The sequence below is a fragment of the Pyrus communis genome, chromosome 16 (assembly GCF_963583255.1).
Source record: "Pyrus communis chromosome 16, drPyrComm1.1, whole genome shotgun sequence".
Classification (NCBI taxonomy): Eukaryota; Viridiplantae; Streptophyta; class Magnoliopsida; order Rosales; family Rosaceae; genus Pyrus; species Pyrus communis.
In genome coordinates this window covers 14624732-14696820 of record NC_084818.1, presented here as the reverse complement: position 1 = coordinate 14696820, position 72089 = coordinate 14624732, and the positions used below count along the sequence as shown (strand labels likewise).

Sequence of the window (72089 nt, the reverse complement as noted above, 5' to 3'; positions counted from 1 at the left end):
GTTGAAGTCTAAGCACCAGGGGTGGGAGAAAACTCAGAGGTTGCTCATATGGTCTGACTGGAGATGACATAGATCTCCCTCTCATTTTTTTTGCACCAACTTTTTGACACGCTTTTTGGCACGAGGAATATCACCAGCCATTTCAGCTTCTGGGTGAGACCGTTTACTCAACAAGGTTGGCAAAGCGGTCGCAATTTTCATTGGCAAAGGGGCAAGTCTTTTCTTACCCACGACCACAACTGCTGCGTCTGCATGACTACCTAGAAAAGCCAAAATCAAATCAGAAGAGAGTTCGAACAAATGGCCAATGTAAGATTATAGAGGCAGGAAAATACCTTGAGCTGTTTCTTTGGGTGTCAGGGCGGAAGTCTTCCTCGGGCGGTCACTGAATTTTTTCTTGATAACGTTTTCGATTGGTGCGTCAAAAAAGTCTTAAGTATATGCGGCCCACCAGTTAACAAAGGTGGCAGTGTTGAGAGTCCTAGGGATGTTTGGTCGAAGGCGGAATTTCTTGCACATTTCTTGAAATTCTTGCTCAGCCTCCCTGCATTCTTTTTCTGAAGAACCAGAAAGGCGTCATCGGCTCAAGAAAGAACGGGAGATTAGAAGAGGCAGTGGGCAACCTTGAAGGTAACTAAGTTGCTCGCGGTGAATTAGGGTTGGTATATTTCCCAACTTGCACGTTTGGCATCACAGCCGAAAAGAAGATCATGAGTTAAAACGAACGACCCCCAGCTCTTTCAGAGATCAGTGTCTTTGGCTTCATTCCATGCCGAAGATGGGAGCTTGATAGAAGAGGGGTATTCTTGACAATGGCAGATCAAAAAATCGTCATTAGAAAGGTCTTCTAGGTCAAAAAAGTATTTTAAAACTTCTTCGGCCGAGTAAGGAGGAGCTGGTCTAAAGCCCAATTAAAGACCTAACGCTTCAGTGGGTATAAAGTTGGGGACTTCTGGCTTGAGGGTGGAAAAATAGACTTGGAGCCAGAGTTGAAGAACCTAGAGTAGGCCGGTTTGGTGTGGGTCAATCTTGTTGATCGTCATCTCGGCTAGGCAACGTGTAAGCTGGGCAAGGATAGCCGAGCTAAGAGCCAGGACATGACTACTAACTAATGCTTCCGCGACCGGTATGTTCTCGACCAAACATTTATTTAAATTGGTACAACAAATGAATTTGTTGTACCAATAAAAGAGGAAGGCTTCGTGTTCTCCCTTACTGACGTTTTCTCCCCCTCAACCAGCGAAATGTTGAATGAGGGTGTTGTAGTTAAAGAAGTTCTTGTGCAACTTTTGAACTTCTTCTTTCAGGGGCTCTTGATTTTTCTTCCTCAATGATTCGACAGTGCATTCGTCGAAAAGCATCTTGAGGTCGAGGTTGGATGGGTACCCAGAAAGGGAGACGTCAATCGGAAGACTTGAAGGGGAGGTCCCGAGAATGCTTGAGATGTCGAGAATGGTGGGACCGATAGGGTTGAGCGGAAGGACCATAGTATTGGTGGTCAAGCACCAAAAGCCTAGAGCTGCCATGAGAAGTTCTTTGTCTATGGTGATCTCCATGGTCGAGAGCTTGATGGCATCATAAATGCCAACAATCTTCCACTCTTTATTAAAGAACTTCTCCATCCTTTCAACCCACGCTACCCAAGGCGCGGTAGTTGAAGGCCATGATCCTTGGGGTTTACTCAATTCCCACTTCGACCAATCATAACCTTGAAGCAAGGGTTCCAAGCAGTGATCTTTGAAGAGGTTGGTAATGGACACCGGGACGTTGTCTTTAAAGAATGGTCCCAGGATCTGATGGGAAGCGCTCGAGTCACCTTCAAATCACAGGTTTTTTATGGCTCTTCAATCAATAAAGTCCCGGTACTTGGCACATTCATCAGAAAGCTTGGAAATAAAGGTGCTAGGAGCCATTGTGGAGAACTTGAAGGAATTTCTAGATTCAAAAGAGTTTTTCTGGCCAGAAATGGAGCTTTGAAGGGTGATCTGAGAGTGAAATGTCTGAGAGTTCTGAGAGCGTGAGAGAAAAAATGAAGGATTTTGAGCATTTATAGGGTTTTTGGAAGAAGGGCAATCGTTTGATTTTGAAAAAAAAATGGTAAGATTAGTCAAACGGTTTCACAATCATCATGGAGATTCGAGAAATCTATTGAAGAGACCAAGAAACTCGCAGATCGAGGTTGCACGATGGCATGCGACGATGGACTCAATGATGAAGAGACGTTTGATTATGTGCACAACTCAAATAGACTGAAAAATTCGCAGTTCAAGGTTATAATGATACCGTGTGGTAAGGTTTTGGGGTGTGAGAAGACGTTCTAGTGTCAAGGACGAACATGCCAGAAAGATGCCACATGGTAAGATGTCTGACAAAATTAGATCATGCGATTGTGCTTCATAAATGCGCTTGATGGATGGAATATTTGAGGTTTTCCGTTATCCTTTAGTTACCTTTTAGGGTTTAATTTCACTTCTTCAAGGTCAAAATTCGGCTAAGGAGTTATAGGTCAAAGACCTCAGAAGCAAGGAGGAGTGATTTGGATAAGAGCCGATAGGTCAAAGTCCTAGTACGATTAGGAGTCTCAATGGAGTGAGGACGCTGAGATTTGAGAAATGAAGATGGCCGGATATAAAGTTTGGTTCAAAGTCCTAGTAGGAGTAGGATTGGTCATGCCTTGGTTGGACTAAGATGAAGAATCCTAATCTGAGTATAGTTCTAATTCAGCCAAGATGAGATTAGTTACTATAAATAGGAGGGTGCGTCATTCGAAAGCCCCCTCCCCCCAATTCAACACACAAATTACCCTGCGTAAACCTCTCAAACATCTTAAGATTTTTTTATTTTTTTTCCGCCAACACACCTTCAGTTTGGATAAACAGCACTGAGAAGGCAACCGGCGAACATCTTCAGTTTAGATAAACAGCACTGTTATCGTAGAACCAGCCGACCGAGTAACACCTTCAGTTTGGATAAACAGCACTGCGTCGAGACCGACTAGTTACTTATCCAAGTCTCGATCGAGAAGGGTTTTCAAATCCTTATTGGCAGAGGTCATCTTATTAGCCTTCTCGGTGAAGTGAGGTGTTACAAGTTACTACATTCAGCACATTGAATGCCGAGTGGTTTTATGATTGGATACTCACAAGTGAGTTTCAAAGTTTGGCATCCTGACAGCCGAACCACATTTACCATCAAGTCATACATCTCTTTTGAGTACCTGTGTCCTTATAGTTTGGAGCCGGTTCGACGTGCTTATACTCTTACGAATATAATCACCGTGACCGAACCCGACGCCGACGATTCGTGAACTTCGCAGAACTAGCAGCCTTGTCTTTAGGCTCGAGAACCCGAAGGCCGAGACGTGTTCCTTCCTCGGTCCCAGTTGCAAGATCAAGAAGTCAATAGCGCATTCAACGTAACATCAACAAATTTTACTCCTCGGCTAACGAGTTGGCACACCCCGTATCAACCGAAGAACATAGTTAGCTCATTAGTTACTCGGCCTACGCGCCACGTAGGCTTTGTAGTTTTTAGGGTCAACAGATATATAGGTCGTTATTAGAAAATTCAGTTAGGTCTGCTGGTGTGGAAGCCAGACTTGTGGTTAGGATGAAGGTGAAATGCCTCTGCGAGTCTTCCCAGCCTCCGGAAGGAGTGTATAATCGTGGCTTACCACCAGATGTCCCCCTTTTTAAAAAAGGAAAACTAATGAAAATGATTTGAAAAGTTTTAGTTTTAATCAAAAACCATGTTAGAAGTTTTGTTTAATGATTATTACAAGGCTCATACTAAAGTACTCCAATTAAAAATGGCACAACTATAATAAATTATGATTTATCGATTTTACCCCTAACTTTTTTAGGTTGAGTTCCACATTTTCGTTGTTAATGAAGTTCATCGTTGTTTTGCAAACATTCTTCCTTTTTTTTGAAACAAAAATATAGATCATCATGCTATTTAATTTATATTTTGTATTATTTCGATGAAATTTGATCATCATTATTATTCATAGTGTATTCGAGGTACTTTTTTTCAATTTTTCTTCGTCAGTGGAGTTCATCGTTTGTTTCTCCAGAAAATAAATTTAAGATCTGCATGCTATTTAGTAATAACGACGGGTCACTATTTTTAGACTGTAAAAATAAACTGTTTCTGGATTTTAAGTCACGCTATTTCTGAAATCTAAATCACTGTTTCTGGATCCAAATAAAATAAACAAACTGTTTCTTAAATGTAAACTAGAAAGGAAATAGTGAAATTCACTGTATTTGGATTCAAAGTAAAATAAGCACCATGTTTCTTAAATATAATCAACTGATGCATGGAAGAAAAGAAATAGCCAAATGTTAAAACATAGACTGTTTCTGGAATTTAAGTCACTGTTTCTGAAATTTAAGTCACTGTTTCTGGAGTTTGGTTCTTTTCTTTCTAGATATAGTGTTTGTTTGTGCACAGAAAAAACAAACATTGCGTCTGATTTTTTTTTTTCCCAAAAACACTGTAATGTTTTGGGTTCTCTAGAAACAGTTTAATGTTTTGGTTCTTTTTTTTTTTTTTTTTTTTTCCAGACACTTTTTTACTGGTTTCTGCCATTAAACTTCTTTGAACTTGTTTTGGTGGATTTGTTCCAATGAATGCTTCATTTTTCAACTTTGATTTGGTTGTTTTTAAAATGGGGGAATTCGATTTGATAGGAAGACAATGAGTTATTATGGCGGTTTCGTGGTGGGTTAAGGTTGGTGAAGAGTCAAGACAATGTTGAATCATTTAGGGGGGATTTACGGAAGTGTAGATTTGCAGTGGGTTGGACTTATAAGTTTGGCCCGTGGACAATAGTTTTGAATAGTTTTTTATTAAACTTTGAGCCATTTTGGTTAAATAACATATTGAAATGGTTTTTGGTTAAATATTTGTTGGCCTAAACTCTTTTCATTAAAGCTCCCTTTAAAAAATAAAAAAATAATAAAAAAAACTCGGTCGGGCTATAGCACGTCCAGCCCTTGGTCCGCCCATGGTAGAAGTAAATGAAAGTAATTGTATGGTATATATATTGCACGTGATCTTATAGATTATTTTTTTAAAGTAACACTGTATGGTATATTTCATGTGATTTTTGCAGAATTTTAGAGTTCAGCGTAAGGGGTCAAATACAAGTAGGAATTGTTAGAGAAATGTGCGTAGTAGTTATATTTGTTTTGTTGTCTAACAAGTTGTCATGAAAATGTGATAGATAGATAGGTGAAGCATTTGTGACCAATCAACATTGTTCAAATTATGTAGTTAACAAACTTTTATTCTAGTGGTATACGACCCATTAATATATTTAAAATTATCCAATTAATTAGGTTTTAGTGTAATGAACCTTTCTTTCCGATTGAAAAATGTTCCAAGTTGGAATTGGGGTCAAAATGGTTTAAACCATCTAAAGCTTGTTGAATCGGCATATGATTGTAAAACGGAACATGAATTTGGTGGAGGAATATTGGGATGAAAGACCATCCATCATTTCCTTTCTCTCGTTTTATTTATAATTTAATGTTATTTTTGAAAAATGAGCAAATAGTAAAAGAGTAAATGGAAAAGTGAAAGGGAGAAATAGGAAGGGTTTGGTTGGAGAAATTTTTTATTGTAATGGGAATATGAATGGTACATCACATGTTTTTATATAAATAATGGGAAATTGTATTTTTAAATTATTAACTTTTTAACACATATAGTTCATCATTGATATAATGATACATGATGTATTATCCCGTGTTCCAAACACATTGAAAAATCTCTGTTGATGGAAGAATGACCGATGGACAATGGCTTTGTCATTTTCCACCATTGGAGAAGTCGCGTGCTCTCTGCATTCTCAGCAGAACCAAACGAACCGTTTTTGGCTCTGAAATTGGCATCATCATGCTACTTTCTCGCTCTAATTGCGTGCACATGCATGCCTTAATGTCGAAAATACCCTCCATATAAATGCAATAATATTTAAATAAAAATATTATTCATACATCCATTTTTATCCCTTACACATCCTTGTTAATTTTCGTCATTGATCTTTTTCAATTAATTCCGTTCATATGTGTGAAAAGTAAAAATAGGTGTGTGGATGCTAATATTTATCTAACTGGTACGAAGACGAATTAATAAACTTGTTCATTTAATGAGACATGGTGGTGCTGCCTCCTAGAACATAATGAGAATTTGAGAAAGATTACCACTTGGCTACTCAAGCATGAGTATAAATTTTTAAAAATTCTTCTTTTGGCTGATATTAATGGGGACACAAGAATGCAAATAGTCTACAGGGGTTTAAATCCAACTACCAAGAGTTATGTCAATGCAACATCCGGTGGTTCATTTTCAGATAAAAATGCCCAACAAGCATTTCAGTTGTTTGAGAAGATGGCTACATAGACACAACAATGGGCAACCGACCACACACAAACCAAAGGCGTTTTTTATATGTCAATTGGAACTCCACATGTATCAGCTCAAATTGAAAAAATGGAGGAAAAACTTGAACTTTTGCAGAAAATAACAGTACCAGTGCAGCAGGTTGTTGTACAGCAGCCTATTGCAGTAGTTTGCAGCATTTGCAACATGCCAAATCATGATTTTATGGGCTGCCCACACAAGGACGCTTATCACAAACACATGGCAAAACAAGTTAATGCAGTTAACAATTTTCAAAGACCCAGAAATGATCCATATTCTAATTATTATAACCCAAGTTGGAGGGATCACCCAAATATGAAATGGAAAGGAAAGCAGCAGCCACAACCTTTTCAGCAGAATCTTGTACAGCAGCCAGTTGTGCAACCCAAACGGTCATTGAAGGACACTTCAAATGTTTATGCAATCTACAAAGGAGTACATAGACAAAAATGATCAGAACATGCAAAATGTACAAGCTTCAATTCAAAATTTGGAAAAACAATTTGGGCAGTTAGCAAGTTATATCATAGAAAAAGAAAAAAGGAAATTTCCCAGCCAAACAGTTCCAAATCCAAGAGGTACAAAAGATTGTTGTGCAATAAGGACATTGAGATTTGGAAAGAGTTATGATAGCAGAACAAATGAAGAAATTAGGGTTGTGTAGCCAACAACAAAAACATCATAAATAATTACTAAAATTGCAGCAAAACACAACCTGGCAAAATTTAACATTCCCTCAGTGCAAACTCCTGAACGTGTTTATGAGCCTCCAACACCATACCCAGAAAGACTAATTCTGAAGGCTAAGGATTAGCGGTTAAAAGATTTTATGCAAACTTTGGCTAAAATTCATATTGATTTGCCATTGTTGGAAGCCATTAGAAAGATTCCTTCCTATGCCAAATTTTTTAAGGATGTTTGCAGTAAGAAAAGAAAGCTTGTTGAGTTAGAAAAAATTGTGCTAACAGGACAGTGCAGCACTATCTTATTACATAAATTGCTTCCTAAGAAGAAAGATCCAAGGAGTTTTACTATCTCTTGCACCATTGGAAATTGTGATTTTAGTAGTGCTTTAATTGATTTAGGTGCTAGTGTAAACTTAATGCCTTATTCTGTTTTTAAACGTTTAGGTGAAGGTGAGCTGAAGCGAACCTCCAGCATTATTCAATTGGCTAACCATTCAATTACCTATACTAGAGGGGTAAAGGTGGACAATTTATTTCTACCAACTGATTTTATGGTTCTAGACATGGATGAGGATTTGAAAACACCCATCATTTTAGGTCTTCCTTTCATGGCAATAGCCCGTACTCTCATTGATGTTGAAGCCGAAACACTAACATTTCGGGTGGAAGATCAAACGGTTGTTTTTAGGTTGTTTGAAGCCACCACACATCCAGGTGATAAGCAAGAATGCATGCGTATTGATGCATTAGATGGTTTACCTTGGGCCAAATTTATGACCAGATCATCAACTAACCATTTGTCCATAAAGCCTCCAAATTTAATTTGTGATTGCATAAGTCCTAAAAGGCAACAACAAAGTGTGCAACTTGATGTCCAGTAGATTAACAATAAGAAAAAACACAAAATGTTGCAAGGAAGCACAAATTTTAAGAAAATATAGCCTGGTAAAAAGGTGTGGTTGTTAAATTCCAGTTTCAAGTTAATTCCAGAGAGACAAGAGTCTCGGTGGAAAGGCCCTTATATGGTTAAGCAGGTTTTTCAAAATGGTAACGTGGACATTGAAACAGAAGGCATGGGTTGTGTGCTCAAGGTCAAGAAGTATTTATTAAAGTCATTTCTAAGGAAGTGTAGTGCAAGCAAGTCATCAACTCTGAAGAAACAAGTAACTTGATTACCAGCCTTCGGCAACGTCTAGCTATGGACACTAACTAAAGCGCTTGTTGGGAAAGAACCCAATTTTCTATCCCAACTCTTTAGTTTCTTTTAAATTCAGTCAAGTATTTTATGGTTGTTAATTTCGTTACTATTTGTTTCACTTACCATGCAAATAAAAAAAAATATGAAAACTACAAAAATATTTTGTTTTTAATTTATCTTTTTCTAGCAGTATCTATGTGAATCTGATACACAAGTCTACGATTCACAGAAAAACAAAATTAGCTCTCAAAGTTTCTTAGCAAGCTAAGAAATATGTATATTGCACAGAGTGGGAGGTGATTATCGTTGCATGTTCGAAATGGTCTCAATTTGCATGATTGGAACTCCAATGTATGATTTCTGAGCATATCTTTGCTCTGGGAGTGACAGTGATGACGATCTGAGCATGATGTTGTGATGGCTAGACGCTTGGGCAACCAAAGGTTTAAGTGAGAAGTGCGGTGAGGGGGTGGATGTTCGAGTTCCATTTCAAAAATGAGAGAATGCTCTTGAGTTTTTTGGAGAAATAACGAGTTGAGAGAGAGCCATTTGGCACTAGACTCGGAACCACTAGAGAGGGGGCTGAGATCAGGTTGGTTTGAAAATGAGAGAGAGAGATAGTCGTTCGGCTCTGGGCTCGAGGAGATGAAGATAGCTGTTTGGCTCTAGGCTCAAGGCAATTGAGAAGGGGATCCAATGTTATTTCAAAACAGCTAAGGTTATTGGCACGTGTGTGGGCACACGTGCGTGCAGAAAGGAATTATGCGCATTTCTGGTGCTCCTCCGAGGTCACAAATTCAAATCTAGAGGCTGGCACAATTTTTCTTTCTTTTTGATGCGCTTTGCATTCAGTTCCAGGTCTCGTGTTCAAACCCCCCTCCTCGGGTGTGTTCTTTTCCTTTTTTCTTTTATTGTTTTCTATTTCTATTTTTATTTTTCTTAGGTTCTTTTCTTTATTTTTGCTAGCAGTTTTATGTTTTATTTTAGGCTTTAATTTTTTTTGTCATTTTTTTAATTTATTTTTCACACCTTGAGGACAATGTGTGATTTAAGTTTTGGGGTGGGAAAGTATATTTTAGGGTTTTAATTTTTGTGTCAGTTAAAAAATTTCATTTTTCTTAGTTAATATCCATATATTATTTTAAACGTTAGAACAAATGGACATGGTGAAGGTTAGCCCCATAGTAGAGTTTTTTCTATTTATCGTTGCTTAGACACTAATTCATGAATTATACTTTGAAATTTGGACATCACACCAACATGGTTTGTGGGGAGTGAGATTGAAACACTTACTTTTTGTCTAAGTGTATTTTAGTTTTTGTTCTATATAAAATAAAGTTTAGTATGTGTTATAAATAAAGTAATAATTGTTCCACCCGAGACTTTGCTTAGTAACCGGGCCAGCCTGATCAACAATGATTCTCACATCAAACGATAGAGTCTTGGCATAGGGCAGGATGGTTAGTTGATTTCGTAGCCTTTTCAGCTCAAGTTAATAAGTCCTTAGGGGTGTTCTGCGCCTAGTGCCCTAAAGCCTTTGTGGTTTGGGAGTCATTGACCTAAAGCTCGCTACATGGGTTGGATCGAAAGCTTAAGGGAACTGACATTGCACGACCACTACTATTACTGGAAAAAAAAAAAAAAGGAAAAAAATTATTATATGAAAAAAGAAAGAAAAAAAAAAAGAATGATTATATAAGTGTGTGTGTATGAATGATTAAATAAAAGGGATGAGAGGTAAGGGTTTTAGTCAAGTCTCCTTAACCATGATGGTTCACTTTACACCAAAGGAAGTTTGTGAATTCTTTTCTAATTGATTCTAAATGGCTTAGACTCTGTGGTGGGATTAGTTGGAACTTTTGGAAAGATGTTCTAATTTTTAACGTTTTCTATGGATTGCAACTTGAAGGTGAAAATTTTGTCTTAGTTAATTTTTGTTTAAGTTTCTAGTTTCTTAGTTCTTTGTTTTTGTTTTGAGTTTTGTTTTGCTTGAGGACAATCAAAAAGCTAAGTTTGGGGGTATTTGACGAGTCAATATTATATTATATATTTTATCCTATTCTTAGTATAATTTGGTAATTATGTTGGTAGAATTTTGATATTATTTTAGTTCTTATGTCAAGAGTCTTGGATGCTAAATAAAACTTGCTTAAGAACTTTTCGTTTAATTGTGCCCAGGAAGTGATGCTCCCATATGGGAGTGTAAAAAGCCATGTTTTCGCCTTGTCCTTTAAAGTATAGGGAAAAAGACAAAGCTTAATAGACTTTGCAGAAAACCCTTTTACCAAAATATTCTTGCAACCCATTAGAAATTCAGTAATATGCATGTTAGGATCATCATGAGCTCTCCATGAAAAGTAGGCAAAATTTCGAACATGTGATGTCTAATCTAAAAATTATCGCCTTCATCTTCTGGATATACAACGCAAGGTTGCCCAACTTTGGGCATAGCAAAAGCCATTGTTTCTGTGTTATCCAATACGCCTAAAAACAGGTGCTTTCATAATGTTCTTTCATGCTTTGGGTTAAATTGAACAAGTTGTGCAGACTATGATCTGGTACTGACCATGCACAGTTTTCAGTAATCTGAAGAAAAAAAAATTAAAATTAAAACTTTTTTTTTTAACGAAAATAATTAATTAAGAATATGACAAAAACAAATTAATTAAAACAATCATCGGCAACGATGCCGATTTCTTGATAGGATTTTTAGTACCTGTGCAAATAGGGTTAAAATCACTTAAAATACTTGCAAGAATATAAGGTAATTGTAGTATAATTGCTCATGCAAGGTCGTTGTCCCCAAACATTGTTTGACTAATTTGTAATTAAATCAACTCCTAATTAACTATTAGAATAGATTGTTATCAAAGATTTGAGATTTTTTAATTTAAAAATATTAAATTAACAATAAAAGAAATCTGAAAGTTCGGAAATAATAGCAGCAAAGAAGAAAAACGTTTTTAAATTAAAATCAATTTATAAAGAAAAAGTAGGGTTTAGCCGTCACCGTTACAATCTTATGCAATTCTACTAATTACTTATGAATTTCCATACACATGCTTTGAATGTTAGGTTTTCCTATTGCATATTTTTCTCATGATGTTCACGTGAAAACATATATCTAACATGCAACCCTTAAGAGCGTGATGTTCAGATCAAATATAAACATGCAAGACTCATTAAGCTTTGTAAAAACCTCTTGAAAACCATGCAACCCTTAAGAGCATGATGTTCGCCTTAAGTGAACTTACAATTACTAATCACAAGAAGCCCTCCTCAATTTCAGGGTGATATTCCAATAGAAATTGCACCAAATTACTTGTCTAAATATCCTAATGGTGGTCAATCATTAAAATACATAAATAGTTTTAATCGTGGTGATTAATAATTCAAAGCAAACATGCATCCATTCATAAGCAAATTAGTAAAATTACATATTCATGCTAAGGTTCATGGCCTAACCCTAGCAAAAGGAATTAGTTACACATACTCATAATAAAAATCAAAGAAAATATCTTTAACTAGAAAAAGAATGAAAGCATCTTGTAAGTAAAACGCCTGAAATTCTCCAAAGCTTGCTAAATTCTATCAATTTTGCGTTCCCCCACACTAATAGTTAAAAAGCCTTATTTATACTACTCCCAATTAAAACCCTCACAGAAAATGTCTTAGAATAAGACAATGAAACCTAATAAATTAAAATAAAATAGGAAACATAATCCTAAATTGACTTGGTAAATTCATCCAAAAATCTGCACAGCCACGTTTTGGACCCATAACAGCTCCAAAACTGACCCAAAATAATTGGATTTAAAGTTGGGCTATTCTGAACACTTCTCCAGAAGGTCACAAACCCATCCGAGGTCATCTTGGACTCCAAAAAGTGCATCAAAGCCCAAAAACGTCACTTTTCAGCAACACGCACTTATTCTTTAATAAATCGCCAGAAAATAACCGCTTGATAGAAAAATCCCAAATTTTGATACAAACAAGCCAAAAGACACATGAACATCCTCCAATCTAAATCACTCCAAAATTCGTCTGTTTGATCACGTTCTGCACCAGAGGAAGTCAAATGTCCTATTTTGAAAATATAAAACAAAGTATCAAAATTCTACCAAAATAATTACCAAATTATACTAAGAATATGGTAAAATATATAATATAATATTGACTCATCAATAGAATCGCTCATATTATAAATCATTCTGTAAATATCACACCTCCAAAAAATTAATTAAAACTAAAGTTACTAGTCAATCAACTATAGCAGTTTAACCAACATCTTGGGCTATGAAGGAGTTAGCCACCTTGGGTTATGTATCTTACCAAAAGATTCATAGCAAAGGAGATTTCCGATCTAATGCATTGAGTCAAGTACAATAAAGCGCCAATTTCACTAAGGCATGAAACTTTAGATTCCAAGACCTTTTTATCGTCATCTATGCATCTAGAGTTCGAACTACCATGAGAGTATTCGAATGCTTCACTTTATCCTCATTAAAGCAGCGCAACAGTTTTTGTGCGTGGTTCGTTTGGTGGACTAGTATATTAATCATGATGTACTTATCTTATCTTACAAGTAATACAAAACCTATGACAATTTCATCTCCAAATTCTATTGGAAGTCTACTTTAAATTTACACAATCACATTACTAATTAATAATTTTGTTCACAACATCTCTCAAATTCCTAAATGCTCCTTTACTTCTTTATGCTTCCCTTATCTCCAATTCTAACAATCATGTCAACCTCGTAAATAATTCTTCTATCACTTTGATTCTAAAATTTAAAATGATATACTATATACCTTGAATCTCTTTTAAATATTATTTAATGCATAGTTATGAATTTTGTATGAGAGAAACAAATTCGAATAGCTTCGATCACGAGAGCTGCCCTCTCAATTAAACAAATCGGGCTTTGCCCATGCTTATATTCTTAGAATCATACAATATATATAACACACTTGGTTGTTGGACTATGACTCTAAACCTGACTGAAGTTTGTTGGATACTTCAAAAGACCAATCATTCAATTGTCCGCCCTCGTATTTTGTTGGAGTTGATTCAAATTTTCCAACTTAGTTGAGCTCCACCACTAACTGATAAAGCAGAAAACGTTCAAATCTTTTAACTGGTATGTTCTCGAAAGTGAATGCTAAAAAAATTAAGGCTAATCCCCTTCACTTAGGATACTCAAATCCTGCATTCGTAAAAAGCAGACTCGAAAAATAAGATCCAATCCTAAAAGAAACATGATCTTTAAATCTTTTTTCACTTTTCTGGACTTCAGCAACACAAATTTCTAACCCTTTTCTCTTCTCCTAGAGATGCTCTCCTCCTCATTTAAGACTGTTTGCCTTTCCACCACCTCATTTGTTTTGGGGTTAGCTCCCAAAAATTCTCCAACACCAAATTCGAACCACTTTTACTACTACATGCATGTTCCAAATCACAAATTTTAATTTATTGCAGCCTTACAATGACAGTTTGTAAGAGCTATCTTGTGAGATATTTTTTGGAATCACTTTAACATCGTCAGATAATGTTACTAGTCTGCTCATCTTATAACACATATAATTTTGATGATAATATATTATCTTAAATATAAATTTGTCGTTTGTTCATATTGTAATATGTGAATTAATAACACTACATGACGTTGTTACCGTTGCATGTAAATATATTATTTTTCGTACCTTTCATGCCTCGTGCATTCCACAACACCCACACTACCAATAGCCAAACTTTGAATTCGACTGGAGATGCATGAAAATGTAGATGGTGGTGGTCCAAACATCCCCACCACCTTTTTTATGTTTAGGGTTTTTGTCAAGTGTTTGAGATTCGAGAGTAGAGTCTCTCTCTCTCATCAAACGCCGAGCCCAAGCAGCATCAAAAGCATCCAGAGCAACAGTCAAGCTGAGAGAGAGAGAGAGAGAGAGAGAGCAAATGAATATGCAATAAAAATAAAACGTCTCTGTTCTGTAACGGACCTGCTTTTGTTTTCGTTTGTGATTTGTCCCCTTTCCCTTCCACTTGCAATTCATTTAGAGTCCATCGAGCTTATCGAGTTTGTAGAGAAATTTTCATGTATACTTGAAACACCTGATATTACGTCGGTATGCGATAAGACTGATGTATTTTATTAAATTTTAATGGAATGGTTACACTACGTGACCGTGTTTATATGAAAAAATCTGTCGAGTTTGAGATCGATGCGTTAGTCATCCAAGTCGAGTGTTCACGTGTTTGATTATAAATAGATTACGAAAAATTAAAAATATCAGGGATGCAGAATTGCCTTCTTTTTTTCTTGTTATGTTCAATAATACAAAATTGTTAAGATAGTTGGATCTCAACCACGAGGAAATTGGTATATAACGACGTCTTTTAAAGTAAGGGGAAACAGTTTTTTAGGACTTAAAAGTTGCAGTTTGATGGTGTCACAAAACCAAGTAAAGGTGACGAATACCTCCACTAAGATAGAACAGGCTATTACCGTGGCCATTTGATGTAGCGGTATTGAGAGAGGTGTATTCATATTTGAGAAGAATTTAAGGCCTTGTTTGGTACACTGTGTAACACACCATATAGAATTAATAATACGAAATTAGGTGTTTGGTGCTCCTATGTACTAAATAGTCACCGAATTAAATAATCCGGCCCCACCCTTATATCCAGCTGATACCCGCTTAGTTATACCGCTCAAACCCCAGTATTGTTTAGTCGGGTAGAAAGCACGCCTCTCTCGCTCTCTACGTCCTCATCGCCTTCGTCCCGAATCGTTTGCTCTCTCCATCTTGCATCGCTTGCAACTCCTCCTCCTCCTCCTCCTTCTCTATTCCACCCTCCAGCAACTTCTCCTCCTCCTCTGTTCCGCTCTCCTGCAATATTTCTTTCAATTTTTCCTGCAATATTTCCCAGATTCTCCTCCTCCTCCTCCTTCTCTGTTTCGCCCTCCTGCAACTTCTCCTCCTCCTCTTCTCTGTTTCACCATCCTGCAATATTTCTTGCAATTTTTTCCAAGTTCTTCTCCTCCTCCTCCTTCTCTGTTCCGCCCTCCTGCAATTTTTCTTCTTCTTCTCTCACTGCTCTGCCCTCCTCCTCCTATTTTTCTTCCAATTTTTTTTTTCAATTGATTGCAAATTTGTGTTTTAATTAAAATTTTAGGGTTTTCAGTTTTCAGATCTAAAAAAAAAATAAAAAAAATAAAAAAATTTGATCTTTATGTTATTTTTTTGCTTGTGCGCCCTGAGTTGGGTATGTTGCAAATTCAAACCCAGTTGAAGAAATGGGTTAGGAGATTTTTCCAACTTCTTGGCTTTTTGGTGAATTCATAATATCATGCATACTAGGTTCGTGTGCTAGTTTTGCTGCAGGAAGGTCTGGAGAGCAGATCCAAGGATGAAATTCACTATACTAGTAAAGATTTGTTTTTTTTTCCCCTATTTTCTTGAATCATCAATTGTTTTATCCGATGTTAAACCAAAAACAGTATAAATTATACGGTCATTAGTTCGATATTGCACCAAACGTTCGACTAATTTAGTCAGTACTATTCAATGACTATTTATCATATCCAACTGAAACAGTCAGTACAGTCCGAGCTGTCAAATGGGGCCTAAAAGACTTTAAAATTTTAATGTAGTCAACCAAAGAATTTTAAAAGATTTTTAGAATCCATGCAAATCTGGATGTAGTCAATCGAGATTTTAATAGTAATTTTTAAAGTCTATCCAAATTTAGTGTATTGAAAAATTAAAGATTTTGTAGGATTTCATTAAGTCGTAGATTTTGTAGGATTTGAGAACAAGAAGTATATATAACTAAGACTAAATAGAATCCTACCTTACACCTTAGGATTTCAAATCCAAGAACCTCTCCCCTTTCCTCTCACACTTTATCTTCTGAGGGTTTCAGATCTAAGAACCTCTCCCTCTTCCTCTCACACTTCATCTTCTTTCTTCATCTCTGCAATTTTTTCTTTGTCTCTGCAATTTTTCTATTTCATCTCTGCAATTTTTCTACAATTCTTTTTGCAATTTTGTGCAATTTTTTCTTCATGGCAGCGAAGGGGAATCGGAATTGGGTTGTGAAGGAAGAGGAGTAAGAGAGAGTCGCGGAAAACAAGATTAGAGGAATATTGACAAAAAACAAAGGATTGGAGGAGAGAGGTTAATTGGAACGGAAAAGAGAGAAGAATAAAGTGGGGAGGAAATAGGATTGGAAAGGGGTTTTGAGTAGTTAGGTTTATGCGATAATCTTGGCTTTTTATTTATGACCTAGATACATTTATTATTATTTGATTTATTTGACGGTTAAGATTCAACGCTGTAAAATTTATCAAAATTTGTAGAAATTTGTTATATGAATCTTCTCAAATCTTCCAAAATCCATATAAATTTTGTAGAAGTCTCATAATCCTATGAAATTCATTATTTCACAAAATCTATTAAAATCCTTTCAAAATTCCTAAGTTGACTTAGTCTCCACTTATTGGGATTCTTGAGTTTAGAAATTTCATCGGCAATTCTTGTTGAATGAAAAAGTAAAGAAGACTCTCTCATATGTTTATGCAGACATTTTTGTTTTTGAGTACATGTTGCTACACCAATTAGTACTACGGTCTAATGATAGATATTTTTCAACAAGGTCTTAGATTCAAATCTTATAAATTACAAATTTAATACCAAATTATTATGATAGACATATTGTGTGACTTACCTCAAATTTCTTCTCCTTTTTCATTTTTTTTTTTTTTTTTTTTTTTTTTTTGGGTCAAGGATAATTACTTTACCAACAAAGCAAGATTACAAAGGCCCAAAAATTTAAAAAAAAAAAAAAAAGCACAAAACAAAACAAAAGACCTTCCATGTAAACAGAAGTTTGGGCCCAAAGCCGAAATTGGAACCCATAACAGGAAAAGTAGATGACAAAGAAATCCTTGCAACTTCTTCAATCTTCTTGCAGCCGCCGCCAGAAACCGGTGAATAAAAGAGGAGACCAAAGCCTCAACAGAGATCTGTAGAAGATGTTATTGTAGCATCCTACCGGAACTAGCAACACGCGTCACCTTGAAGCTATCAAAGGATGAGTCAAACATGACTCTCGAACAATCCGACCCACCACCGCATACGTGAAATCCACAAATGTGAGGACTAAAATGGGCACCAACAGCAAACAAAATCCTTAGTGTAACTTATCATTGCATTAAAAAAAAAAAAAAAGACAAAAAAAAAAAAAAAAAAAAAAAAAAAAAGACGTTGTCGTGAATTTGAATGATTGAATATGCGATCCTAAATTAGAGTCTAACAATTCCTACAAAGATTCATCATGTTTGAGCTGCTTACAATTCCACAAAGATTCATCAGTCATAAGAAGATACTTTGGTATTTGCAAATCACAGATTTTTTGAGGTACACGGTACACCTGAGCATAGTTAAATTTCCGACAACTTAGCGAGAAAATATTCGGGTCGCATATAGATCACCGGACACAAGGGGATGCGACAGGATGGTGTTTTGGTATCGTTTGGTATGCAGACAAGACGGAACGGAACGGAATGGGACAGAACGAGACAAGACAGAACAGAACAGAGCTGGAGCAAAGATGCCCTCGGATGGAAACAAGGAGGAAGAAGAAGGAGACGGAGAGATTATAATTTTGTGTTCCACGGATGTGGAACGAGTCGTTCCATGGGGGTGAGGTGGAACGAAAATTCACTCAAAACTCGTCCCGTGGAACAGCTCATTCCACCCGTTTTAGGCGCACCAAACGTGGAACGAAACGCCTTGTCCCACTCTATTCCGTCCCGTCCCACATACCAAACGATACCTTTGTGCACGAACTTGGGCAGCAACACGGCCGGGAATTCCACACCCAGGAGTTTCTCCTACTTCGCCTAAGATAAATATTCAGATTGTTTATAACGATATATAGAGGGTAGAATTTTAGGCTAACCCACGTGTTGGTCATTAAAAATTAGTGTCTCGAACTAGGGAGATCCAAACAACCACCTCCCACACAAACTTAAACCGTAATACCAAGTGGCAAGTAAATATTGTTGAAATGAAATGATTAGCAACAAATTAGGAGATGACTAAACTCTCCTCAGCACACAAACCCATTTCTTAAATGAAAAACATCCTAAATTGAATCCAACAAGCAGCTTCATCAGGTTGATGAGAAGCATTTTCAGGCTCCACGAAAGAGGGGGCAAAGGGCAAAAAATACAAGGTTGACACGACTTTACACCTTCGAAATGAGGCAACTAAGGGGGTGTCGTCAATTTGGATTTCAGAGAATTATAAAAAGTGACAGATTTCAAAGGACCATATACGAAAAATCTGAGCACAAAAATACCAGGAATCATTAATCAAGCCAAAAATAAAGGTACCAGGAATCATCATATACTACTCTCATTACCAAGCCAAACAAATTAGAAGGAAACAGGTCAACATGAGCACATGGTATGCACATAAGGACATCAATGTAAATAGAGTTGTCTGCAGATTACAGAATATTTATGACATTCAAGCCCACCTCCCTCAAGGAGCATAACAATCCCGTGCTTAAGCCTCGTCCATCTGCTCCTGCTTGAATCCCAACAAAATTATATTTAGAAAGAAAAAAAACGGAACTATCAACATACACTAAGAATCAAATAAATATTTCAGGCTTGGAAAGCTAGAACAAAACCTTAAGATCGCTGGGTTTGTATCACACCCGATTACTAAAATCGCAAACTAAAGGACAGCATGCTTGCATTGGAAGCAAACCTTTTTTTAGTTCTTATTTAAATAGCACGTTAAAAACATATTTACATTGTACTTTATGCATCAAAATTCAAACCTTATATCATGATATTCTACATTTGATTTTGCGGTTTCAAGAGAGATTTAACATAATCTGATGATGCTCTACCTTCTTCTTCTTAACAATTTTTCATTCAACAATAAAGTTATAGGCCAAATTATTAAGTGCTACAGAAAAATAATGTTCGTTGTGCGCATCCCCCTCCACACAAATCGCGCTGAAGTTGCTTAATATTTCATCTAAAAGTAGCACTGACCTGCAAATCTGAAGTCCAGAGAGTGAGGTTGTCCCTCAGCAGTTGCATAATCAAAGTGCTATCCTTGTACGATTCCTCTCCCAGTGTATCAAGTTCAGCAATAGCTTCCTCAAAAGCCTGCATATAATAAAAGGTATTTTAAAAAATATACAGATTTTCATGTTATTCAGAGCTGATATGTTGAATCACCCTCCAGTATAAAGAGTTACCAAAGTACAAATGACAAAACAAAAAACGAGGTGCAGCCTTCTCAGCGTAAATGCCAAAAATGCATTTCGGCTTTAGTTTATTATAAAGTACATCTTTACACTTTCCTGTAATTTTTAATTAATCTGTATTTTTCCATCTAACTATTAATTCGGCCATTACACATTCCTATAACTAGTATATGCAACCTAATTGAAATGAATACAAGTAACTAAAAACAAATCAAAACTTTAAAACAGTATTAGAGAGTTTAACAAACAAAATCTATGCTTGTTCATCATCCTAGTATGCAGTTCATCATGCTGCCCAATCTGTGAGTGTATGGATCCCACATCTCGTGGCTAAAGCCACATTCTACAATGTCTCAAGCAACTTTGGATGTACTATTAGCCTTTTTCTCTAATGTTCATTGGGCTTGGTTGTCTCAGTTTGCAACTTCTGGTTTCTATGTTTTTTTGGATTCCAACCTGATTATCTGTAGTGCCAAAAAAGAGCCTACCGTCTCTTGTTCAAGTGCACTACTCACTTCCAAACTTGTGCCGGGATTGTTTGGATTTCCAACCTTCTCATTAGCTCCAGTTTGACAATCTCAATGCCGGGAAGATGGTTCCAGGTCCTGTTTTCCAAACTCGGACCAAGCCCATTGAACTTGATTATCATTTCATGTGCAAGCATGCACTCTGTGGCGGTCATTGGGTTGGCCTTGTTGCTCCGACCTAAGGGCTTCATAAGCACCTTTAGGCACTTTTACATTCTAAACTCACTCTCTAGACCATTATAGTTTGGGGGGAATTATTGGGTAGCCTCCTAAGTTGTCTTTTAGTTGATGCCAACATGTACTTGGCTTAGCTCTTGTACTTACACTCTAAAGTTCTAAAACTATTAATTAGCTCTTTGACTCTTTTGCTTTCTTATAACTAGAATATACCTCAACTGAGATGAAACCCCCTCGCACTCAGACATAAGGATGCAGAATTCCAATTTCTAATGTTTAGGAACACCGCAAAGCATTTACCATATTGACATACTGTAAAGTCCATGCGATAAATTATGTTTTGCATGTATGTCACATAGAAGAGCACACATAGGGTATTGAGGAAAAGTGATATTGCTGCATAATTATTCTATTCCTAGTCAATTCAATCTCTGTCTCCTGCTTTTGGTTTGTCTTGCTAACTGGTGCCAAGCTTAGCTTCTTTCCTAGCTGGTTGGTCTCGTTATAGTTCCCCTAGTTAACATTTTCCCTTCTTCCCACGTATGGACACATAATTCCCAACCATCTATCTGAAAATGCAAGCAAAAGAAACCCAAGGGGAAAAGAGAAATTCTCTTGATGAATAAATTTAATCAGACACCCCTTGGAACAAGATAGTCAAAGTTCTTTCCTGCCACTAGCTCTACCAAAACTACCATTAGCGTATAGCATACAAAGACGTACTTTTCACGTCACCAAAGTAATAATCATACTATGTTGAAGGCAGCAATTGCTGAAGATACTATAAAGAATCACAACCAAATCGTAGCCTGTCTTGATGCGCTAATGTCATACTGCTTCTCACAAGAAGTTGAGTTAATTTATACCAAATTATAAATGCTAATTTATGGTGCCTTATCCAAGCATGTGTGATGTAATGCAATATGTCTTTCCACCCAATACATGCCAGAATCCCCAAATACTGACGAGGAGAAGGTCTTAAAAAAAAATTTATTTTGCCATTAAAATATTTAAGACCTTGTCCCCAACGAAAATATCGAAGGTCCAAAACATGCAACTTTCATTGGAGACGTCGATTATAGATACCAATAAGAATTCAAGAGAAACAATGGAAATTGTTAGAACAAAATGGAAACTTTCAATGAAACTGTATGGACAAAAAAATAGGAGGAACTAAATTGTATAGTGAGTTCAAGTGAATACAATGGCGTGCGGACAAGTACCCTCAGAAAATGTTTACCGATTATTGAAATTTGATCAAATACACCACAATAACAATTTATAAGACTTTTGTGGTAATATGCATGCGGATAGCAGTTTATAAGTACAAAAGAATATGTGTCTAGATTAACAATCATTTATGTGTCGCAAGCCACAAATTGGTCAGCTAGCATACTCATCAGCTAGCCTATTTCTTTGACAACAAATACACTTAACATAAATGACACAAATGCGCATGAGGACGGTTGAGAGAGGTGTTCAAAGAGTAACTAAGTGGTGGGAGCGGTTCGAAACTCCTCCATTTCATTCGTACTGGTGTTTGTGCTTATTTCAGACTGATGCGTGATAAACTGGCAACGTAGAGGAAATTTGGGAGATGTTGGTGATAGGTTATTCATATTCAATTATATCAAATCAAAAAGAAAATATCATGGTGGTCTCCCAGCCCAAAAATAGCCGGAAAGAAAAAGGATAAAATAAAATAATTGATTGTTGCCGAAATATGGGGATGTGGAAAACAAAAAGATTGACAAAATTTTTGAAATTCAAGGGCATGGAGGAGGAGAGGTTGGAGCGTTATAAACCACTGCTAAAGATTTATCCAATCAAAAGAAACATCCTTCTCCTTTTTAAATAAAAATGTAAAAATTTGGCGGCTAAGATCCAAAATACGGAAAGAAGTAATGGTTTTACGATGATAATGCCTGGTGACCTCTGTCCAGAAAAGCATACAGTTGTAGCACTCATGGAGCAAAATACAACTACCTAAATTGTTTCCTCAGAATAACTGAAAGACTCTTACTGTACACAAAACTATTTTAGCTTACATCTTCCAATACTTATTCGACTCCATGCATACGAAGGTGCCTTAATTCCAAACAAACAAATAACTAGACAGGTAAAAGCAATTGACTTTTTTCACGCGCATTCTCGAATTCAACATCCTCAGTGTTTCCTCTTTCATCCATATATGATCAAGTATTACAAAATGAAAAACAAACAAAGAATTACAAGTTCTTAAATCAATAAAATGAAGAATTTCGCAACCAGTCCAAACCTGTTTAGCCATGCTACAAGCTTTCTCCGAGGAGTTGAGGATCTCGTAGTAAAACACCGAAAAGTTGAGCGCCAGCCCCAACCTTATTGGATGCGTGGGCGCCAAATCACTCGCCGCAATATCCTTAAATACAAAATTACAAATCAAATTGAATCGAATCGAATCTAATTAAGCAAAATTAAAATGATAATTAACTGAATTTCGAAAACGCGAAAACAGAGAAAGCTAAATCAAGTACCTGAGCAGCCTTGTATGCAACCATGGTGTCCTCGGCGGCAGTCTTCCTCTCGTCGCCATTTTTGAACTCGGCGAGGTATCGATGATAATCGCCCTTCATCTTCAAGTAGAAGACCTTGGACTCTCCTGTGGTCGCCGAAGGAACAAGGTGCGATTGCAGGAGCTCCAGGATTCCAGCGCAGATGGCGGAGAGCTCAGTCTCCACCTTGGATCTGTACTGCTTGACGAGCGCCACGTGCTCCTCGTTGCGACGGCTTTCCTCCTTCTGCTCGATCGACGAGATTATGCGCCAGGCCGCGCGGAGCGAGCCGATGACATTCTTGTAGGCGACGCTGAGCAGATTGCGCTCTTCCACCGTCAGCTCGGTCCCGGCGGCGGTGGAGCTCACCACGAGCTTCTCCATGAAGCTCACCATCTCCTCGTAGCGCTCGGCCTGCTCGGCGAGCTTCGCCAGGTACACGTACTGCTCGCGGCTGAGGTTTTCTGGGACGGCGGAAGCCATTGGAGGAGCTGAGGAGTGATAGAGTTGGAGAGAGGAGGAAGAGGTGAGTGCGACCGGAGAGCGAGAGGGGTTGAGATTCGTTTGATTTTGAACAACTTTGGTCGAAAAAGGTACGTTTACTGCTGGGGCTTGGCCTACGACTGAGAGTATGAAATTGTTTCATACTCGCTCATGGGGATCGTTTGGGACACCAAACATCGTCGTTTGGACGACGGGTGTAGCGAGTAGCGTTGTCTTGGGCGTAGGAGTGGTTTGTGGTTATCCGATTGGACCATAATTATGGGAACAGGATAGAACGTGGGAACAAATTTGGATCTGGAAAAAGGTCAATTTCGGCGATGGCTGGCTTGGGCCGGGAGGCCAGGTCGTTGTATTTTCAATCCACAAAAAGCCCAATGGCCTTTCGTTACAGGTTTCTGTTGCTTTCGTTTGGTTCCTATCCAACGGCCTTTCGTTACAGGTTTCTGTTGCTTTCGTTTGGTTCCTATCCAACATGCGCACGTCAGTCCATATTCGGAGATGTAAAAACGTGGCACTGTAACAATCACATTAAAAGAAAACAAAAACAAAAAAAATTTCACATACTCCTTACACCAATCTAATACAATTGCTGATTTTTTTTTTTTTTTGAACAAACGATATTATCTACACTTCGAGTCGGTTGTCCTGAACTACTCTAAGGACCTCTTCACTTCGGAATACAATTGGGGTGATGAGGAGGTGATTGAGGCTATTCAACCAAAACTGAACTATGAGATGTGTACTTTTCTAAATCTTGACTTCTCTGAGAAATTAAGGCGGTTGTTTCCGACATGAAGACCAGCACTGCACCGGGTCTGAATGGCCTCCTTCCCCCCTCCATTTTTTTTTTTTCCCAGAAGTATTGGGAAATTGTTGGCTCGGAGGTAGTTGGTGAATTTCTGTCTTTCCTTTCCTCTTGAAAATTCCTGAAGCAGATCAATTTCACGCATGTCTGCTTAATCCCAAAGGTGAAGAATGTTAAGGACATGACTCAACTTCGTTCGATTAGTCTTTGTAATGTTATTTACAAGATTATCTCCAAGGTTATTGCTAACTGAATGAAGTTTATTCTCCTGAGAATTATCTCTCCACAACAGTCAATGTTTGTTCTTGGTCGTAATATTTCGGACAACTCCATTATTGCCTCAGAGATTGCCAACTTCCTTTTCAATCGTAGGAGGGGCAAACAAGCTTGCTCTCACTCAAACTTGATATGAGCAAAGCATATGACCGTAATTTGCAGCATGTTATGTTGAAGCTCGGCTTTCCTTATGCATGGGTCAATCTGATTATGACAATGGTGTCATCAGTCTCTTTCTCCTTCTTGGTAAATGGGCCCCTAGGGAATAATTGTTGCCTTCGAGGTGTCTTCGACAGGGTGACCTACTATCCCCTTACCTCTTTCTCATATGCGCTGAAGGCTTCTCAACTTTGCTTGCAGACAGAGAATAGGCTGGTCTGATTCAGGGTGTTTCAATCAAGAATGGTGTGCCATCTGTATATCACCTTTTATTTGCGGACAACTGCTTTATCTTCTCTTGTGCTTCGGTTCAAACTTGTAACCAAATCTCACGTATCTTACAGGCCTTTGAACTTGCTTTGTGCCAAAAGATTAACCTTCCTAAGAGTAAGATCTGCTTCAACTGAAATGTGAAGGGGCTAGACAAAGCTCGAATGGCTTTTGTGCTAGGGGTCTCAAAACATGAATGTTACTTGGCACTACCTACCGTTGTTGGTCAAAATCAGAGTGTGTGCTTTGGATATATTAAGGAAAGGTTGTGGAAACATCTACAAGGGTGGAAATGTAAGCTATTAAGTTCGGCGGGCAAGGAACTTCTCATCAAATCAGTGGCCCAAGCTATTCCTCTCTGCCTTATGAGTTCCTTCCTACTCCCCAAGTACTTCTATGACGATTTAAACCACCTAATTGCAACCTTCTAGTGGACGACACTGATAGAGATAACAAAATTCATTGGCTCTTGTAGGAGAGACTCTATCATCCTAAGTCCAAAGGTGGTTTGGGCTTGCAAAATTTTTATGCCTTCAATTTGGCTTTGCTAGCAAAACAGGCATGGAGGTTGATCTCTAAGCTGTATACTTTGGTGGCCCAAATCCTCAAAGCCAAATACTTCCTCGCGTGTCAGTTCAAGGATGCGGTGATCAAACCCAATTGCTCTTTTATCTGGCGCATTATCTGTGCTACCCATGGAACTATTAATCATGATGCTAGATGGTTGATTGGGATTAGGGCATCAATGCGCATCTGGGCGGATTCCTGGGTTCCCCTTCCACATTTTCTCCGTCTGATATCTTTTAAGCTGGATCTTTGCACCATCTATTGGGTGGCAAACCTCATTGACCGTAGCTCGCACTCGTGGAAATCTAATTTTCTTTCTTATCTTTTCTCTGCAGAAGAAGCTAATTTGATCTAAGGCATTCCACTAAACATTTGCAACTTGGATGACCGCTTAATTTGGCACCACGAGCAATGTGGAAAATTTTCCATTAAATCTGCCTACCATATAGCGATTGAGTGGACTATCGCTACTTCAATTCACCCCTCTAGCTCTTTTTCTACAGCAAGTCTATTGCTCATGTGGACTGCCCTATGGAAAGCAAATGTTCCCCGCAAGGTTCGAGTTTTCTTTTGGAGAATGTGTAGGAACATCGTGCTTACTAAATGTAATCTTGCCTCCAAGCATATCGCAAATGATCTATTATGCCCATTATGCAATTCCCATGGCAAGTCTACTTCCCACATCATCTGCGATTGTCACTTTGCACGCTGTTTAGCTTTTGTCCTCCCTAGGATACTTACCGCAGCTAGCTGGCTATCCCTCATTTTCTGAATGGGCATCTAACCTGGTGACCTCCCTTCCTTCGACAAAATTCGAATTAATGATGGTCACTAGCTGGGGAATTTGGAATTGCAGAAATACAATGCTTGGGAATGGTAAGTGTGACTCTCTAGACATTTCGGCTTCGCACGCTATCAAATGGGTTGCCCCCCTTATCTGGTCGCCTAAAACTTAACTTTGACGAAGCATAGAACATGGATAAAGGTGTTGGTGGGTGGGCACCATTGTTTGTGATGAATTGGGAAACTTTGTGGCTGTTTTCTTACAAATTTCTCTAATGTTTCATCTTCTTTACATGCGGAAGCACTTGCAGCAAGGGCATGAGTGGTTTAGGCGATGTCTAGGTTTTTGATAATCTGTTAATTGAGGGTGATTCTCTTTAGACCTTTAAGGCTTTAAGAAGTTCTTCTACCAACTTATCTTCGATTGGTCACATAATTAAGGATATGAAGGTCCTTTTTCCTACAATCATTAATGATCTTTGTACCCATGTTCGTCGCCAAACCAACTGCGTTGTACACCGATTGGCTCGCTATAGTCTATCTAACGGAAGTGATTGTGAATGGCTAACTTCTCCCATTTCGTTTAATTTGGACCTCGTTGTTGAGGAATGTATGTAATGATGCTGGGAGGTACTCTTTATTTTCTTGGATTTTAGATTGTTTTGTAATTTGGACTTTGGTTTTTGCCTCTGTCTATCAGTAATACACCGTCATCTTTTCTCAAAAAAAAAAAAAAAAATGGTAAGGGAGTGGGCTAAGCCTCACAATGGGTTAGCAATAATGTGTTCAAATTCATCTTTGCTAATTTTTATTAGATGAAAATAAAAATTGACAAAGAGAAATCACCTAAGATAAAAAGGTCATGTGAAGTTCCATAATCAAGCCGACTTTGCTTGAGGAGGAAGAGATTTTAACCATAATTGATTATCCGTAAACAATTGCCCCATATGATCTAAAGCATCCACAATATTTAGCTTCACGGAGCACATGAATGAAAGATATGGAGCTGAAATTGTAAGTGATAGTTGTTCAAAAGTCCATGTTTAATGAGCTTTGATTATATATAGTCGGCCAGTGTTTTTCTCTAGTGATTTATCCGATTAGTGTTTTTCTATAATAATTATATCTAACTTGTTTAATTTTGACCTATATTATACTAATCTTAATATGTAGGACCATGAGAATGATGCAAGGTAATTAAAAGATGAGGAAAAGCATGCTGAACCACCGCACCACCATGACACCATGCTGGACCACCACGCTAGCCTGAAGCCCAACTATGTGGGGAAACGGTGTTGTATTGACACTTGGACAAGGCACACAACCCTTTGGGCTCGCTGCCCTATTGGAAACCAACCAAGCTTCAGCCTAGGTTGGATAACCTATGGTCCAACTCGAGCCCATAACCCACAAGCCTTTGGCTTGTTGGGCTTGCTACCGGCCCGACCCAAATGTACCACAGCCAGCTCTATAAGCTGGGCTTATCCCACAGTTCAAAGACCCAGGCCCAGCTTCGACTGGACCTTGCGTGTGCTGACCCACAAGCCAGCTTCGGCTGTGCTTGCTCCCATGCACCATTTGGCCCAAAAACGCCAGCAGTTTGCTACTGGGCTACCCAGTTCCTTGGCTTGTGGCCTGCAGCCAAACTCGAGGCCCAATAGGCCTTTAGGGCCTTTCCTTGCACACGACAACCAGCCCACCGAGTTGCGCTACGATTTTTTCGAACCTAATGCCAATTTTTTGCATTCCCGCTTCATAACCATATCTAAATATTTTTGGGATGTTTTTGGTTAATGCTAATTAAGCTATAATTCACTTGTCACTTGGCCCATCGCTAATTGAAGCTAATAAGACCTGAATGTCATTATTTTGCTTCCACGATCGACCTTGTATGGTCCCGATTTATTGAGTTTATTAAAAGTGACCAGCAATCCATTAATCTGACAAGAAATCCAAAATTATTGACCTAAATATCACTTTTGGACATTAACGATTCAATAATTTATTTTTCTTCTTTGAATCGCTGACATCATTTCGTAGTCCTGAAGGGTTCACACTTGAGTTCCTGAAGCAACTCAAATCCACTACACTTAAATCAGCATATTGCATTCTGTGTTCTTGCAGGAACCTCTTTTTTATGAACTAACCGTTCATAAACTAAATTGAACATGTAGTTTCAAATTTAGTGCCTTTGAAACCCAAAGTTTTCTTAAAACAATACACCCATAAAAACCCGACATTTTTCATTTAAACCAGGTCTTAGAACCCGAATGTTCTAACTTTGATGCTTATGGATGTTTTATTTCCCATAACACCAATCACAATCTTGTTCCCTCCAATTCAGTAGATTGTCGAACTGTCACAAGTTCGATTTCCCTTATTTGGAAGTTTCTAATAAAAACCACTTTACGTGGGTCACAAGATGTGAATCTCCACTTGACTATCAAAAAGCTGAGAAACCATTGCAGCCAACAATGGCATGGAAAAGCTGCATAAGCCTCCGCTATGATCTTCACTCGAAGACTTATGCCGAAGCATTACAAACGGAAATACCTCCTGAACGAGGATTCCATGGCTCTTTGGCTTGCTCCTACGGACTGTCTAATCATGAAAAACATTGCCTGAAGCACACCATGATTACGTTCATAAATGAGTACAATTTTGAAGTTTATAAATCCGATCGAATTTTGACTGGAGAATACTTGTCTCGTCCTTCCTTGTTTCTAACTCACTCCTGAAGCAACAATGTTGAAAGTGGAAGTTTATCAAATTCTCGGGTCTGATTACTACCGCAAACATGAAAGAAAAACTGTATAAACCCAGCTTCGGCTAGAGTCTACTGAATGGTATAAACCAGTTCGACTGGAGTTTACCGAATGGCTTAACCCAGTTCGATCAAAGCCTATCAAATAATGGTGCCTTGCTTCGGCAAGGATGCACCGAAGGACATGCTCTGCTTTGGCAAAGATGCACCGAACGGTACGCTTTGCTTCGACAGAGGCTTACCAAACAGACCCTTCCAGCTTCGGTTGGAGTTTACCGAACCTAAGTCTAGGTCTGTCCTCTCACAATCCAATTTCGAGTTTGTTTTTACAATATATGGTAGAATTAGGGCCTGGTAAGGGGTGGCATCATGCCCGAAGCATGATCCTTGGCACCTAAGACTTAAAACTTCAAGAATAAGGGATAACATTTTCAAACCTTAACCTTGCAAAATCTACTTCCGTCTTGACGGAATAGATCATTGGTTATGCACCTATTCGTGCCCTTACCAATGTTGTTAAGGAGTACCATTCTCGTAGTCAATATGTGAGATTGATTTTTCTCCAACAAACACCATTAAAAGAGCAGAATTTTGACATGGATGGCTTTGTTGGCCAAATCCCCTTTGTAAACCATTTACTTTGTGAACATGTTTCTTTTAGTTATGGATAATCTTATTGATATTGTCATCGAATACGAGTTAGTTGAATCATGTTTCTTGTATACATGTGACTGAATTCAATTAAACATGTGATTAGGTAGGAATGTGGGAAAGTTAGTTGTCTGGATGAATGCGATACTACACACACTAACTTTACACCTGAATCACATATCTAACAACGACTTCAGGTCTATCCAACCTGATTAAGAGCATTAGCACGCTCCTCATTATATGAATGGTACTACCATGTTAGGGACCTTATATTCTCCTCGTTCCAAAACAACATTGTTGAGTTTTAAAGGATATTCGAGATGACAATGATCATGAATGAAACCACTGAAGAAAATAGAGTGAAATAACTTTGCACCACCTCTAAAAATGAGCCTGAAGCTTTGCTTTGAGGCCAATGGGCTGTCTCCCAACTGGGAACACACCACATGTGGCTGGCCTGGAGCCTGGTGATTGAGCAGTTTACTTGCTTGGGCATGACCTTTTGGGACACTTAGGTCGAACAATGATGCCGCTATACATCTCCTTACCCGAAGTAAGGATATTATGCTTACAAGCACACTTTGCCAAGCCTTCTCGTTGATAAATTGGATCTTTATATCATTCCTCGCAAAGATATGAAATCACCATTATTCACAGTGGATTCAAGGGAATATATGTGGACTAATCTAACCAAAATGCGTACCATATAAATACTTATGGTTTTGGTTGATGAATCGACAAACTGGTCACATGTTTGTTCACACACATTGCTGCTAAACCTCCTGGCGGATTTTAAGGGTTCACCACCCTACTTATCCCTTAAAGTTCGGGAGACTGGATAATGCCGGAAAGTTTATATCGATGGTTTTCAATAAAGTATTGCATATCTTTTGAGTTTATAATTGAACATTGAAATCCCATGTTCACCCAAAATAGCCTCACATCGTGATCATAAAGTGCAATTTGAATGATCACCCAGACCTTGGTTAACGTACCAAGTTTTCAGTTTCTGCCTAGGGCTTTGCAATCTTGTACGCAGTTATGTCAGTCCGCCTTGAGGCCCATTGCCACCCAACCTATTTGACGTTACAGTTGGTTACTGGGTATGAACCTAACGCTTCGTATTTACACATTTTGGGTGTGCATTCCATGTGCCAAGTTGCACCGCCGCAATGTACCAATATAGGTCCTCAACGAAGGATGTGAATCTTTGTCGATTATGATTCTCCTTCACACTAGCTCTCTTAAAGCCCTTGCACGCAATCTCTTTACCGCTCATTTATGGGTTGCCACTTCAATGAGATAGTCTTCTTGCCGTTAGAGGGAGATAAAAACATCAATGTTCCTGTAGAACGGTGTGAATTTGCATAGACGTTACCCATTATGTCTAATTTCGATCCCCGTACCGCACAAGTGTGATAAGCAAGTGCGATGTATTCTAGCATTCAGAATGTGGCTCCAAACGCATTCCTCTGATCTAGCTAAAGTGACAAGATCATATACCAGCTACAAACTTGCCTGCAAGGATAGACATACTTAACGGACGTCAAGTCAACATCCTCCAAAGGTGTGCCGCCCCTATTAGACGGTTCGGTACATTGGCAGATAGCTAATCAATCTATCTTGGCCTAGAGCACGACAGATCACTTAGTTCATAGGATTCACTTCCCTAGAAAAAGAAGGTCATGGCACAACAATGAATCCATACTAATCACTGTCTCAAATCATTTCCATCTCATGAGATTAATCCGGATTACTCCTGAGAGTTGAAGTTCTTGGTCCAGTATACTAGCTTGGATGAGTTAATGGAATTGAAATGAGATTACCATCAATGATCTTTTCACTTATACAGTAGCTACTGACACAAATGAAAAGCAACGATATCTGCAGAACAAAAAATAATCAAGAAAAATATGGAGGCGACACGCAAACTTTTGGGTGAAAAAGACAAAATTACCCTTAAGTCACACCGGGACTCCCACGCTCATGCAACAGTTAATAACAACTCAATCGAGGTCAAAAGTGATCAAAATGGTATTCTTTTAAACCCTATCATCACACTTCATCAAATCCACACCCACAAGGTAACTCCCAATTATTCTTTTCAAATTGAGATTAATTACCAAAATTAATTGATTAATTTCCTAATTAATTGATTAATTTCTTAATTGATTGCAAGATATGATTTGACATAATATCTCGCAATTAGAGCCAATTTCCACCATAAATGGCCGGTCCCTACTTCTCCAAATAGGGCCGGCCACACCCCTATATATAGCCCTTCATTTCTCCAAAAACCTAAGTCCAATTCTCTTCTAAAATTCTCTAAACATTTTCTCTCTCTAATTCTAACTTTGGCATTGAAGATTCTTCGGCCAAAGCCCCCTATTCATCGTGGGCGCGTGAGGTTCTTGGCCTTGATCTTAGGTGTTAATTATTTTGCAGGTGCATTTTCGTCCAAGAAGGAGAGGGCAGAAATTTACATCCACAATATTGAACCATGTTCCGTTGATTAAGTGACAACGTAGAATTGATTGGACAACTGAAATTACAATTCAGGTCAAATTCCTTACCAAAGTGTGTTTTGGACCTATCGTTCTTACATTGCCCAAGGTAACCCTGTTGTGTTATAAGTGGGAAAGGAAGCATTATGAGATGAATGAAATAGTGTGATATGATGCACACCTTACGACGCAAGGTTTATCTCAAACGTCCTATGATTGATAACAGCATTATGAAATGTGCTTAGTGTTTTCTCTATAGGGATATTGATAGGGAAATTTACATGTAAGTTCCAGAAGAATTACATGGACTGGTTCAAATAGTTCCAAACCAAGGAACACCCTCTCAACTTGTTTGAAGTGTTCACTTAAGGATTGAAGCAATCTGGCAAATGTGGTATACCCGTCTAAGTGATTATTTGATCAGTTAGGGATATGAATTATGCCCTTACATGTTAAACTATAAAGTCTTATTCCAAATTGCTAGAGTTACAGTTTATATTGTTGACATGAATCTCACTAAGACTCTAGAAGAGCTTGAGAAAATTACCTCGCACCTGAAGATGGAATTTGAGATGAAGGATCTTGGGAAAACTCGTTTACACCTTGACTTGAACTTCAAGTGTTGTTCTGACGGTACTTTGGTCTACCAGTCGAACTACACCCCGAAGGTGTTACCTTTGAGTATACCTATGATTGTCCATACGTTATATGCAAATGAGACCCTTGAAGAGGTTATGGAATCCGAAGTTCCATATCTAAGTTCAACTTTGCGCTTCGTTGTACTTAGCTCATTATATGAGATATGACATCTCTTTCGCTGTTGATCTATTAGTAAAGATGCAGCACCGCGCCTACATGCAACCATTTAGTTTGTATTAAAGACGTACCCTGAAGGTACTACGAATTTGGGCAAATCCCAACACATCTCGAGCGATTCCGACCCCTTGATCCTTGGAATGACGCTTGCCTTGTTTATTATGTTGACGCTGGTTACTTATCAAACCAGCAAATGCAAAATCCTGGAATGGTTATGTCTTTACCGTTAAGGGATATTGCAATATCTTGGAGGTCCACGATATGACCTTAGTTGTGAAATCTTCGAATCATTCCAAGACTTACATCACTTCACTACACCACACATGAGACATGGCTAGGAGTTCTTGTTGAGTATATTCAAAGTAATTGTTGTTTTTCATCTATCGTTGAGTTCTAACGACGATTCATGAAAACTATGTCGTATGTATCCACCTGACCAAGACATGATATATCAACAAAATCAACACCAAGACATATTGCGTTTACATTTACATTAACAAAGCATCATGATATTGAAGTCATGCAAACCGATTCTTGACAACCTTGTCGACCTCTACACGACGTCATTGCCAAAGTTAACCTTTTAGAAGCTTGTTCGAGGAATTGGTATGCCTAACTATTCATATGCAATGCTTGTAGTTCTCATTTGAAAGTTCTGTCAAACTCAAGGGAAGTATCCATAAGTATGCTCACTTGATCTTAATGTACTCTTTTGCCCTACGATTAGAGCATTTTTCCCACTGGGTTTTTGCTACCTAACTTGGTTTTAACAAGGCACCCATCCTGGGCTAATCATACCCTTGTGAGCTCTTCTGCTTGCATCCAGAAGACGTATAGTTTTGACATAATGCAACTTCTCACTTTTATCCTTAGTCTATGGGTTTTACCATAGCAAGGTTTTGTGAGTTTTACCTTTTATGCATTCTTCAGTTGATTTGAGACTTGCATTCGCTCATTGTGCCGATGACTTCATCTATTGTACTTACTTCATCACTGAAGACCAGATGCCCCATTTGTTTAAGTATTTACACACTTAAGGAGGAGTGTTGCAGTTCTATTAGATTAGGAATGTGATTGTGTAAATCCTAACATATCTAGGATATCCTTCTGGGATTCTACCATATCTTTTAGACTAGATATTATCCTATTAGAGTTGTAATCCTAAAAGGGTAAGGAATTAACCTTCCCTACCACTATAAATAAAGGCACAATCGGGTGGAATAGAACACACCTCACAATTACACATCTCTCTCTTTCTCTCTACTATTGCCGCACCCCTCTCTATGGCCTCCATAATCGTTTAGTAAATTATGCCTACAACAATTTTGGCCTTCTTTTTTTTTTTTTTTTGGTAAATGTTTTGAAAATAAATTTTATGTAGATTATCCTAATTTATTTTTATGGACATTTTAATCTAAAAATATTTAAATTCTGATAAGTAATTAAAAAGCATACAAATACATAGGTATTTATAAAGTTTTAAGTGAATTTAATTTAAATTATTTTAGACGTTTTATTTAATTTTGGGCCATCAAATCTTTTTTTTTTCTTTCTTTTTACCGTTAGAGTTGATTTCATTTGATCACAACGGTTGAATTATAAGTAAAAAACAACAAAAGGATTGAAATATGATAGTTTGGTGGGTTCAGAATAATTGAAGCTAGGCTTAATTTCTGGGGAGAATCTAACCCAAATATATATTCTCTCCCCAGGACTTATTTTAGCCCAATGGTTTGGAGATGGTTTTTTTGTTTTAAAGAGAGAGAGAGAGAGAGAGAGAGAGAGAGAGAGAGAGAGAGAGGAGAGGAGAAGGTTTTAAAGTTATTGGGCTGTTGACAATTATTGTCTTAGTGAACAGTAATCGTCCGAGTGCATTTGAGAGTTTGGAAAGCATATTTCGCCTCGTGTGAAGTTATCTTTTAGAGAAAGTGATTCAATGGGCGAGCAAATTGACTCAAAATCCTTCACAAATTTCATGCAGTAACTTGCCAATCCTAAGAATCCATGCAATTCCTTAATAGTAGCAAGTGACAGCCAACTGGAAATAGATTGAATTTTGGAGCCATCCGTAGCCACACCAGCAACTGAGATTGTGTGCCCCAAATAATTGATAGATGACTGCCTAAAGACACATTTGAACAATTTCACATATAATTGATTTTGACGCAGTACCAAGAAAAAGGCCTCCAAGTGGGCTTTTTCTTTCGAACTCATCATGTACGAGATAAAAACTTAAGACATTTCAAATACAAGTGAAGAAAAATACTACTAAATTATATTGCTGAGCGACCATTTATATTATGGGTAATGCTAGGGAGATTAATGTGTAGACAAAATTTTATAAACTAAATGATATGAAAGTTGAAGATTGAATTATTATTTCAGTATTAATTAACGTGTTTATTTAATATTAGTAACACACCATTAAATCTACATCATTTATAATAGAGTGTGTTTTCTTATATTTTCATTTGTTTTGGGCGAGGTGGTGGGCTAGAGATACCCAAACCAAACATAAAAACTACATCAAACATAGGCCTGGGCGTAGAGATACCCAAAAACCCTAGCACACCTCACTCATATATAGTGGTGGCATCTCACCCAACTTCTTCATATTGTCAACAACAAAAATGGAGCTTTCTACAGCCACTCCCCAAGCTATCTCCAACCTCAATAACCACCGCCACCATCTCATCACAAACCCCACCACCAACCTCTGCTCCAAACCTTCACTCCCTCTTAGAAAAATCCCACTCTCACTTAACCCTCTCTGGCTTCACTCTTGTACGTTCCTTATCCCTTAACATTTGGTATCCAAATCCCAACAAACACCATTAATTTCCTAGCTAGGGTTTTGGCTCTTTTTCCATAAATTTATATTCTTTTCTTGTTTTTGTCGCTGCTTTAATTTCAAGTATTTTGATTTTTCGTTTTATTCAACTTTATTGCTTTCGAATTGGGAAGTTTTCTCAATTGGGGGTTATTTTTTATTATTTTTCTCGTTCACATTGGCCTTTTTGGAAATTATTCGGCTTTGTTTGGTGTTTTTGTTTGATATAAGTGGCTACTTGCTTATGGGAGCATTATCTTTGTGTTTTTCTTTCAGGATTGCTTTTGGCAAGAGCAGCAACATCAGAAGAAATTCCAAGTGGGGCCAATCCTTATGTTGCCGAAGAGCACGGCAGCGAAGTATCCTTGGAAGGTATTGTGCCCCCTGAAAACAATCTTTACAATCGAACTTGGACTGAAGAAGAAGTTAAAGAAGATGCAAATGCGGACACAGATGGCCAAATGCAAATATTCGAGTATTTCAATAACCTCGACTTAAAGGTTTGTGATTTTATGTAGATGTTAATATACATATATCAAAGTAGAAGTAGTACATGCATTTCAATGTCTATATGAGCAATTGGTCGGATGCAAAAACATGTTCTGTTTATAGCGGATTGTACAGATTTTATTTGTGGATTGATCAAGCTTCATAACTTGTATTTGTTTGGTTCAAATTTCTTGCAATTAACATTGTGGAATTGAAAACTTGGTTGCAATGATGATTCAGTAACAACTTAAGAGTGTCCAACAATACTTGATGGAAATCCGACAATTATGTCGATCTGAGCGGTTACCTGAGCAACTCAAAATTTTAAATTTGGTGGTTTGGTGAAGGATTTCATGAGTGTTTACCTCAGCAAGATATGTTCCTCAGTACTTTTTTGTCATTTGAAATTGCATTTCCATCGTTCTTTTTGTATTTTCCACCACATGGAAAGTCTAATAGTGTACTAATAAAATGCATTGTTCACATGAAGGTTGGTTTTTGGCACTATCCCTTATTGTAAAACATCAAATTGGATTTCAGAATCAGGGATGTGGTTGCTTGTATTGTTTTTTTTAATGTGATTGTTTTACCTTGTTATTTGGTTTTCTGGTAACCTAAAAATTTATGGTTCCAAGGATCCCCGGTTTCGTTATATGTTAGTGTTGATCCTAAAAATTACAAAGCCTACGTGGCGCGTACGTCGAGTAACTAATAAGCTAACTACGTTCTTCGGTTGAATGCGGGGCATGCCAACTCGTCGGCCGAGCTCGGCCGAGGAGTAAAATTTGTTGATGTTGCGTTGAGTGCGTTGCTGACTTCTTTATCTTGCGACTGCGGCCGAGGAAGGAACAAATCTCGACCTTTGGATTCTCGAGCCTGAAGATAAGGCTGCTAGTTTTGCGAAGTTCATGAATCGTCAACGTCGGATTCGATCACGGTGATTATATTAGTGAGAGTATAAGCACATCGAATCGACATCAGACTATATGGACACAAGTATTCAAAGGTAATGTGTGTCTTGATGGTAAATGTGGTTCGGCCCTCAAAATGCTGAACTCTGAAACTCACTTAGGAGTATCCAATCGTAAAACCACTCGGCGTTTAATGCGCCGAATGTCGTAACTCGTAACACCTTACTTCACCGAAAAGGCTAATAAGATGACCTCTGCCAATAACGATTTGGAAACCTTTCTTGACCGAGACTTGGATAGGTAACCAGTTAACCTCGACGCAGTGCTGTTTATCCAAACTGAAGGTGCTCCTTGGTTGCCTTCACAGTGCTGTTTATCCAAACTGAAGGTGTATTGGCAGAAAAAGAAAATAAAAAAATCTCAAGAGGTTTGAGAGGTTTTCCGCAGGGCAATTGTGTGTTGAATTGGAGGTCCTTTGATTGTTGCACGATGTCTTGTATTTATAGCACCAAATCCTCCTTGAGATCGAGTTAAAATCATATCTGGATTGGGACTTCTTGTTCTGTTCCAACTCCATTTCGACCAATCCTACCCCTATTAGGACTTTGAACTCACCCCCTTTTTGAGGCCATATTCATTGTTGGTCGGGAATCCAAATTGCACTAGGACTTCTTCGACCCTTTTGCTCATCCGAACTACTCCTTCTTGCGATAAGACTCGACTATCCTTGTTGAATGGCCAGGGACCACCAGACAGCCTATAGTATATTTGAAACAGCTTTGGGCCGAACATAAACCTACACTCAGCCCAATACTATTATTTTGGGCCCAAACATTGCCCCTTGCTTCTAAGGTCTTTGGCCAAGAATCCTTAGCCGATTTCGACCTTGAAGAAACAAACTCTACGAGATACCCATGGGATAACGAAAAGCCTCACACGTTTCATCCATCGAGCGCATTTATGAAGTGTGATCATACAACCCGAATTCTCCTGCACGTCCTGCCGCGTGTCGATCCCTTGATTAACCTAGCAGCCCTCATTCATGATCCTCAAAAACATACGCCAGCCGAAACGTCTCTTCCACATTAATACATTGATTCCGCTGCAGCACGCAATCATGCATCCTTGAACCACGGAAACCTCGATCCTATCCTAGGAGAGTCCCAAAATATCCAAAATGATTAGGGATTTGCCCAGTCAATTTTGCCCTAAAATTTGAAAATCTAACGTTTTTGAAGATCAATCATTTGATCTTCCTTTTGAAATGCCTATAAATACCTGAAATCCTCCCATTCATACATTTCATGCCTCCAGAAACCTTCGAAAAATCTCTCCGCCATTTTGCTTTCGAAATCCCAAAAAAAAACAAACTCTTATCCCAGAAATCCTCCCAAGCATTCCTCTAAAACTCTCCTAGGCTTTCCAAAATGACTTCCAACACCTTTATTTCCAAGCTCAACGACGAATGCAGCAAATGCAAGAGCTTCATCGACCGGAGCGCCATCAAAACCCTGCACTTCGAGAGTAACCTGAGCACTACTCATTAAATCTTAGGGCCACTCTTCAAGGATGCAATACCTTCGTCCATCACCAACCTCTTCAAGGCTCACTGCCTAACACCCTTACTACAAGGGTTCGACTGGTCAAAGTGGGACTTATAGAAGCCCCAAGGAGCCTGGCCTACGACCAATGCCAACTGGGCGGCTTGGGTCGTCCGAATGGAAAATTTCTTCGGCCAAAAGTGGAAAGCTCTTAGTATCTACGATGCCATCAAACTCTCAACCATGGAGCTAGCCATGGATAAAAAACTCCTTCTGGCAACGCTGAGTCTCTGGTGCTCGGCTATTCTTGGGACTCCTCCCTATGGCATCCCGATAGATACCGTTCTCTTTTGGACGCCCGTCAAATCTCGACCTTAAGGCGCTCTTCAACAATCGAGCTGTCAAAACACTGAGTCGAGATGGTCAAAAGCCTTCGAAAGAAGAGGTTCAAAAGCTACACAAGAACTTCTTCAACTACAACACCCTCATCCTCCATTTCGCTGGCCGAGGCGAGGCAAGTCTTCGGAATGGAGAACACGAAGCCTTCCTATTCTACTGGTACAACAAATTTATTTGTAGCACCCGGTCAAAGAAGTGTTTGGTTGAGAACATGCCAGTGGCCGAAGCCTTGGCCAGTCGTCATACTCTAGCGCTTAGCTCGGCCATTCTCGCCAATCTTCTCTGTTGTCTGGCCGATGCGACTATTGAAAAAATTGACCCAAACCAGAACGGCCCCCTCTGGGCTTTCCAACTCTGGCTACAAGTCTATTTTGCCACACTTCGGCCAGACATCTCTACCTTCCAACCTACTACCTCACTCGGCCTTCAGTTGGCATCTCGGTCGCCGCCTCCTCACCAGGCTGAAGAAGTCTTCAAGTACCTCTTCGGCCTAAAAATCCTCTCCGACGACGAATTTTTAGTGTGTAGTTGGCAAGAGTACCCTTGCTCTATCAGGCTTCCAATATCAGCCTGGAGTGAAAGTGAAGATGCTGCCCTTCGCCAGAATTGGGGCTCGATTGTGCTAGCACGCGACCTTCCCCTTGGTGTGATTCTCGCCGAGTGAGTTGGGAAGTCTACCACCCCCACTTCACGACCTAATAACTCGAATACCTTCAAGGTTGTTCAGTACCTCTACTCACTTTCCGTTCCCTCCTCAATCGAGAACGTCTTTCTGGCTCATCAAAAAGGGAGTGCAAAGACTCTAAGAAAGAGTTTCAGGATCGGTGTAAAATATTTCGCCTCCGACTAACTCTTCCTGAATCTCTCGGTACAGACACCTTTGGCGACTGGTGGGAAGAGTACACTGGAGCCTTCTTTGGGGTTGCAGTCGAAAATGTCACCGACAAAATTTTCAGCGATTGGCCAAAGAAAATCTCTGCTCCCCAATCCAAAGAGCCGACCCGAGGTAGACAGCTACCTTTTCTTCTTTTTTTTTTTTCTATTATCACTAATCCTTGCTAATGTGATCTCGTTTTCTTAGATGGTCGGTCATCAAAAAAAGCAGACTTGATCGTCGCAGCTACAGCCAAGAAGAAATCTGTTCTCTCTAAGAGGAGCAAAACTGCCGTGCAACCTTCACAAGGTAAACGGCCTCGTCCGGAAGCTGAAGTAGCCAGCGAAGCTCCCCAACACTCAAAACACATCAAGAACTTGGTGAAGAAGGGGGAATGTGAGATCCACGTGATTTCCAGCCACACTACTAAGATAACCGCAACTAGCAACTCTCCCCCTGCCCCGATCGTCCAAGCCCCAACGGAAGAACTGCCAACGGCATCATACAAAGCAACCTGGACCGTCTCTGGGGTCGTGGCTGATCTAGGGATTGCTCCGTTTGTCGAATGACCTGTAATCCTAGGGCCAACGGCTGCGCCTGCCCTGGAGAAAATAACTCCACCCGTCGGGACAAATTTCCTGAAGAAACATTCAACGATAATCTTGGAAAAGGTATGACTATGTTGCTAATAACCCTTCTTCATTTTATCAAATTTACAAATCTTAATAGTTTTTTTATTTTAGGACGATGAGAGTGACTAGGGTGACGAGATTCCGCTAGCGAGTCGCCCTTGACCAACCAGACCTACTTCCGCCAATCTTCCCCCCGCGGTCGAGGTGGCTGTTCAACCAGATCCTCCTATGGTCGATCGTGGGAAAAGACCCCTAGTTGAGCCTGAGGCGACGGTAGAAACGTCGCTCCATCCACAAGATGAAAACCTCAACATTTCTCCATAAGAAGTTACCTTGGCTTTTGTAAGGCTCGATCCCCTTTCTTCATTAATTTTACTATCACGCGTCTGAACTCAGGAAGATATTAAATGTCAAGTGCCCAATCGTTAATTTCACCGACAATTCTATGCACCGAATGGCGTTATCTACATTTCCTGGCCACCTCAGTGGCCATCAAACGTAGATAAACTCTATCGGTCGCGTGAATTGAGAAGCAGTCTTAGACATTGGGTTCGGCCATTAAGCTCTCTAGGTTCGAGCAATGAACCAAAGGACATGGCCGAAGTTTCTCTCGGCAGGTTTAAAAGCAAATTCCCTTCGTTATGCATCCCATATAATTTTCCTTTTGCTTACAAATTTTCTCTTTCTATGCAGCCTTTGTGGGAGGTCGAGCTTGATGCTCTTCTTGAGAGCACCACTGGCGCGGCTGGTTCTTCTGCTGCCTCGGCCGAACTAGAGGAGACCGTGGTTGAGTCTCAAGCTTTTGCTAAGCTGCAGGAGCTATTATCCATTTCTACCTCTCAGGTCCTTCAGTGCAAGGGCTTCGACTCTGTAGGGGAGTGCCTGAACGACCTCGTAAATGGTGGTTTCTTGAGCATGGAAAATGTTGCCTATTTGTCCGATCTCCTAAAGTGGACTCAGCAACATTTTACCACTTTTGAACTAGCGCTCCGAGCCGAGGACAACCTGAAGACGAGGAAGACCGCGTATGAAGCCAACCGGCCAGAGGTCGAGGCAATAAAAACAAAGAAGGCACAGATGATCGGTTTTGATTGTCAAATTTCTGAGCTTCAGCATCAAATCACCGAGCTTCAACAACAAAGGTCGGTTGTTGCTTCAGAGCTCGAGAGGGATTTTGAGGCGAACAAGGCTCGATTAACGACTTTCGCAGTCAGCATAAAGCAGATCCAACAGCTTCAACTCAATAAAAAGACGAGGCAGGCCGAGATCATACTAAGCGAAGTGAGGTGGTTGGAGTTGAAGGCCACTCTTGAAACCTTTCTCCCCTCAACCCCTTAGAATTTTTAGGAGCCTTTTGTGAATGTATATGTACGTCCTTTTATGAATTCAATACAATGATATTCATTCTTGCATCTCCCACATGACTGGATAGTATTTCTTTAAGAATTTTCCGTTGATTGGTAGTTTATGAACTAAACCAATTCGGTCTTTAAGGTCGTATGCCCCCTAGTTTCCTTGAACTTCGGCTTGCAAGCCGAATGGTTAAGGAAATTAGCGCAGTCAAAAAACCCCTCGTATTGCCGAAAACGAAGTGATGCGGTAAAGCAAAGAACTCTCCTATGTACATTCCCTGATCGCTGAGAAAAAATAGGCATTCCTCACCGAATAAAAATTCACTAAGTAGGATGTTGTCCCGAATTCACCCTGCGTGGTGTATCCACTATGTAGCCTCCTTAATTTCTTATGCATCGGCTGAGGAGCTGAATGGTTAAGAAAATAATTTATTCGTTATATATATATATATATATATATATATATATTTTAGCAAACGAAAATAAAAGTGGCCGAACCATAAAGTGGAGGAGGCCAACGATGTTTTATTCTGAGCCGAGATCTTTTTACATCAAATATTTTTTACTCGGCGGAATATTTTTCATTTCCGGCCGCCGAATGTGTTGGACAATTATTATGCCCCCCAGGCATATTAATTTCACCGATTTCAGCTTTTAACCCGAGCAACTGAGCCGAACGGGATTGCTCCATATCGGCTTTATCACCAATAATCATATTGATTGGCATGGTTTGTTCAACTGAAACCATGAATTGGTCTTGTTCGTCATTGGAACACTTTTCTAACGAATTATTTTTTGAGTCAATTTTTGGCTCAGAAACTTGAACATTTTCTTCTAAGCCTACCGCACTTTCAGCCTCGACCAAAAAAATTGGTGGCCTTTGTTCTTCGGCCAAAGTAACAATTTTCTTAGGCTGATGTCTGATTACGGCCGGAGCAGAAAATTGCCCCTAGTCTTTTCAACCAACCATTCCTCAAATGGAATCGATTTGTAGTAAAAAACGTAGGGAAAATATTTTCCATCTAGCCAGGTATTAAACTGAGCCCTGTCTTCATTTACCCATTGTTTTTGCAGGGTAACAGGAGCTTTTATTCTCAACATGTAAGCGAATGATTTTTGCATCTCTATAAGGCCACGAAGAATTTTTTCCACTTCTAAAGATCTTTTTCGTTCCTCATTGTGTTTTTTCAATTCCTTTAGACGCTCGTACAATCGGCTACGTTGAGCCAGATTGGAATCTTGATATATCATATGAACTTCGTAGTTTTAGCACTGGGTCCCACCGGGCGTGACAAAATGTTGATCCTAAAAATTACAAAGCCTACGTGGTGCGCAGGCCGAGTAACTAATAAGCTAACTACATCCTTCAGTTGAATACGGGGCATGCCAACTCGTCGGCCGAGGAGTAAAATTTGTTCATCTTGCGTTGAGTGTGTTGCTGACTTCTTTATCTTGCGACTGCGACTTGAGGAAGGAACAAATCTCGGCCTTTGGATTCTTGAGCCTGAAGACAAGGCTGCTAGTTCTGCGAAGTTCACGAATCGTCAGCGTCGGATTCGGTAACGATGATTATATTAGTGAGAGTATAAGCACGTCGAATCGACACCAGACTATATGGACACAAGTATTCAAAGGTAATGTGTGTCTTGATGGTAAATGTGGTTCGGCCCTCAGAATGCTGAACTCTGAAACTCACTTGGGAGTATCCAATCATAAAACCACTCGGCGTTTAATGCGCCGAATGTCGTAACTCGTAACACTTTACTTCGCCAAAAAGGCTAATAAGATGACCTCTGCCAATAAGGATTCAGAAACCCTTCTCTACCGAGACTTGGATAGGTAACCAGTCGAACTCGACGCAGTACTGTTTATCCAAACTGAAGGTGCTCTTCAGTCAGCTGATTCTACGGCAACAGTGTTGTTTATGCAAACTGAAGGTGTTCGTCGGTTGCCTTCACAGTGCTGTTTATCTAAACTGAAGGTGTGTTGGCAGAAAAAGAAAATAAAAAAAATCTCAAGAAGTTTGAAAGGTTTTGCGCAGGGCAATTGTGTGTTGAATTGGAGGTCCTCTGATTGTTGCATGATGTCTTGTATTTATAGCACCAAATCCTCCTTGAGATCAAGTCAAAATCATATCTAGATTGAGACTTCTTGTTCTGTTCTAACTCCACTTCGACCAATCCTACCCCTATTAGGACTTTGAACTCACCCTCTTTTTGAGGCCATATTCATTGTTGGTCGGGAATCCAAATTGCACTAGGACTTCTTCGACCCTTTTGCTCATCTGAACTACTTCTTCTTGCGATAGGCCTCGACCATCCTTGTTGAATGGCCCGGGACCACCAGGCAGCCCATAGTATATTTGAAACAGCTTTGGGCCGAACATAAACCTACACTCGGCCCAATACTATTATTTTGAGCCCAAACAGTTAGGAAGCAAAAGCTAACTTGCTTTGTGCTTTCATACATTGTAATGTCGTGGTAGCCTTTTCTTTGTTTTACTGTTGTACTAATTTCATGTTTGATTTTTGCCCGAGTTCTACCAGTTTCTTTATTTTATTAATTTTATGTGATCTTTGGTTGTGATGATGATTCAGTAACTAGTTGAGAGTATCTAAGAATGCTCAATGGACTTTGACAATCATATCATTCTGAGTGGTTACCCGAGCAACTTGACATGTTGGTCTGGTTCAGTCTTCAAATTCGTTTTCTTTGTTGTGCGTCAACTCCCTTTGTTAGTTTTTGTTTTTCATTTGTTGTCTTTGGTTGTTGGTGAATGGTTGCGATGATGATTCAGTACCAGTTTAGAGTTTCTAAGAATGCTCGATGGAACTTCGACAATCTTGTTGATTCTGAGTGGTTACTTGAGCAACACGATATTTGATTTGGTTCAGTACTCAGATTTGTTCTCTGTTCTGTCCTTATTGCCCTTGGTAGAAGTATTTTGTTACATCTGTTTTGTCTTTGGTTGATCTTTAGATATATATAAGAAAGTAATAGCTTACAACATAAATAAAACCATGTTTCTAAACACAATTGCAAATACCCTATCATAAAAATGCTTTACTTCCTACCAAAAGAAAATAAAAAAGTTGTACTGATGGTTTGCACTTTGACTAATTGCAGTTGGATCGTGATGATACGTACAGCCTTTTGCTATACAGTGGTGGTGCCTTGTTTGCTCTGTGGTTAGCATCAGCTGTCGTTTGAGCTATCGATTCTATTCCATTGGTATGTCACCAAACATACTTTCCATGTGAATTTCTTGAATTACAATTATGAATTAATACCCTTTTCTGGGATATTGATGTTGCTCGCCATTTCAAGCAATTCCCGAAGTTGCTGGTAATTGTGGGTTTTGGATACACAATCTGGTTTAGCTCTCGTTACCTGATATTCGAGGTAACTATAAATTATTAGCTTCAAATGTCGACTTATTAATCAGTCAGACCTTAAAATATATACTTAATGTTGATTATTGTTGTGCAGGAAAACAGAGCTGAGTTGGTTGCTAAACTCCAAGTTCTTAAACAGCAGGTTCTTGGTTCGAACGATGACTGATATAGAGGACTGCGATGTCGTGCAGATTGTTCCTGCATAAAATCATGAATGTAGAGTTTAATTTCCTTTCGGTAAAGATCAAATATATATATATATATAGTTTATTATTAGTTTAGAAGGCTTAGATTCTTGACCATATGAATTTGGATCCAATAATTTTATGGTTCCGGCGTGTTTTTTGCCTGCCCTGCGTGTTTATTTTGCCGGCCGGGTGGGTTTAAACCCTCTCCTCTTTCCATTGTTTAGATGAATTAATTTAGTTGAGATTATCTATCCTTCGTCAAGGAGGTTGATCATTTCTCTTTTAAGCGATTAATGAATCACCTCCAATGCACAAAGAAGAAATTCTTCATATCGTCAAAGTAAGATTTTTCGGATCATTTAGTGGTACGTTTAAGAAAAATTACCGACCCAATTAAGGTTGTAAAGCTAAAGACCGACAACGAATATATATGGAAAAAGGAAATAAAGTCCGATGCTAATACAAATTTAAAATTGTTTCTTGACATTTGTTTCCCTTTCTTTGGTCGAGTGCCAAACTACAATTAACCAACAAGAAGGGGAAGAAAAGAGCTTGACCTATTTTTCTCTTGTTTCTCTACACTTTTCCCCATCCCCAAAAAAATACAAAAGAATTGTACAGGGGCTGAAGCAATATCTTCCAAAGATTTCTCCAAAATTTGGAAGATATCTTAGCAGTATTGATAATTTTGGTAAAATGAAACATCATTGCACAATCTTTCGGTGAATGTCATTGAAATTTCTATCGATAATTTAGTACTACTGTTTAGTGATATTTCTATTCACTCGTAAGTGGCATCTCAAGTTGACTCTCACCAAGAGCGAATTTGAACCAATATATCTTTCGACAACAAATCTTAAATCTAATTTGAAAGTTATTACTTCTTCCAGCATTGTTTGCACCACAAGGCATAAGCTAAAATGAAAAGGGTCCCAAAGTTCTACATTGTGAAGTTGTGCATTTACTCGCCTTTCACTCTAATAGACTATTCAAATAATCCAACAACTCAAGACATAACATTACACTTCATTTTATTAGTTTTATTTTATTTAGTTATTGAGTTTTTGCTCAATAAGGTTTCATTAGGGTTTATTGAAAACTTGACAGAATATAAAATCACCAAGGACCTTTGCAAGAAGATCCAACACTTGCCAGACTGTGTAGGTGGTTAAGTTGAGACAATATCAGTGTGATAGTGAACCACTGACCTAACTCACCAATCACGTTTGTTCCATCCCTCACATCCTCATTATGACAAAAAATTGTTATTAATGCTTCAAACCTCGAATTTAAAGATAAAACCTCATTTTACAAGAAACAAAGGCAAAAACAAAACAAAAGCCATCACATATTGAAGAAAAACTTGCACATGGCAATACATTATTAGATAGGAAACACCACGTGACGATGAACTCGTTTCAGGTAAGCTTTTCTCGATAGGGAAGAGGCATCAGTTTCAGTTCATTATTTTTCTTATGATTAAAGACACAAATGAAAGGAAAATGCAGTTCAAGTCCTAAGTGGGTGCATGGAATGTGTGAACCTAAAAGGAGATGGAAAAACGACGCGCCATTAAGAAGAGAATTCGTCCGTTATGAGAAACAGCGATTGCGCATGCCACGTCAGCATCTCTTCATTCGCACGTCTCCTTCAAATGCTCTTCTGTCTTGATCATAAGAACCTAATTATTATTATTATTTTAAGTCCCCTTTTTTTTTTCTTTTTTTTTTTTGAACGCCTAAGTCCCCTTTTATTTTGTTTCAAATTAATCCCATCGGAGGGTTGAATATTTTCAAGCCAAAATAAAATATTTTCTTATATTTTGAAGGGACGTTTTGATATAGGCGTCTCGTTTTTTAATTTTTTAGACTAAACATACACTCCTTTTGAAAATTTGATCAAACATTTTCCTAAAATTTTGGTTATTAATTTTTAGTTTTTCACATAAGTTCAATTTTGTTTAGAATTTTAGTTTTTCACGACTTTTCCTAGACATTTCGGTTTTTTTTCCTCTTATCCCTATGTCAGATTTTATTATTTAGAAGACCCAACACATAATAAAGATTTGTTTGATTATATAGCTACGTCTAGTTTCTATAATATGGACACATTTAGTTTTATAGTGGAATTGATTTTTTGTATTTCTCGGTACATTTGGAATGTAAATGTACGAAAAGGGTTATCTGATAGAGACATTTGGTTTTGTATTACATTTGTGATTTTTTGTTCATTTGGTCTTTTGGTACATTCGGAATCTAATGGATAGAAGGGGATTGACGAAATTAAATTTCTGTATTATAGGCAATTAGTTGCTAACCTACCTTATGCCTCTATATAAATGCATTTAAATTAATGACTTAGAAATTAAATAAATAGAAAATTATTGAGGTGGCAATTGATCAAAGCACCTTAATTAAATCTTTAGAAATGATGAATGTTTAATCTAACAATTATATAAAAGATGTAGGGCATTCTAAGTTTTCCTATTTTGAATACCAAAAACCAGAGGGAATTTACAGGATACAAAAAAGGAAGATTTCCTGGAGGGGAGAGAGAGAGAGAGAGACAGCAAAACCCAATAATTTTAGAGAGTTGCCTTCAAAAGCTCTATGACATTGATTTGGGTAAGTCTCAAATCTCAATTGTTCTTAGTTATTAAGTACATTTATTCTTCTTTGGAAAGTGCTTTTTCTCACAAGTTTCCTGTTTGATCAAAAGATCTTTAGAAAAACAAAATAAGTAAATAAAAGGGGTAACAATCTTCTTCCCCCAAATCATTTGTTGTTTTTTTAAAGAGGGATTCCCAAAAGCATAAGCACTTGGTTAATCACTCTACTTGTCATCGGACCAGTAAACGAGTCTTGTTTGTTGCTTCTCAGATTTTCTCTACAAACAAGTTTTGATATTGGTGAATCTGTTAGGTCAAAAGGAGTTTCGACAATTGTGTTCGACCAAGGGATGGACACAAATGGTCTTAGATGGGTTGGAGAGGTACGTGCTTTTTGTTAAGAATTTAGCTGCGGTTTAAAGTTGTTGGCTTCGAAATTTCTAGTCATTGATGACTTGCCAACTCTTTGTGAGTGTGCGCGGTCGCGCGCATGGCATAGAGATTTTCTAATATGGTTTTGTGTGTAACAGAAACATAAAGTACAGTCTGCCGTCAACAACTTGAGGAATGAATAGCGGCGATTCAGACATGGACACAGACTCTGACTGTGAGAATGTGGCCACTGATAGGAAGTACTCAGTTGCATGGTCTCCCTTGGATGACAGAGCTTCCAATACTTTGGGTTCTAAAGGCGTGGCATCGAAGCAAAGGCAGCGAATTCAGGGTTGTGATCAAATTCAGACCGAATCCAGTTTGTCAAGGGAGAAAATCCAATTGAGAATGGCTGGGGAGTTTGGAAGGAACCAAGCTATATACCCTGATTTTACCGAATATGAATTGTCTGATTCGATCACTAGTACTGAACTTCCGTTTAGGCAAACGAAAAGCAACAATGGTGGTGCCCAGAAGGGATCATACAATTCAAGTGGTAATATAGAAACAACATCCAAAAATAAGCTTTCGAATAGTAATCCCATCACTCCTCCACTTGATGGTTCTGTTTCGGGGATTGAACGTGTTGTTGAGCCAAGTTCACCTATTAGAGCATACAACACAGCTCACACTTCGAATTGGAGTGTTCCAGCAAACACTAATGGTTTAAGAAAAACAGAAAGTGTCTACTCAAGCAGCCCTATGCACTATTCTTCCGGCAATGGAACTTCTAACTCGCTACTTCGTTCACCTGCTTGCCTCCCAGTATTTAGTGAAAGGTTGGTTACATAGCTGAATTATATTTTGAATAACCACATAATGATTCGGTGTTTGATTATTGAATATAAGTGCTTTAGAGAAATTTTTACGAGAACACTGAACTGTTCTACATTTGATAGTTATCTCACTGATCCAGTAGTCGTTTTAAGTTTTGGGGGTTTTATTTATTCAGTGTGCAGGGTACATGGTGTGCTGTAATCGCTTATGATGCGTGTGTTAGGCTCTGTCTTCATGCGTGGGCTCAGAGATATTGCGCTGAAGTTCAAGGTTTCTTGGAGAATGAGAGCGCACTGTTGCGAGATGCATTCGGTTTACAGCATGTATTATTGCAATCAGAAGCTGAACTTTTGGCAGAACAGCGTCCTTCACAGCCAATCAGTACGTTAGCTGCTCCTGCTCCAAAACATGTGAAAGCTTCGGGAAAAATAAAATTGCAAGGTACCCTACTTCATTGAATTCCTCATTTTCTTTTTCAATTAAAATGTTAAGTTCTTCATTGTCTCACTGAAATTTCGTCATTCAACAGTTCGTAAAGTGAAAATGGATTCGGATGAACAACCTTCTAGCTGCAGTTTCCCATCTCCAAAACTACCAAGGATTCGTTATGACTCATGTCGTAGGCGCTTCTCTAATTTGAGATCAACTTTATCTTCTGCATTGAAATCTACACAGAACATAAAGTTGATCTCAAACGGTTCCCTTTCTCATTGGAGCTTGGCTTGCCTAGGAGCTGGAAGGAAATGTATAAAACAAGGATCAAGCTTCCTAAAAAAGAGGGCAAATACTTTGTGCAATCGCTCTTCATTGCATGAAGGAGCGCAAGGTATGTGAATCTTTTGTACATTTTAAGCATTCCCTTAGATACTAAAGTGCAGATGGTTTTCTTTTGTGGGTAGTATCTGACATTTGCCGACCTCTTTCTGTCAGAAACTTATTCCTGCTTCTTGAGATTGACAAGTTCACCTGAAGAGGATGCAGTACAAATGCAACCAGGATCTGGTGAAACCCGTGTGTTGTATGTACTCTTGTTCTTTATTTTCTCTTTTCATTCACTCTTTCATTCGGTCCATACTTGTACCGTTGTACGTAGTTGTATTGTTAAACGACCGCTTTACTACAGGTTTCCAAATAGCGTTGGTGATGGCGTGATCATACAAGTTCAAAATTCCAAGGGACAACATTGTGGTCATGCCCTAGTCAAAGTGGCTGCTATTGTTGATGAACCGGTACAATTTTCAGAATTCAGTAATTCATTTACCATCTGTAAGAAGGTTGATATTTATGCTTTGGAATTAAATATGTATTTTGAATGCAGGGCGACAAGATACGATGGTGGCCTGTATATAGTAGTGATCTGGAGGATGAACCTGTCGGCAGAATACAATTAAGCATGGATTATTCAAGTGGTCCTGTTGGAAATAGTAATCTTAAGGTTGTTAATATTCAACGATAGCTAAATCCTTTCTTCGAAACTGATTGACGTATCTTTGGAGTTCGGTTTTTTATATTCTCTTTTCACTTCTTTCCTTGTCCAGTATGGTTCCGTTGCAGAAACCGTGGCATATGACTGTGTCTTAGAAATTGCAATGAAAGTTCAACATTTTCAGGAAAGAAATTTGTTATTACATGGCCCGTGGAAGTGGTTATTGACGGAATTTGCATCTTACTATGGAGTATCAAAGGCATACACCAATTTAAGGTAGCGAAATATGTTAGGACTTAAAGTAACTTATCATGATATCATGTTAGGACTAAGGTAGTGGAATATTACCGACTATGGATCTTCTAACGGCTATTATATATAAATTTTCATGCTACTTGCAGATACCTTTCCTATGTCATGGATGTCGCGACCCCTACCGTAGATTGTCTCACCTTAGTAAATGATCTGCTAGCAGATGTGAAGGAAATGAGCACAAATCTGTTAAGTCATCAAGAGGTATTCGATTTCATCGTATTGTTTTTAGACTTTTCGGGGAGATATTTTGGCTAGGGAGAATGACACTACCTTCGTGAACATAAAATGTGGAATTTTCTTCAGTTTATGTTCCTTGATGTTAGCCATGGTTAGTGGATAGTTGTTTCCTCTTATAACTTGAAATAATGTATCGAGCAGCACTGCATTCTGGCGAAGATTGAGGATCAAGTAAGGAAGTTGGTTGCTTTGGTTTTTGAGAACTACAAGTCACTTGAAGAATCTTCGCTGTTGGGGATGGTGGATGATTTTAGGCCTGCCAGTGGATTGGTTGCGCCTGCTTTGGCACCTGCTGTCCAGATATACACCCTTCTGAACAATATTTTGAGTCCTGAGGCACAATTGAAATTATTGAAATTCTTTCAGGTATGATAATCTTACTTCTCCGTCCATGAGCTTCGCCTAACCTTTTTATGCTTTACTGAATATGAAATGACTTTGCAGGTCGCCGCAAACAAGAGGTTAAGAATGATCTGTGCCGAGACAGATGAGCTTGTTCTAACCAGTAATGAGGGGGCACAGAAAGACTTTCTTACTTCTTATCAGAGGATGAAATCTTTGATTTTGAATATTAGAAATGAAATTCTGACTGACATAGAAATCCTAAACCAAAATGTCCTCCCGGGGTATGTATGCCATTCCGTAAACTAGTCTATTTTGTTCTTGTATTTTTGTTTTTACTAGCGTAACTATATCCAGTGCGGTTAACCACAGACGCAGATAGGCGAAATTGCATTGACTATGCTCGGTGCAATTTTGAGGATCTGCAAGTGTGGTTAACCGCACTTAAGAGTGTTTTTGGTTGTTGAGAATCTTGAACTTCAGAGCTGATGACTGGTGAATAACTGAATATGACTCGTATGTGTATAGTAATTGTTCCTCTTTATAAATTTTTATGCAGCTGCATAGATCTTCCGAATATTTCATCATGCATGTATAGCGTTAACCTCTGCAATAGATTGAGCACTTTCCTTGTTGTACACCCTCCTCCAAGCCTATCACCTCCGGTTGCAGAGCTAATTATTGCAACAGCAGACTTTCAACAGGATCTGTCTCTGTGGAATATCAGGTAAGTGAATTATCTGGTGTAAATTTGTGCTCTTTATTAGCTTTTGTATCTTTACTCATGTAAAACTATTTCCAGTCCAATTAAAGGTGGAGTTGATGCTAAAGAGCTGTTCGACGCACATATATTCTTGTGGATTCTGGACAAGCGCCGTCATTTGCTTGGTCAGTGCAAGCTAGATAAGGTATATATCTCTTTTGGCATGCTTTTATAATCCTTTTGGTTTTATATTTCGAGTATCGTCTCTCTTCTTCTTTTTATTTTTGGGTATAAATCTGATAGAAGTTGTTTCGTTTCAGGCAAAATGGTCTGGTGTGAGGACAGAATATGGAACAACTCATTTTGTTGATTATGTGCACATTGAGCTGAAGGGAATGCTCGATGAATTTGAAGTCATCGTTAGTCGCTGGCCGATATATTCATCTCCTTTGGAGAATGTAAGTGCAATATACTTCTCGAGGTTTTAATGTTTTTATTTCCGACTTCACGTGTAGCCTCCTTCTGTGTTGTTTCATATTTGAACCTCAAATCATCTGACTAACGCTTTGAGATCGCTTGTGTGTTAAAAAGGTTATCGCGGATGTTGAAAAGGCAATCATCGAAGCTTTGGACAGGCACTATGCTGATGTTTTATCGCCGCTGAAGGATAATCTGACAAACAAAATATTAGGCTTCAAATATGTCCAAAAATTATCCAGACAAACCATTAGCACATATTCGGTCCCAAATGAGGTGAGGCTCTATTTCTTACTTGAACATCTACTTGGAACTTCGATCTTTCTTTTTAGGGTATACTCTTCAATATTATGTATCATTTCTCAGTTAGGAATCCTTTTAAATTCCATGAAGAGGACGCTCGATGTGCTGTGGCCCCAGATTGAAAGCCAGTTGATGTCTCGGACTTCTTGCATCCGCGATGGATGTGCCACAGGCGAACATCTTAATGACGTATCTGCTCTACTCAGAACCAAACTTAGAACCTACCGACTAGCCATTGTCGAGAAGCTTTATGAGAATGTGAGTACTGAATTTTCAGTTTGAAATGTGCATGTGCATCAATGTTGTCGAACTATCGTGTAACTACAAAACTTTACGAGTTTGACTAATAAATGATTTTTCTTCTATTTCCTTGTAAATACAGACTAGAGTTCATAACAATACAAAGCTGAAGAACATTATTCGATGCTCAAAGGCGGAGGAATCAGTTGTCCGAAGTAGAATGCAGCCTTTGGAGGTTCTTTTGCGGGAGATGGTTGATCATCTCCATACTGTTGTTGATCCTACCGTGTTTGTAGAACTCTGCCGAGAGTTCTGGGACCGGATGGGGCAGGTAAGCCGAGCTCTTAATTTTTACCATACAAGATACAACATCTCTGTCTTGAATTGGCATGTAAAATTTAATTTTCTTTCCAATTTAATTTCTGTAGGATGTACTGCATATCTTGGAGGATAAGAAAGAGGAGTACAAAGGCTTGCGCGTCGCAGTTTCTGTAAGTTTCTCTTCAGCCGTTGAACTTTCTACTAGATATTGATTATCTACATGTTATTGCAGCTATTTCATCTTAACAAGATAAAATGTTTAATATGTGAATTAGTATTTGTACTAATGATTTTTGTATACTTGTACTAGAGTGCTAATCATTGTTCTTATAATGGCAGAACCTGGATGACATATTTGTATCAGAAATGCAAAGACTACGCGGGAACTCGTTGAAAGAAAGAGACTTATCGCCACCAGGATCGATGGAAGAAGTACATTCCATGCTGAAGGATGTTGTACGTATGTAACATGGAGAAATACTGTCATCAGCTACGATTTTTTATGTGGGTGCAGTGTGTACCGAACATAGAAGACGACCTTATTTGATTTCATTTCCAATGAAGAAGAAACGCTGGCCAGTGGCAGAACTAAGGAGACAACACGAGCACAAAGTTCCGAGTAACGAATTTTGACGTGGCAAAAAATTTGTCAAATTTTGAGTCTGAGTTGTATGTAGATTTCATAGGATGCCCACCTAGGCCTTCATGGTGGTTGTAATTACAAATCTTCCTTCCATACAGTCTCTGCAATATATTTACAAGGTTGTAAATGTGTTAAGTTCTAAATCTACAACACACAATTCTGCCTGAAGAGCTTAAATGAAAACAGGAGATGAATGTTTGAAAGGAACTTTTGTGTAGGCAACGAGATGTGAGAAGAGAGAGAGGGTGCTCTTTCTTTGTGCAATGTAATTTACCAACTGATAAAACGAAAATGACATTTGCCCAAGTCTTATGCCTTGTATAAGAATGTACAAGCACCACTTGGTGTTAAAATGTGGGAACTAGGCCTGAGTATAGATAGAGATTTTGCGGAGTACCCGAAATACAAATTAGTACATTATGTGTCCTAATATAAGTGAAGGGTTATTAAAAATATATTTTCTGTCTACTTATATTATGACATGTGGAGAAACAACTACTAAACCGACTACGTAGAAAGCCCAAATCATGAAAATGATATTGAGCACAATCAGAGAGGGCGATACTTGAAGATTTGATTTCTACCGGCTTTGTGGTATCTATGAGAAAAAGTAAAAAAAAAAAAAAAAAAAAAATATTTTAGAGTGTTAATAACGATTACAAGACAGGAACAAACTTTGATTGAGATTTGAGCACACATGGTGGGGCTAAAGCATGAATGCAATGGTCCATTGAATTTGGTGGTGCAAAATACGTTGCACTTTTAACTTTTAAAGTGCCATTTCGAAATAAACGAACCTTAGAACCTGCCATTCCAACTTGTCAAGTTGTTCGAGTCTTACCACTTTCCTAGAAATTTCTAGGCCTATTGACTATAATTAGGCACTAACCCCAATCTACGATGCAAATCATCATAGTATCATGCCCACTAACAATCATTTCCATGGAATCCATCTTATCTTTAAATATAAATATTGTTAAGAGCATGAATTTTACATCCAAAAAAGAAGCGATCTTGTGAAAAATGTTAGAGTTTTACTATAAAACCAATTAAGAATATGTGAAGTAACTCAATTACTTACGAACACATGTAAGGTGTCTCTTTCTCCTATTGTGAACTTTCAAGCAAGTACTACTAGGAAGACCAAATTTGCAAATTAAATGATATGTCACAAATAGGAAATAAACAGGTCGATCGACACTTAATTAATAATTTAATAATCAACATCCACATCATTTCGTTTACATAATTTGGTTTAAAAATTTTGGTTTTCCTAGCATTACCCTTTCAAACCTAACACGTAAACAACATAAAATGGATAATGTGAATGAGGCATGGCCGTTGGACTTTATAGACGGAACAAGTTGCTTTGATACCATAAAGAATGTTAAATTTCACTATAAAATCAATTGACATTTAATATGAGAAGTAACCCAATTACTTAATACGCAAATGCAAATTCTATCTTTTCTACAATGTTTAATTCACAATCTCGTGATTCACTTGTAACCAAACAAAAAATAGTGATTCACCCCAAAACAAAAAAGAAAAAAAAGAAAAGACGGCGCCAATACTAGGCAAGGAAGAGGTAGTGGATGCAATTGAAAGGTATGGCGAAGCCCTTGGTCGGCATTATTGACAATGTCGTGTTAAGATGATATTATTTAAAATCCAGACGGAATTAAATTTAGTTGGTTTATGTCAAATGTGAAGGGATTAGAGTCGGCCCTCGAAACAAAATTAAAAGCTAACTCGTCATATCGGGTCGTATGTATATGATACAGCTGAACTACATAATGGACTTATTTATATAATCTTGGACATAAGTATAAGATCGTAAATCGTAATGAATGTTTTGCTTTTGTATTGATTTTAACTCGGAACTTCTTTATTATTGAAAAGTGAAATATTATTTGACCAATGGCTAGAATTTTCTTATCAAAATGGCGAATTCTGCGCATCAATAATTTGAACTGCGAAGGCTCCATCAACAATTAAGTGTTTTCATTTCCATTGGGTTCTGATTTGAGCCGAATTTCCAGTTGTCGTTTTAGATTTATTCATGAAATTGCACCTCAACATTCATTTCACACGACAAGTGTTAGTCTAGAGGTTTCAACCTTAAGCCCTTTACTCTTCATAACCGTACATTTCAGAATAAAACTACCAGCATCAAATAATGGCAACGAGTATAAAAACTTTTGGTTTCGGTGACTCAATGTGACTGGAACAGTTTGGTATAGTTTTAACTATCTAGAAGGAACTTGTAAGTCATAATATGTTCAACTATTGCCCAATTTTATAAGTTTAGTTTCAACATTTATAAGTTCACCAAACGTGAAACACGATACACATAGTTCATTTTAATAGATTAATTGTGTGTTCACTTGTACACAATTGAGGTACGAAAGAACATTCCAAATAAAACTAGGGTTCTCCAAATCATAGAATCAAACCATCACTCTATATCGTAAATTTAACAATCCGATAAACATAAAGAGGATTGAAATACAATCAAATATACAAGTACTTAGGTTTATTATATGGCACATTGCTTAGAATCAATATTGCATCTTAATATATTACTTTTGTTTTTGTGTTTTTGCTAATGACCTCTTAATTAAGTTAATTCCTTCCCAATCTAAAGGAATTTAAACAATAATAATTAAAAAAAAATTATTAAAAAAAAAAAAAGACACATGCCCATATTCGAGAAAGTGAGAAGAGATCCCCTCCGGATCTCTCCCACCAAAGCTCACCAATCAATTAATCTGGATCTTTGAAATTTGATCAAATAGCTTAAATTATTATAACTTTTAAAGAAGTTCTCTGTTTATAGCCGTTTGATCAAAGTTCAAGGATCTGGATTAATTGGTGAGCTTTGGTGAAAGAGATTCGGAGGGGATTTCTTCCCCTAGAAAGTACTTTTTTTCGTCATCATATCGAAGACAATCACCACCGTCCACTTTCTGAACCCTACGTTCAGAAATCCTTGAGCAGCTTGCGTACCTGCTCCAGCGTCACAAACAGCACAACGGTAAAAGGCCCTTGCCGCGAAATCGTAGGCACAAAGCCCTTATAAAGCGCCATGGGGCCCTCCGAACGCACCGTTTTGAGGGCGCAATCCAACGCCCCCGAGTACGGCGGCTCAGCCCCGGCCTCCACCTTCATATTCATCACCCTAGTCTTGATCACGTCGACCGGGTTTGACGCCACCGCCGCCACGAACCCCGCTGCGAAGCTCGCCGTTACGTGGGTCCCTAGCCCGTCGCGCATAATCCCTTTGTCCACGATCGTCTCCTTAATCTGATCGTACGATGCCAGCTGCGACGCTGTCACCAGCATCGCGCGGTTGATCGTCAGCGACGACCCGCGCCAAAGGCTCGTCACCCCTTCTTGCTTGGCCATGCGGCCGATGGCGTCCACCACGCTCTTGTAGTTACGCTGCTGAGCCGCCGGGAGACGCCCGTCTGCTTGCATTCGGACCATGGCCACGTCGGCAGGGTTTCCGACGGCGGCGCCGACCGCTCCGGCGATCAATCCTGCTGTGATTTTGCGGGGGAGTGGCATGTTGCGGGTTGTCGGGTCGGTCCATTTTTGCTTGAGAATGTCGTAGAGGCCCATTCGGGTTGTGGAGTAGAGAGTCTGCCGGAGCATGGTGGCGGAGACGCCAGAAAACATGGCGGAGACGCCTTCTTGCTGAATTATGCGAACCGCAACGGTGATTGGACCGGCACGGACCGCAGGAGGCTGTGGTGGGGCGAGGGGGATGGAGCCGCGTCTGGCGGCTGTGTGGACGGAAGCAAAAGCCGGGCGCACTGTCTGCTCAGCCGGGTTCGAGACGTGGGTTTCGCCCTGGAGCTGCATTCGGACCTTGACGAGGTCAAGAGGGTGGGTGAAGCAGCCGGCGATGATGGAAGCGATGCCTCCTTCAACAAAACCTTTGACACCCATGTCGAATTTTCTCGGGGAAGAAACGGAAAATAAGAATAAATGGGTGGTTTTTGTTTGTCGTTCCCAAAATCCAGTTAAAAGGAATAATTAGAAAGTTTAATGATGATTAAGAGGGCCAGTTGGAATTAGGGTTCATCTCACTGGAGACGAGGAGATGGGAATGGAGGCTGAAGGCGATGGAGGAAGAGTGGGGGACGGTAGGCCTCTGAGACATATGCTACCCGTAGACTCACGCGAAATTAACGGAATTTGATTAAACAGGATGGACTGGATTGCAGAAAATCCAGGAATTGAGAATATTTATAGGACAAGGCAAGCGCCTTCACGAAAGGATTTCACACCTAGTGCTATTCACTCGCATTTTTTACTTCTGATATATTCTTTTTTAATTCTTTTTACTTCTGTCACATTTTGTTAATTTTTTTATATTGTTCGTCTTCGATTCATTTTGATCCGACGGCATAACAACGGCCATTTAAGAAGCAAGAGAAGGTACTAAATTGTAATTCCCATTTTTGTCTACGCGGTTGTGGGCCCCGCTAGCTCTCGCATGCATTCCCGTTCGTTTGTCTAAAAAGTACAACTCCCCGCCTCCCCAATTCAATTCCATTTTTTATTTTGATTTAACCATATTGATAAAATTTCAAAAACCGGTTTTACACCCGGACTAAAGCAATTTTTATTTGCCACCAACGATCTTGTTTAAAGCCTTATATTTATATTTCTTGTTACTTGATCGAGAGGAGGTAGATACAAAATTGTATACAACTGATTATAGTTATATGCAAGTTTATAATTTGATTTAAATTGAGTTTTCTTTTATCAAATAAATAAATTATGACATATTTACTTACTAAAAATAAGGGATTAATGAATCGAAGAGTGCAAAAAAAATGGGAATGGGATCAAATAGTTGATTTTTAATTTTCAAAAATTGAATCAAACTCAGGACCTCATGTGCACGAGTGAATGCTTTTAGATTTAATTAGAATTTTTTATTTTTTTTACGCACGATTTAGAATAATTTCTATACCCATGTTTAGTAAATGTATAGAGTACTGTAAAAAATTATATCTAATTTTGGCATGCTTACTTACAGAAAATGAGAATTAGAATGATGTGGACTTAAGTTTGGTGATTTTTGTATGGTTATTAGTATATTCTACCCTTAACACAAATTAAAGCCGCATTTGATTAGCTTGGTAATGTATTTGACCCAATTTGTTGTCTTTCTAACTCGTCCATACAAATTACAACTCGAGTTGAATCCATGCAAACGTATAAGTTGTGTCCCTAGCAGGCTAACACAACCCCAATCATAATCAAAGAATATTCCTACCTTTCATGTTGATGTTTGTTCTATTCCTCTACATTGTTCAATCATACAGGAGGCTTTTAAGGGAAAGGAATTTTTATTTTTTTAAGTTTATAAAAATAGGGATTAGTTGTTGAACTCACATCATATCTTACTTTAAAAATCCAAACCATTTATTTTTCAACCATATTTGGGGCATTTAATTGAATTCAAAGAAATTGACGAACACTTTGTTTTCTAAGAAACAATGAAATGTCAACGTGATAATTAAATAGGCAAATGGTTTCGAATTAAATTGAATTTTTGCAATGATGATCTATAAATCGAGACTACAAAATAGACGGTTCGAATTATTGAAATTCGACGTAGAGTGAGCCCTACAATTAGCCCTTGTTTTTACCCAAAAATAGAAATCCCTTTGTACAAAGGGCCTATAACCATATACATATATATATATATATGCGCTATCCTTTGACTCAAATTTTTAATGTCTATAAAGTTGCGTCTTGTGTCACAAGGGTTGAACTTTCATGCTTAGTATTAACTAAGCAAAGCGTTTTCAACGATCTCATACACTTTTTTCAGTCCTTTCACTCTGGTGTGCGTATGTGTACATATATATAGCCCTTAATGCAAAGGGATTCTCTTTTTTTTTTTTAAATAGGGATTAGGTGCGAGGCTGATTTCACACCGAACTTAAACGATCTAAACCGTCTATTTTATAAGTCTCGATTCATACATCATCCTTGCAAAAATTCAATTCAATTTGAAACCATTTGCTTATTTAAATTATCAAAATAAAATTTCATTGTTCCTTATATAACAAAGTATTCGTTAATTTCTTTGAACTCAATTAGATGTCTTAAACATTTCCGATTTGGCTAATATTTTGCAAGGATGATTTATGAGGTGCAACTTGAAAATAGACGATTTGGATCGTTAAAATTCAATATGGTGTGAACCCTACAACTAATCCCCATTTTTATATAAAAAAAATGAAAATCTCTTCTCTTAAAGGTTGCTTACATAAATAACTAATTCACTTGGCCTCGTAACATTCTAGTATATTTTTTTTTCAGACTCTACGCCGTCTACGTCTTGTAGAACCAAAAATATTAAAAGCACACGGATTATTTGTAAGTTGCACTTGCGTGAACGTTTAGGATGAAAGACTGAGTGTTTTATTTAGGTCAATGGATTATTTTTAAGTTTCATTTGCGTACACATTCAAAAATGCTTATGACACCGTAGACTCCTCCTTACCAAAATGGAAAAGACCAAATCGAATAAATGATCCATGTGGTTATAAGGTATTCGGAAGATAGGTCCTGTGTTAAAAAAAACTCAGATTTAAACCATGTGATTTACTCCGTTAGCAAATTTAGTTCAAAAATGATTTTTTCCATTAACTATCTGTTAATACATAGGTAAAATTGTACTTTGACATGTGCACTCTTCCTCGTCTCTCTGCTCTCTCTGTAACACATCCCCCACCAATACAACTTGAAGCAGGTTACTGAGACGCTGCTCCTTCACCTCAACCAACAATAAATCATCAATCTCTTTCTCAATATCAAATATTGTCTCATCAACTGGTGCATCCATATAATTTCCCATACTTGAAGCTGCCTGGATGGTTGATTCTTTTAATTCATTCAGTCCCTGCAATTCAAAAGTGTTTCAATTAGAGCACGATGATCACTTGGTAATCAATGTCATCGAAATGTTCTAAACTGCAGCCTTGTTTCCATTGCAAGTGAAAGGTTGATTCCTTCAATTCTTGCTGTTCGTAGAAAGCAACGAGAGGCCAGTCTTGAAGCTTCCTGCTGATCTCAATGACGGCTTTCTCATAATTGGTTTTGTGAAAATTCAAATTACATAGAAAGCAGAGAGACGAGGAAGAGTGCACATGTCAAAGTACAATTTTACCCATGTATTAATAGATAATTAACGAAAAAATCGACTAAATTTGCTAACGGAGTACACCACAGGGGTTTAAATCCGAGTTTTTTCAGCACATGGGTTATCTTCCGAATACCTTATGACCATAATGATCATTTATCCGATTTGGCCAATGGAAAATGGCACCGTGGACTCTTAGAGTGTATGCAAATTGGAATCTTGAAATCTGCAAGTGCTTTCGTAGTATACTTATCACTCATCACCTTTTGCGGCTAAAAAGTTTAGGAAATTTTTAGCAATGGTGAAGTCTGAAATTTTATGTCATAATTTGATGGTTCTTTCTTTGATCAAATTGTTAAATAATATTTTCTTATTAGTATAGGACTTCAAATGGTTGTATTTATTAAAAAAAAATTATTAGAATACAAATTTTATTGATTAAAATGTTAGTCGAATAAGAAAACCATCATTAAACTGCTAATATTGAAAATAAAATTGACGGTGATGCCACATTCAATTCTTAATCACAAAATTTCAAACTCAATTCGCTAATAACGCTTGGATTAAAAGAATTTTAATATGAAACATTTTCATCCAAAATTTGACATCTACTTCAAAGGGAACTGGCCGCATTCAGAATTCATTTGGCTGTTCAAAATTCAATGGGACGAAATGATGATTAATATTGTTGACCGGACTGGGATTCCCACTCAAAAGACAAATTGGCTTTTATGGTCATGGAGGGGCTCTAACTGCCGCACACGTGTCCCAGCATTACCATGAGAAATTAGGTTTTGAAAGGCTGACTGACTGAGTCGCCGAGACTCGATCAGTCGGCTGAGAACGGAGGGGGCACTTGGTGAAGGCGGCGACCAAGCTTCCAGAAATAAAGGAAGATATGATTTAAATAGGATTTAACGAAAAATAATAATATGAATAAAATAAACGTCGTTTGAGAGGTTCGAACTCTCACGGGGATAACCCCATGTGCTTAGCAAGCCCACACCCTAACCACTCATCCAAAACGACATTTCACGGCAGAATTAATGAAGGAAGATTTATAACTGTTATGTTATAAATGGTGATTAAGGAGCAAGGGGTAATTAGAGCTTGCTCTTATTTCATTTCTGCAATTTCTACTTTAGAATAAATTATTTCCTTAATTACCTTGTCATCATGATATCAAAGATAAGATGCTTACAAAAATGTTTTTTTCACGATTATTTTCAAACAAATATGGTTAATCTTTTTTGTTGTCGAGTCTTGTGAGGTAGTGAGTGACGTGGAAAAGAGAGCGTGAAGAGAAGGGCGGGCAGAGTCGGGGAGGAGGTGGGGATGTTCAAACTTTTCTCAAGGGCATTGGCCTTGCTAAGAAGTTGAATCAAAAGGGTTTGAATTTGTTGAAAATTGAAACAAAAGGTTCTACATCGCTCATTGTCTCGTTGACTACAACCTTAATGAATTGAACATTGTATCCTTGACAAGTGATGAAATAATTAATGTGATTAATTGAAGGAAGGAAAAAATTAATTATGATGGCAGTCAAACATCTTCAATGGCTTCGAAATAGTTTCGGGTTTGGCAGAGCTCATTGGGCCCAAGGACTCCATGACCGGTTTTCACTAGAAGAATGGTGATTGAATTTTGTTATAAATTTGAAAAATTCAAATATTAAGTGATGGCGTGTGTTGGAAGAGTCATCAGTGGCCGGTCATAAAAGAGAAACTAGAAAAGTTCTCAAGTAGGTTCAAGTGTTCATTTTAAAAAAAGATTATTACTTGCTACTTAGTACTACAATCTGGTGGTATTCCTCTTTATTTGTAAATAAGATGTCTTAGGTTTAAATCTCATGAATAACAAATTCGATACCAAATTAGGTTGCCCATTGTATGGTTTAGCTGAACTCCTCCTCCCTTCCCTTTAGTGTAATATACATCGTTGTACTAAAAAAAAAAAGACTATTACTCATCCTCACATGCAAAACTAAGGTGAGTCTAATTTTAGGTAGAAAACACAACTCCATCACTGCCATAATAGCCAGTCACCCTCCCTAGGGCAATTGTTTACTCCCTTATCACCCCTTCTCACTTCTTCCATCCATCGTAGTTTTAGGAGGTGTCGAAAATTAGAGGGTTTCAACTTTGGAACCTAAAGGAAGAGAGATACAAAGTTCATTAAAAAAGCCAAGGTAGATGGTGGAACGCTCACATCGAACTTAAAGCACGCTTCAATTGTATGTGTTCTTCACCTTCTTGTTTATATTTCATAAAGAAACAAGCGAGTACACCATATATGTATAATGATTCTTGGAATGCGGAGTGGGCCCCACACATAGTGCTCGCTGGTTTTTTGTATACGCAGGAATCCCTCTCGTGAAGAAAATTGGAGGATTTGTTTTGTGGGAAGTGATAAACACATACTCATTTTAGTCTCTCACACATCATTGTTTAATTATAATTGTTGTTTTCATTTGAATTATTCAATTCTATAATCAAAATAAAAAGAAACGTGCAGGAAACGAAAAAAGTGTGAAAAATCTCCCTTTTTTTCTAGGAGGAATTGAAGAACCAAGATAAGTTGATAGGGGAAAAATATATATTATCAATACCTGACTCAAAACAACATTGTTTTGGCGATGTCATTTTAGAAAGAGAATTGTTATGAGCACTCTAAAAATCTCATTTGGCACTCCAAACTTTTTATAATTAGAAAGAAAAATGCACTTATGAGAAGTGTATAATGAGATTTTTGGAGTGCTAATAACAGTTACTTTTAGAAAAACAGCTCGTGCATGATCTATCCAGGGCTATTGAGCTATGCTAACCATGCTTGTTGGGGAATGCTAACCTGGCCAGACATATTGAGCCCTGTTGGAAAGGAGGAGGATTCTCTACCCTCCTAATCTCTCTACCCTTCCATCCCCTCCTATTTAAACGGTCACGGTTAAGCCACGTCAACATCTTATATTGGTTTTTTTTTTTATAGAGATAATAAGACAAAAAACAATGTGTGAGAGGAGGGGATGGAAGGGGATGGGAATAGGAGGGTAGAGAATCCTCCTCCTGTTGGAAAATGCCGAAAACTCTTTTTTTTTCTTTTTTTCCTTTTTTTTTCTTTTTTTCTTTTCTATTTTTATACAAATGAAAGAATAATTTTACGTTAAACTATGGGGAGTGGGATTAGAGCACAAAACCTCAAATGCAAGGGCGTATGTTCTTAACTAACTAAGTTACAAACCACTTGCATGCCGAAACCCTTTTGAGTTGTTACAATTTGGAAAGTAAAAAAAAAAAAAAAAAAAAAAAAAACTAACGAAAAGTCCAAAAAAACTTGAGTTTTAATGAAAAAAAAAACAAATAAAGGTGTAGTGAATAGTACCGAGGAAAGGTAAAAATATGATTTTTCGTTAAAAGTGAACAGTACCAAGAGTGTTTCATTAAATCACTCTAAAAAAAGGCCATAATATGGTTTAAGTGCATTTTGGTAAAGCCATTATTAGTATTACCCAATTTTGTCTTCATGTTGAAATAGTTCCAATGACATCGACTCCACATCAGCATATTTTTATTTTTTTACCAAATTTATCTCTTAGATAATTAGTAAAATAGTTAATATTCTCTCTTTTAAGATTAACTTTCATTGGAAAGTGTCGTATGGGCATATTTTTGAGGATGTTTGCATGATTCTAACATTATTTTCCTATTGGAAAGTGTTGTATGGTCGTTGTCAAATGAACAAGGCTGCTCACCAGCTAGCAAGGTTAAGTCTGACACTTAATAACCAAGTAACTTGGTTTGAAGAAACTCTGGGATGTACTTTCTAATATCCTTTTTTAGGATAGCAACGATATATAAGTTGCTTGGTGTGGGACATTTTTTTTCCTTAGTCCGGGTTGAAAACCCCGATACAGTTTTTATTGAGGCTCATTTGTTAGCACTATATCCTTACTGTAGATGCAAATTTTCGCCGTCTTCTCCTTTAACGAAAATGTATATGCAAAATAATAACATTTAAGATTAAGGCCAAAAGCCTCATGCACTCACGATTAAGGGGGGACTTTGGCCGAAGAATCTCTGATGTCAAAATTAGAATTCTGAAAAGAATGTGTTTTGGAGTTTATGAATAGCAAATGATTTAGCTTTTTAGTTGGATAATAAGGCTATTTATAGAGGAGTGGCCGACCTTATTTGGAGAATAGTGGCCAACCATATATGGTGTAATTGGGTGACTAATTGCAAGATATTATGTGAAATAATATCTTGCAATTAACATGGTAATTAATCCTAAATTAAATAGGAAATTTGGGAGTTACCTTTTGAATAAGGATTTGATGAAGGGTGATGAGAGGGAATTGAATAAAAACCAATTTGATCACCTTTGACTCTTTCTTGATTGAGCCGTTATTGTCAGTTGCATACGCATGGGAATCCTGGTGTCGAGGGTAATTTTGTCCTTTTGACCCAAAAGTCCATGTGTCACTTTCATAATTTTCTTGATTATTTTTTGCTCCACAAATACCCCCACATATGTTGGCTACTTGCAGAAAAGAGTAGCAGGTGTAGAGATTTTCCATTGATTTAGGAAACATAAGATTGTTTCCTATTTTGATGTAGATTCCCACTTTAATTGGAAATTAGATCCATATGTGAAAAAGTGGTTGGGAAGGTCATGGTATGGTAGCTGCCATGGGTGGATGTTGTCGGCTAGGTGCGGCGGTGGCTCGGCGCAAGCCGAGGTCTGGGTGCAGCGGTCTGGGCTACGGAGGCGAATTGGGGCTTGGCTCTGGTTAAGAGCTTCTCGGCTTGGGCCGAGGTTGTGAGGCCCTGAGGCACTGGTTTTTGGGCCGTTGGGCTTGGGCCCATACGGGAGAGATGAGAGAGAGGGAAGCGTTGGGCACCAGCCCTCTTCTTTTGGATTGGGCCGCGACGTCTTTGGACCGAGAAAATGGCAGCCCTGTGCTGGGCCTCTTGGTGTGCTAGGTTGCTTGTCGTGTTGGACTAGTCCATGAGGCAGCCAGTTGGGCTGTGGCTTGGTATGCTGCTCCATGCAATAATATATATATATATATATATATATATATATATATATATATATATATATATATTTGTGCAGTCATCTAACGATTTTTCCTTGTATAATTGTAGAATTTCTTCGAGCATGTCTTCTTCAAGCCACAAAAGTGACGATGGTGTGCCACCGTCGTATAGTCAAGGCAAGTCTTTGAGTAAAGTGGGCTACTTCAAGGCTGCTTACTTCAAAATTAGTTCTAATGACTCATTCAGAGATTTCCTTGAAGCATATAAGCATGTCATTCCATCTGGGGTGCGTATGAAGTGTGTCAAGGAGGGGAGCAGCCGTGAACCATGTAGTGGAGCTCAGAGAGCTATCAAGTTTCACCTCTACTACTTCGTGTTGGGATTTACTTTTCCCATGCCCTATTTCTTCCATGAAGTGCTTTGCTCCATGAAGTGGGCCCCCGATCAGTGTCTTCCAAATGCAGTCCGTGTGATGATGGGCTTTCTCAACCTAAGCTAATTCTTTGACTTGGACCTAACTGTCAACGAATTTTGGCACTTCTTTGACATAGGCCGCATTTATGGAGTTGGGCAGCTGCAATCCCCCCATATGCTATTTGATTATTCGAGCAAGGGAAATCATGACTGAGCCAAGGAGACTTTGGAGATAAGTGGAGAATGGGAGTCTGATTCTTCCCTGAGCTACGTGTTCTGACGATTTTCATCACCGGTAAGTAGACTACTTGGTTTTTAGGCTGCTTTGTGCTTTTGCTGAGCTACTCTATGATTTGTTGATTGTCATTATTTGCTTATGCAGATTCAGAATTTAGCTTAACTCCCAAGACTTGTCCAGATATGAAGAAGGTGGGTATCCTTGTTGAGTATTGTGAATGGCGTTGGCTGCTTAGTCATTTTCACCGAGAGAAAGATAGGTTGCCCTTGAGAAAGGCGATAAAGTGGATCAAGGCGGATGCATTGGCTCGTCTAATCGATGTTGTAGAGCCTACTGTGAATGAAGGTGGAAAGAAGAGATCTTCCTTGCCTGCTCAAGAGATGCTGGTTGAGAAAAAACCAAAAAACTTATTCATTGTTCGTGAGGGTTCGCTTACTGTTGAGATGCTTGTGATTGACTTGACTTTTTCCAAGGAGAAAAAAAATGAGGCTGCTAGATTTGAGCATGTGACATATGTTATGCCAAAGATAGCTAGTATGATTACTGACAAGATTGCTCAGCGTAGAGGTTCCGTCGTGCCCCCCAATTCAGAAGTCTGTACCAAGACGTCCGTTAGGAGCTAAGTTCGGTTCACCTTTGGAGAGACTTGCTACTATGAGGAGCGATAAGGTGGACTCTGCTGCTAAAGTGGCGCCAAGGCCTACACCTCTTGTTGCTGAGACTGGTTTGCCTGCTCAAAAAGAGGAAATTGCTCGAGTAGGCAGTTGTGAGAAATCCACCAAGCCTATTTCTGGAGAGTCTACTGAGATCTATGCGCTTTTGAAGCCAGATTTGAATAAATACCATTTTAATCACCTTTGACTCTTCCTTGATTGAGTCGTTATTGTCAGTTGCATGCGCCTGGAAATCCCGGTGTGCCTCGAGGGTAAATTTGTCTTTTTAACCCAAAAATCCACATTTCACCTTTATAATTTTCTTGATTACTTTTTGCTCCACACTTACCTTTGTACGTTTTCAATCTTTCATCAATGAATATCGTACTTCATCTAAAAAAAAAAGCTTATCTTTCATTAATGATAAAATTAATTATCAGAACTAAAAATCATTCATCACTTAAGGGTATTTTTGTCATTTTAAATGTACATACATAGTAGGCAAATATTATAAATGTGGTATCGGAATCCTAAAAAGGAGGTATCATATATGCTTACATAGTTTTTCAACATCTATCATATGTGTTTTTACTTTTTTTGTTTTAAAAAAAATTGTGTTTTCTTAGATAATAGTAAGTTTAAAGGTGTAAAATTCAAAATTTATGTAATTGATGCATCAGTTAAGGGTTCAAATACTTCTATTTTTTTACGTCAAGGGACAAAATAAGAATAAAAAATTGTAACTGGCAAAAAAGGCTTTTTAGTTAAAATAATTTCTGAAATTTGCATAATTCCTCATTTTGGTTCCCGAGATTGTCCACCATCAATCATTTAGGTCATTCTGTGAAAAATCTTCATTAAACAAGATTAAAATGATAAAAATACCCTTAATTTTTGTCAAATCATTTTGGCTTATTGTTTATTAAATTAAGGGTATTTTTGTCATTTTGGTCCTAATTTAACATAATGTTTCACAAAATGACCAAAATGATTGATGGTGGACAATCTCAAAGACCACTTCTATTGATTTCAAATCTCAAGAACCAAAGTGACGAGTTATGCAAATCTCACAGACAATTTTGGCAAAAAAAATACAGTAATGCTCACCTAAGGTCCTCATTTTGAGGACCTGTGAGATCCTCTGTCGTATATACTCTTGAATTAATCTGACAGTAAATTAATTAATAACCTTATATTGTCCTTGTTACACCCATACAAACCTTTGGAGAGGTGAATCATCCGCATCTTCCTCCAATCAATAATTATGTCTGCCCTCAAATGCCTATCTGGGTTTGTTCTTTCCAATTACTACCATGCTGCCTAGCCAACTCCAATCAAGCTCCTCACTACGTTTTCAAATTTTCATCAATAAATATCGTACTTCATCTCAAAAAAAAAAAAAAAAAAAATCAACTTTCATTAACGATAAGATTAATTATCAGAACTAAAAATCATTCCCCGCAAGTACAAGTGCTTTGAGAAATCGTACTCTCCTCCTCACTTTCTTATATTCATCTTGCCTACCCTCATCATTCTTCTTATTTCGCTCCACCTTCCTTTTTCAGTTTTCTATTTTTTTTTTTCATTTTTATTTATCATATGTCTTCCCTTTGCTTTTTAATGGAAGAATTATATACAATTTCTTCGTTCTTTTGTTTCCTTTTCTGGTTTTTTACCTCAAGCATAATTTTTTTTTTTGATGTGTTTTCTTTAGTTTTTTTCTCATGGATCATCCATCTGCAATAGCGAATTCAAGGATATAATATCGAGTGGTCTCAATATAATTTGTACGTTTTCAATATTTCATAAATAAATATCGTACTTCATCTAAAAAAAAGATAAACTTTCATTAATGATAAGATTAAGGGAACTTTAACGAAAAGCTCCCGGTACAGTTCATTTTAACGAAAAACCACATTTTTACATTAAAAAGTCAATCCTGGTATTATTCACTTTATACTTTATTTTGTCCTTATCGTTAAAACTCAAAAGTTTCAAGCCATTTTCATTAGTTTTCCATAAGATTAATAGGAAGTGTTATTGACACTTCAAAAATCTCATTTTACACTCCTCACAAGTATATTTTTCTTTCCAAATATAGAAAATTTAGTGTAGAATAAGATTTTTGGAATATTAATAACAATTCACAGATTAATTATCAGAACTAAAAATCATTCCCTGCAAGTACAAGTTCTTTGAGAAATCGTACTTTCCTCCTCACTTTCTTATATTCATCTTGCCTACCCTCATCATTCTTCTTATTCCTTCGCTCCACCTTCCTTTTTCAGTTTTCTATTTTTTTGTCATTTTTATTCATCATGTGTGTTCCCTTTGCTTTTTAATGGAAGAATTATACAACTTCCTCGTCTTTTGTTTCCTTTTTTGGTTTTTTACCCCGAGCATAATTTTTTTTTTGGTGTGTTTTCTTTAGTTTTTTCTCATGGATCATCCATCTGCACTAGCGGATTCAAGAATATAATATCGAGAGGTCTTAATATAAAAACTCAAAACAAATTATATCATACAAACAACATAACAAACTACAAAGATTAAATTTGTCCAAAATAATCTAAGAATTTAATATTGTTTAAGCCAAGTCGTTTAAAAAAACTAATTAGTCTTCTTCTCCTTCTCCTTCTACTTTGTAGAATTCCAGAACTGTGCAGCAGGTGCTGTGGAGCCTAAAATAATCCCAAAGTTTCTAAAGACGACATGTGAATTTTTGCTTAAAAAAGACAAGATTGCTCTAGTTAAATGGGCAGACTTCTTAAATACTCTCATGCATAGCTCAACACGCGTCCCTGAAGATCAAAGTAGCTAAATACGATCACCCTAAGCTCAACACCCCTGAACGCTTCTCCTAATTAGGCAATTATTCATCTACCAGTACTACGATTTAATTTACCTCTACCATATCTTTGAGTTTCTATGGTTTGATACCTCAGTTGTAGATTAAATGTATTTATCTACCTTTATCGCATCTTTTTAGTTTCATATCTGTAGATTAAAAGTATTAATCAACCTTTATCGCATTTTTTTTTAAGTTTACCTCTATCACATATTCTTTTTGTGTTCTCCCTTTATAACAAAATTTTATTTTCTACATATGTAGTAGGCAAATATTATAAATGTTGTATCGTAATCCTAAAAAGGAGGTATCATGACACACCCTGACCTAAATCGAGGCATGCTGGTTGTCACGTGGTGATGACGTAATCACGTGCGCATTGCGGAAGTGACCGTGACATGAAAATGTGGGTAAATAAAAACGAACTAGCTAACTTACTCTAGACAAGTATATAAGTACAAGTGAGGGTGTTTAAAGTATAAATTCATATACTCAGAGCACATGTAACCTAAGTGTAGTCCAGCAAGCTAAATATTAATTATACAGAATATGAAAGGAAGTTCGTACATTATTTGATGTCTGTCAGAACCGCCGTAGTGTCCTCGTGAGCCACCAACACGAACGTCTAACTAGAACCTGGAGGGGCGCAAAACAGAAAACGTGAGTGGGCAAAAACAAAGCTTTTAAAACCATTTCACCTTTCAAAAGTAATAACCCCTCACCGTAAAACCCGTATAATTTCCCAAAAAATAGTAATACATATGTGTTTATAGAAATCAAGCTCGAGAGTAATGAAAACCAAGTATATACCATGTCAAGTATCTCAGCAATGAAATAAGTAAGCCAGGTGAAATAAATCGATGTAAAATGATATATCAGCTGGAGTCACCTAATGTGACCTATACAGCTGAACCTACAGCTCATCTACCAAATCCTGCACACGAGTCGGAACCACCTAGTGTGGTCTGTACGATAGGCTGGGTGTAAATAGGTACGCTCAGGTGCAAGGATCACGTGAAGGCTGTGCGAAGTATCACAAGTCACCTATGAGTCTGAACCACCTAATGTGGTCTATACGATAGGCGTCAACTTGCCTTGGATCCAAGGTGAGTGTGTGGTGCGGGAGGTGAACAATCACATGAAGGCTGGCCCTGGCCTCGGGCGGAGCACTAACACCGAGGTGCAGCATAATGAGCACTAAGTGCATCTAAACATAACCATACACACTGCAATCACTATCATCAATATGTACTTACCTGAAGCTTACCTAGGCGTCCGTAGCATCATTAAATAATATGCATATCTATACTAATGCATATACTAAAATGTAATGCAATTGACAT

At 38.1% G+C, this 72089-nt stretch overlaps 3 protein-coding genes, 3 non-coding genes and 1 pseudogene across 7 annotated transcripts; 5 read left to right on the top strand and 2 right to left on the bottom strand.

Annotated features, from left to right (window-relative positions):
- Positions 1–18672: 18672 nt before the first annotated feature.
- Positions 18673–23407, bottom strand: LOC137721432 (14-3-3-like protein G-BOX factor 14 kappa). 2 transcript variants are annotated; one of them, XM_068460527.1, is made up of 4 exons: positions 22835–23407; positions 22597–22719; positions 19397–19513; positions 18673–18920 (listed from the first exon to the last, which is right to left on the bottom strand). In XM_068460527.1, the coding sequence occupies exons 1-4, from the start codon at positions 23333–23335 to the stop codon at positions 18897–18899; spliced, it is 765 nt and encodes a 254-aa protein (XP_068316628.1). In that variant the 5' UTR covers positions 23336–23407; the 3' UTR covers positions 18673–18896. The 2 variants fall into 2 exon arrangements, with proteins under 2 accessions (XP_068316628.1, XP_068316627.1); XM_068460526.1 differs by having other exon boundaries at positions 18673–18917; positions 22835–23406.
- Positions 23408–35581: 12174 nt separating this feature from the next.
- Positions 35582–45540, top strand: LOC137719865 (protein CURVATURE THYLAKOID 1D, chloroplastic-like; annotated as a pseudogene).
- Positions 36494–36585, top strand: LOC137721623 (small nucleolar RNA snoR128). Its single transcript, XR_011066693.1, has one exon. It is a non-coding gene; the product is annotated as a small nucleolar RNA snoR128 (small nucleolar RNA).
- Positions 44560–44650, top strand: LOC137721625 (small nucleolar RNA snoR128). The gene has a single exon (XR_011066695.1). It is a non-coding gene; the product is annotated as a small nucleolar RNA snoR128 (small nucleolar RNA).
- Positions 44760–44851, top strand: LOC137721624 (small nucleolar RNA snoR128). Its single transcript, XR_011066694.1, has one exon. It is a non-coding gene; the product is annotated as a small nucleolar RNA snoR128 (small nucleolar RNA).
- Positions 45541–48737: 3197 nt separating the features above from the next.
- Positions 48738–54579, top strand: LOC137719864 (uncharacterized). The gene is made up of 18 exons (XM_068458863.1): positions 48738–49381; positions 49603–49820; positions 49909–50205; positions 50310–50397; positions 50503–50608; positions 50698–50814; positions 50918–51081; positions 51207–51321; positions 51499–51723; positions 51802–51983; positions 52259–52426; positions 52502–52607; positions 52723–52860; positions 52994–53155; positions 53246–53440; positions 53565–53753; positions 53851–53913; positions 54083–54579. Exons 1-18 carry the CDS (start codon positions 48738–48740, stop codon positions 54209–54211), a joined length of 3306 nt encoding a protein of 1101 aa, XP_068314964.1. The 3' UTR covers positions 54212–54579.
- A 2319-nt stretch (positions 54580–56898) lies between these two features.
- LOC137720895 (mitochondrial uncoupling protein 5-like) lies at positions 56899–58631 on the bottom strand. The gene has a single exon (XM_068460018.1). The coding sequence runs from the start codon at positions 58338–58340 to the stop codon at positions 57369–57371; it is 972 nt and encodes a 323-aa protein (XP_068316119.1). The 5' UTR covers positions 58341–58631; the 3' UTR covers positions 56899–57368.
- Positions 58632–72089: the final 13458 nt, after the last annotated feature.

What these genes read in the sequence shown, in the direction of transcription:
- LOC137721432 (XM_068460527.1), bottom strand. Translation starts at nt 23,335, where the DNA reads ATGGCTTCCGCCGTCCCAGAAAACCTCAGCCGCGAGCAGTACGTGTAC. An exon ending in CTTGTAGCATGGCTAAACAG is followed by an intron (nt 19,514 to 22,596) that starts GTTTGGACTGGT and finishes TATTATATGCAG; the next exon opens with GCTTTTGAGGAAGCTATTGC. An exon ending in TCTGGACTTCAGATTTGCAG is followed by an intron (nt 18,921 to 19,396) that starts GTCAGTGCTACT and finishes TTGGGATTCAAG; the next exon opens with CAGGAGCAGATGGACGAGGC.
- LOC137719864 (XM_068458863.1), top strand. Translation starts at nt 48,738, where the DNA reads ATGAATAGCGGCGATTCAGACATGGACACAGACTCTGACTGTGAGAAT. An exon ending in ATTGCATGAAGGAGCGCAAG is followed by an intron (nt 50,206 to 50,309) that starts GTATGTGAATCT and finishes TCTTTCTGTCAG; the next exon opens with AAACTTATTCCTGCTTCTTG. An exon ending in TCTGGGACCGGATGGGGCAG is followed by an intron (nt 53,754 to 53,850) that starts GTAAGCCGAGCT and finishes TAATTTCTGTAG; the next exon opens with GATGTACTGCATATCTTGGA.
- LOC137720895 (XM_068460018.1), bottom strand. Translation starts at nt 58,340, where the DNA reads ATGGGTGTCAAAGGTTTTGTTGAAGGAGGCATCGCTTCCATCATCGCC.